This window comes from Saccostrea echinata, unplaced genomic scaffold, assembly GCF_033153115.1.
Source record: "Saccostrea echinata isolate AGI-Se365-2 ecotype Australia unplaced genomic scaffold, CSIRO_AGI_Sech_v1 ptg000020l, whole genome shotgun sequence".
Classification (NCBI taxonomy): Eukaryota; Metazoa; Mollusca; class Bivalvia; order Ostreida; family Ostreidae; genus Saccostrea; species Saccostrea echinata.
Genome location: NW_026889769.1, coordinates 5,844,645 through 5,916,733, shown reverse-complemented (window position 1 = coordinate 5,916,733; position 72,089 = coordinate 5,844,645). Strand labels below are relative to the sequence as shown.

The 72,089-nt window shown below is 34.8% G+C and overlaps 3 protein-coding genes across 4 annotated transcripts; 2 read left to right on the top strand and 1 right to left on the bottom strand.

Annotated features, from left to right (window-relative positions):
* The first annotated feature begins 19,853 nt into the window (after positions 1-19,853).
* LOC133190116 (two pore potassium channel protein sup-9-like) lies at positions 19,854-42,816 on the top strand. Of its 2 annotated transcripts, XM_061325592.1 has the most exons (4): positions 19,854-20,113; positions 25,782-25,897; positions 40,646-40,930; positions 41,967-42,816. In XM_061325592.1, the coding sequence occupies exons 3-4, from the start codon at positions 40,648-40,650 to the stop codon at positions 42,743-42,745; spliced, it is 1,062 nt and encodes a 353-aa protein (XP_061181576.1). In that variant the 5' UTR covers positions 19,854-20,113; positions 25,782-25,897; positions 40,646-40,647; the 3' UTR covers positions 42,746-42,816. The 2 variants fall into 2 exon arrangements, with proteins under 2 accessions (XP_061181576.1, XP_061181575.1); XM_061325591.1 differs by lacking the exon at positions 25,782-25,897 and having other exon boundaries at positions 19,855-20,113.
* Positions 42,817-64,426: 21,610 nt separating this feature from the next.
* Positions 64,427-66,962, top strand: LOC133190115 (two pore potassium channel protein sup-9-like). Its single transcript, XM_061325590.1, has 3 exons — positions 64,427-64,592; positions 65,257-65,586; positions 65,856-66,962. Exons 2-3 carry the CDS (start codon positions 65,301-65,303, stop codon positions 66,635-66,637), a joined length of 1,068 nt encoding a protein of 355 aa, XP_061181574.1. The 5' UTR covers positions 64,427-64,592; positions 65,257-65,300; the 3' UTR covers positions 66,638-66,962.
* Positions 66,963-67,443: 481 nt separating this feature from the next.
* LOC133189853 (mucin-2-like) lies at positions 67,444-68,590 on the bottom strand. The gene is made up of 2 exons (XM_061325246.1): positions 68,329-68,590; positions 67,444-68,174 (listed from the first exon to the last, which is right to left on the bottom strand). Exons 1-2 carry the CDS (start codon positions 68,588-68,590, stop codon positions 67,444-67,446), a joined length of 993 nt encoding a protein of 330 aa, XP_061181230.1.
* Between the last annotated feature and the right edge of the window lie 3,499 nt (positions 68,591-72,089).

The window sequence follows — 72,089 nt, the reverse complement described above, 5'->3', positions numbered from 1 at the left end:
ATATTGGATAGAAAATTGTTATACATTAATATCAAACTATACGTATTTGGGAACTGAAATTATTTTGTCGTTTCGATCATACATTATTACTTTGCGAAAAATAGCTCAGGTGCATGGATTGAAAATGAATTTCGAATTGCAATTTCAATCCAATGTTTTCGCAGACGTTCGTGTCAAATTGTACCCGCCCATTTCATTGTATATCATCAAGTGTTTGACTGCGACAGATGTAAATGACGTAAGCTGCATATTTCCAATTTTGCCAGTTAATGTTCCGCGGTCTTATAGTAAAATTATTATATATATTCCTTAAATCATGCTTTGCAGTGGTAACATCTTTATATGAGGTGGTTAATTAATTATATGATGTTGTTAATTTGTTATATGACGTGGTCAAATCTTTATATGCATTAGTCGCTTCATGTTATGCAGTGGTAACTTCTTTATCATCATCTAAACTGGTCCTTTTATTCAAAAAAATGCGCGGAGTTCCAGTTTAAAGAGTGTTTGAAAATAGGAAACCCGGGCCGTGGCAAATTAAAAGCCGGGGCTATTCGAGATTTTTCTAATTTCTGATTCTATTACATGTATACAGCTTCCTGATTTTATCAACTGTGCTGAAATTTTAAGACTCATTTTTATAGGTTAATGTGTATTCGCTGTAAAAATTGCATTTAATTTTAAAATACTTAGTAATTTAGATTTTCTTGGCGATTTTTGATTTCCAAGTTCAGTGGTGGATCCAGGAATCTTGAAAAGGGGTCCCGACAAGTTTTTGGTCGGGGTAGGTAGCCCACAGCCAAACCAAAAAACAATTGATTTATGAAATCTTATGTATATTTTGGACACAAGGGGGGGGGGGGGTCCCATGGGCCCTCTCTGAATCCGCCCGTGAGGTTGGTAAATCGGGTAGGCAATCAAGTAGACATTTTACGTGTTTTGTTTGTTTGTTGTTTTTTTTTTTTTGTTTTTTTTTGTTTTTGTTTTTTTTTTTGCCATATTTGACAGAAAGCTAATAAACTTTTAAATTATTCTGATGTTAAAAATTATTCATTCTTTGAAAGGCATTTTTTGAGTGAAATGACACGTTTAAGAAAAACCGGTTCACATAGGCGTCGGAACCGGCGGGGGGGGGGGGCTATTCCCCCCCCCCCTCTTTTTTTTTTTTACAAAGGTAGACATAATATAGGCATTGAAAATTTGGGCGTAGGTCTAGCCCCCCCCTCCCTACTTTCAACAGGCACGATTCATTGTAGTGAAAGAAGGGTAATTGGTAGTGTTTAAAAGAATTTGCTACTGAAAGATGTTCGACCCCCCCCCCCCCCCACCCACACCCCCGAAATAGGATTTTCGGGTTTGGAGAAAGAACAATTTTCCTTTTTTTTTTTTTTTGCTTGTCAAGTTTTTTTCAGGTTTGATTTTTTTTTTCTATTTCAATTAGCCACCCCACTATCAATTTCCTTCCGACGCCAATGGTTCATTAAAATCGGATTTGATCTCCCGGAAGTCAAACATAAAAAATCCGAAATACTTGCTCATTATCTTCATGTCATTTGATAAAATATAAATTAATTAAAGTATTATCACACATACATGTAATTATAGGACTATTAATGCAAAGCCTTGTGTCAAACTTTAATCACGCGTAAGTTGCTTGGTTTAAGGATATCCGATCCTCAGCCTTGAAAGATAACTCTTAATTTTATCATTTTATTCAAAAAGGCTAAAATGATTTTAATTTGGTTGTTTGTTTGCTGTTTAACGTCCCTCTCGAGAATTTTTCACTCATATGGAGACGCCACAATTTGCCAGTGGAGAGCTGCAAATTTTGTCCTATACTCGTCACTTACGGCCATTGAGCAGTGAGGGATTTTTTTCGTTCCAACACCTACTGTAGCACGGGACCTCGGTTTATGGCTTTATGCGGTCTCTTACGAAGGACCGGTCTCAACGTCCCACTGTCGGATTCGAACCCGTGACGTAAGGATTGACTCCTTATTCCGCGTCTCTTAAAGCAGACACTCTGATCACCGTGCCACGTTGGCGACGGCAAAGATGAAACTTGAAAATGAAATGTTTTCATGCAGCAATTTTTATTTTAAGCATTTCAATGTGATTTAAGGTTTTCTGAAGTCTTAGAAACAGTCTTATAAATAGTTGATATTAGTAATTTAACATCCCCCCCCCCCCGAAAAAGTATTAAACAAATTACATATTTAACGTAATCCAGTTTCCTTCCATCTACTAGCATATAGATACATGTACCAGTGCACATTTACATATTATGAAATTAGAAATGATTTATGGTGTTTTGCACCAGGTTCTTCCCGGATGATCGGATCTGGTTTAATAATCCTTTTTTAATGAAAATGTGTATTTTGCATAAAAATAGCATTTTCAAATAAAGAAATAACTATCAAAAAGAAATAGTTTTTTTAGTTAAAATACAGTGTTTAACATCGGAATAATTTTTAAGTTTATTAGATTTTTATCAATATATGTCAAAAAAAAAACACACACATAAAATATCGCCAACCCAGTCTACCCATTTTACCAACATGGAAATCAACAATCGCCAAAAAAAAAAAAAAATCTAAAATACTAAGTACTTATAGCACAATAGATAAAATATTAAATCAGAAAATTGAAACTGCCTACCAATTTTACTTGAAACCAAAAATCGTCAAGAAAATCTAAAATACCAAGTATTTAAATACAATTTTTACAGCGAAAACACATTTATTTAGCCTAAAAAAAAGAGTCTGGAAATTTTAAAGCAGAAATTTGAAAAATCTCAAATAGTCCTGGCTTTTAATTTGCCACGGCCCGGGTTTCCTATTTTCAAACACTCTTTAAACTGGAACTCCGCGCATTTTTTATTAAATAAAAGGACCAGTTCAGATGATGATAAAGAAGTTACCACTGCATAACATGAAACGACTAATGCATATAAAGATTTGACCACATCATATAACAAATTAACAACATCAAATAATTAATTAACCACCTCATATAAAGATGTTACCACTGCAAAGTATGATTTTAGGAATATATATAATAATTTTACTATATGATATAATGATGTTAGTACTGCACATAATAGATTTTACACTTCATGTAAAGGTGTCGCACTGAATGAAATTAACTTGGCACTCCACATGCAGCGGGTTTCTTACAATGTAATGATTGCTTTATCACACAAATTATGTTTGTACTGTATATATTGAATTTATCACATCACAGAAAGATTTCAGTAATGTATATAATGGAAAAACCACTGCATATAATGATTTTACAACATAATATATCGATATTATCACTTCATTACATTATTTAACCACTACATATAATGACATTGCCACTGAATATAATGATAAAACCACTGCATATAATAAAGTTATCAATGAATATAATGATTTTATCACTGTATATAAAGATAAAACCACTGCATATAATAAAGTTTTCATTGAATATAATGATTTTACCACTATATATAATGACTTAACCACTTCACATAAAGGTTATACCACCTCATATAAAATGAAAATGACCTTCAGGCAGCTATGGCGTTCCATATTGTTACATATCATGAGATGTGTGTGTATATATATATATATATATATATATATATATATATATATATATATATATATATATATATATATATATATATATATACACATGCATGCTGATGATTTACATAATGTACTACTTTACATTTTAAACAATTTTGTTCGGTGTATGTTTCCTGTCATTTAGTTCATAAATGGCCATTCTTTATCTTTTATCCGAGTTTCGTATTTTATTTGGACGTACAGGTTGTCATAAAATAAGTTATCAATATCAGATTTGGAAAAGAAGAAAACATTTTCCCACTTCATAAAGACTGGTTGGACCGAGTCATAATAAATATTAACTATTGTACAACATTTCTGAAAGGCTTGTGTTGCAATAGTTATGATCATGAATTTTGCTCATCTAACTCAAAGGATCACGTGACGGATTACGGGAAGATAACCAAGAAACAGGATGAAATCAATATACATGCAGACATGGGTCTGATTATTTTGAATTGTAAGTGATTAAAATACAATTATATGGCCTTTTAAATTCTATTAAGTTGATGAAACATCATTTTCAAATATAATTGATTATATGAATGATTACATTTATAATGAGTCGCCCGCGTGGCGCAGTGGTTAGAGCCTCTGCTCTAGAGTCGCGGCGTAAGGAGTTGATCCTTACGTCGCGGGTTCGAATCCCACTGTGGGACGTGGAGACCGGTCCTTCGGATGAGACTGTATAAATCGAGGTCCCGTGTCGCATTAGGTGCTGGCACGAAAAAAATCCCTCACTGCTCAACGGCCGTAAGTGCCGAGTATAGGACAAAATTTGCAGCTCTCCACCGGCAAGAGGTGGCGTCTCCATATGAGTGAAAAATTCTCGAGAGGGACGTTAAACAACATACATACATACATACATTTATAATGTAATCATCATGACATCTGCTTACAATATTGATTACTGTATTAAAATTACTGTCCGTAAATAAACTTAGAAGAGTCATAATATGAATATCAAACTATTGGAATAAACTGAAAACATTATAAATAACACTGAATAAATTCAAACTGAGTGCAACCAAAGCATGAGACAAATTGGAAACTATTGTTCAAAGCTACTTCACATTACATTGATCCATCATTTTCAAATATTGAATAGTTTCTATCGGGCGAAACATTTTCCCTCCAATGCTGAAGAGCCTTTCAAGTGCAGAGGTAGGGAGCTGCCTGCATGTGAAAAAGTGTCTCAGCTAGTTTTATAAGATGAGATAATCAATTATATGTTTCTATGCCAAAACTTCAAAGGTAGAAAAAAAAAAAACAACTAAAAATGCAATATATGTATATGCACGTCATGTTGCATGTAATTTTAAACTAAAAATGTTATGTTCAAAACAGTTATGAAAGTGGATTATTCATAGAAATCAGAGAAATGTAAAAAATATTGACAGTGAAGCATACATGGAAAAAATGTATTCAGAAAGTAATCGAAAGGTAATCAGGATTACGGGCATTAAATTGAATTAAAGTACATAGAAAATTGCTCTCAATGATTACATCGGCTTACAGGAAAAAATGTAATTGATTACAGTTGATTACAGCTACGATTAACTCATGTCTGTCAATACCTGTATCATGTTATAAATTTTGAATTTACTAGGGGGAGGTAAATGCAAAATTTACAACACGATACATGTATACAAGAGGCACGGAATCGTACAAAGGCTTTTAAAGCATGACCCAAAGGATAGATGGAATCCGAAGTTGTAAGACATGTATGAGAAAGGTAATTAAAAATGGACATCTCAGGAAAAGAAAGGGTATTCAGTTTTTCAAACAAACATCTCTTAGTTTATATACAAATTAGTTCAAATCATGTACAATTTTCATCTAGAAAGGCGAGACTGAAAAGTACGTCAAATTAATAAACAAGTACATGTAGCTTGATACAGTAGCTTCTGCAATTTGCTACAAACTTTACACCGATTACCTTTTTTTTCAGGGACGTAAAGACAATATCTGTACCGATTTATCATTAAAATGGCTTTCATAAAAACTGTATTCTTTTCATCTCAGCAGCTTAGAGGCAATGGGAAAAATTTACTTTGATAATTTCATATCAGTATCTCAACGCATAAAAGTTGAATTTGATAAAGAACCCAAGTTTTTATAGAATTAATAGAATAATAGAGTTCTTATATTTTCAAGGTGTTACAGTACAGGTGCTGGGGTAATGTACACTTCTCTTATCGGACAGGTCTATCGAGTGACACAGATGTTCAAGTAATATTGTAATTTTGTCTGAAATCGATTTTTGTGATTGTCAGCAAACGCCCTCGAAGCCATTATAATTTTTTTTTTTCTGTACATTGTCCCGAGGTAAAAAAGTCGCGGATCTCTGCACTTTGATCATTTTACCAAAATTTTCATAACAAAGAGGTGTTCGATGAAATATAGATGTTTAACGCTGACTATTCACTACATCGTGAGAATATTATTCCAGGCAAATTCTGTATTGATTTCCTGTTCATAAACTTTTCTTATGTAAAATACCGTGACGATGCATTGTAACGCGACTGTAATTAGCCTTTTACAGTTTGACATAGTTGCTTGATGAAAACAAGCATGGTCGTCAACTTTCGATTGCTAATAATGACCATTAATAATCGGCAGTTTCTTTTCTTTTTATTGAATATGACGCACACTAGTGTCATGCAACATTTTTTAAAATTTACCCGTGTGTTTGTTTGTTTAACGTCCCTTCGACAATATTTCACTCATATAGAGACGCTACCACTTGCCGATGGAGGGCTGCAAATTTAGTCCTGTACTCGTCACTTAGGGCCTTTGAGCAGTGAGGGATCATTTTCGTGTCAGCACCTACTGCGACACGGGACCTCGGTTTATACGGTATCATCCGAAGGACTGGTCTCCACGTCACGCAGAAGGATTCGAACCAGCGACGTAAGGATCAGACACCGTGTGGGTGTAAATACAAGAAATAGTTATATTTAGTACTATTTACACCCTCTGAGGTAAATTTAAAAAATAGAACATTACGCTTGTAAAACATTGATTAGATGGTGATCACCTCGATCGGTTTTTGGTTAACACATCAAAGTTACGGTACATAAAAATAATTTAACCTCCCCAATAAATAAAACATATTAAGTAAATATATAACAAGTATAAGGATTTTCAGTACTAGGACTGTATTTAGTAGAGATGCTGCAAACAAACTATTTTGTAAAAATCATGAAAAAACAAATCTTTGTTTATGTATGTGAAAAGAAATAAGAAAATTGGATGAGGGGGAACCATTATTTGGGATTCATTTTTCTAAGAAAATAACTATAGGAAAGGGGCATAACTCTTGTCAATTTAGTAAAAGTTGATTAAAGTTTTTGTGCATTAAAGAGGAAGTGAATTAAACTGTGTATTATGACATTAATAGATGCAGTTAAATCTTTTTATACCCAAGAAATTTTTTACAGATGCTAAGATTCACATCAAAGTGTGCATTGCAATTCCTTGCCTCACAATAATAAAATTTTGGGAACAGCGGTTATAAAAAATATAGGTCACAATTTGTTCCTTAAGGTATTCAATGTATATTTTGTACCTAATAAATGAATGGTCTTATATTTTTAATCATTTTGAAGCATTTTGAAGGTGTTATCAAATAAAGGTACCCCACCAAAGGAATTTACAAAATTTTGATTATTGTCCAATTAATTGCACCTTGAATTTTACATTGAGAAGTCTATGGGCAGTGCATGTTTTATTATGATATTGTAAAAATTAATTTGAACTTCATACAAATCTCTTGGTGAAAATATGCATAAACTCTCTCTTTATTGAAATGACCCATAACATGATATGTTTTGTTTTTTTTTTAAATTTTATTAAGTATTTATTACTAAATGAAATGACCCATGCATACTAAATTCTAACTTTTGAAGGAGAGAAGATAGGGCATTCATATTTGACATGTGCATTACCTTTGAGGAGATCTTTCCAAATGCTCTATGATTTTTAACACCGTGACTTTGAAGTTTGAACTATTTTTCAACAATTTAACATTGCTGATAAATTTTGAATGATAGAAGATAGAAACATTTATGTTTGATATATGCATTACCTGTTTCAAGACCTTTCCGAATGTACTTTGGTTTTTGACCTCGTAACCTCGACCTGTAAGTTTAATTTACTTTTTCATTTTTTTTTTTACATTGGTAAGATCTTTTGAATGAGAGAGGATAGGACTTTCATATTTCACAAGTACATTACCTATGACAACACCATTCAGAAAGGCATATCATTCTTGACTTCGTGACCTTGATCCAGAAGTTTGAAGGACACACAAATAAAACAGTTACAATATGTCATAAATATTTGCATACCAACCACTAAGACACCGAAAGCGGGGAACCACAATTCTCTGAATTTGCATGTTATGTCTGTCTGTTAGGCGTTTATGTAAACTATGTTGATTTCAATATATGTGTTTTTGGTGAGAGACCGTTTATCTTGATTTTACCTTCATCTATTTGGCAAAATTAATCAAAGTTTACGTTAAATATACTCAATACCTAACATATTCATTTATACATCTTATTCACACATGGACATTTTATTATAACATAGAAAAGGTGTCATCTACGGAAGCATATAAGTGCCACGTAATATATTTTTTTAAGTTGGTAATTCCAACTTTAAAGTTGGCTTTTCCAACTTTAAAGTTCATAATTCCAACTTCAAAATTGGAAATTCCAACTTAAAAGTTGGTAATTCCAACTTTAAAGTTGGTAATTCTAACTTTAATGTTGGTATTTCCAACTTTTAAGTTGGTAATTCCAACTTTAATGTTGGCTTTTCCAACTTTAAAGTTGGGAATTCCAACTTTATTCTTGGCTTTTCTAACTTTAAAGTTGGTAATTCCAACTTTAATGTTGGCTATTCCAATTTAAAGTTGGCTTTTCCAACTTTAATCTTGGCCTTTCTATCTTTGTATAGCTTTATGCGTTATATTCAGATACATGTTCTTTGTAGGTCAGTGGCGGATCTAGAGGGGGGGGGTTACGGGGGTTGCACCCCCCCCCCCCCGCCTTTGGATTTGCTTAAAGAAGTGAGAGAGAGAGAGAGAGAGAGAGAGAGAAAGAGAGAGAGAGAAAGAGAGGGAGAGAAAGTGAGAGAGGAGAGTCACGAATATTTGCTGTTTTATTTTTCCAAAAACGGTTTTGCTTTCGTCTAGTTTTACCACATATATTTTCGTGAAGTGATGCTTTACCGGTTTTAAGTCGATATCATAAACGTGATATTTTGAATGATCAATTCATGGAGTACTTACATGAAACGAGATGGAGATCGACATCTGATTATAATTATAATACATGTACATGTATTAATATGTAAGTGTCTCACTCTCCAAGTTTATCGAGTGTGAATATCCAAAATACCTGCAGTTGCCGTGGAACTTTAGAAGAGTGTTTACTGTCTTCAAATCCAATGTAACACTGCTGGGGTCGAGGGGACATACTTATGTTTCGGCTTGCAAAAGCAGTGTTTCTTGTATTGTTTGTTTTTATTTTTGACTTTTTTTTCTCCCTTTGAAGAACTACTCAATTCAAATAATCACAAAATAGGATGTGGTAGCGAGGTAGATATTTACTTACAATAACATAAAATTTTATCAGATGAATCAAATCAAATGATTTACATTTAAATTTGAAATTTAGTATTCTACCTTTATTTTAATTTTACACATGTCTAATCACTTTCTTTATTATAACAAGTGTTAATTAATTGATAGTATCAGGCCCGTAGAACCCGGGGGGGGGGGGAGGGGGGTTCTCAGTATAGTTTTTTGCTATAGTAAATTTTCCTTTAGATGCTGGTTGCCCCCCCCCCCCCTCCCCACTTTTTGTCGTTGTTAGGTCGAGAACTGGCATATTCCAGGATTTGGGCAGTTAATTAGTTTTTCTTTTCTTTTCTTTCTTTTTTTTTTGCTTGTCAATTTCTTTGGCAAGTTTGCTCCCCCCACTTTTGAAACCGTTGCTACGGGCCTGAGTATTCCTATTAAGTTGTCGTTTAACGTTAAACTATGTAAACGTATAGTATAACAACTCTTATTTCCTCTTCACCCCCCCCCCTTTTGAAAAAATTCTAGATCCGCGCCTGTAGTTGGACTCGTGTTGTTGTTTTACACTGTAATTGCAGTGGAAAGAAACGATTTAATTATGAAATTATGATGAAAGAAGGAATTATTTCATTGTGTTTTCATGCACAATTGATACATTTAGTTCAGGTGTATTTGTAGCATGTAATATAGTGTTGATTCCTCCCTTATATAAAACACCAAATATTTGTTTAAGCTTATTCTCTCATACAAAACAAAATATATATCCGATCTCTTAAATAGGTTTGGTTGAAATACTTGTATGAAATTATTCTCTGTATGATTATATAATATGGACCCAAAAATTATGAAGATTTTTAAAGTTGAAAGTTATTAATGTAAGGTCATAGGGAAGGTCAAGTTAAAAAATAATTGACACAGATTAATTGCTCACCAATCTATTTCAGTGTATTAATTTTGCATTAATAAAGTTGGTAATAATTTAAAATAAAGGGAAAAAAGCTAAAGAAAAGGGCTAGAAAAGCTCAAATTCAAAGTTGGAAAAGCCAAGATTAAAGTTGGAAAAGCCAAGATAAAAGTTGGAATTACTAATTTTAAAGTTGGAATTTCCAACTTTAAAGTTGGAATTTCCAACTTTAAAGTTGGAATTTCCAACTTTAAAGTTGGAATTACCAACTTCAGAGTTGGAATTTCCAACTTTAAAGTTGGAATTACCACCTTTAAAGTTGGAAAAGCGAACTTTAAAGTGGAAGTTACCACCTTTAAAAAAATATTACCTGGCACTAATACGCTTCCGTAAACATCAGTGACCCTTTTCACAAAAAATCTTACGACTAAGATAATACTTTGACACCTTTTTTGCAATAATTTTTTGTAATCTTGTAAGATTTTTGTGACCTACTACAGCTTAGATACACGTTAGAGAATGGGGAAATTTTTATCTTAGTCGTAAGATTTTTTGTGAAAAGGGCCACAGAACTTAAACTAAAATCAATGTACTCAGAAGTGAGAGTTGGGCTTATGTACAGGGTAGTGAACAAAGACCTTTTTACATACACAGACCATGCTGATATAACAGACAAGTTTCTGTCCTTCAAAAAGAACTTTAATACGTGGACCACGGGCCTGTGTTTCGAACAGAAATCAAAAAGAAATTTTGGGTTGTAATGAAAATATGTGTTATAAAAAAAGATTTATCTTGAAACATGTTTACTAAATTTTTCATAATAATTAAAGTTTTAGTCTAATTACTAAACCTGTAATAATGAATGATAGAAGCACGTCCTGGATATCAATACTTGATCAAGGAATTTATTGTTTACTGTACGTAGCCCTGACCTTTAGATGGGGTCATCTATTTATCACATATACCCCAATTGTTTTGCTTGAGCTCAGATCTTAAAATATTGTCCATTTTATACCAGTGCTGTTCTCCTTGAAAGAGAAAACATATGATGCTAGGCCTGTAGGACCCAGGGAGAGGTACCCCCACCTATGGAACGCCGCAGCTGCCTTATGTGGAGAACATTCATTATATGCTGATAGTTTGTCATTATATGCTGTTACTTCAACATTATATGCTGATACTTCAACATTATATGCTGATAGTTTGTCATTATATGCTGTTACTTCAACATCATATGCTGATACTTTAACATTATATGCTGATAGTTTGTCATCATATGCTGTTACTTCAACATCATATGCTGATACTTTAACATTATATGCTGATAGTTTGTCATTATATGCTGTTACTTCAACATTATATGCTGATACTTCAACATTATATGCTGATAGTTTGTCATTATATGCTGTTACTTCAACATTATATGCTGATACTTTTACATTATATGCTGATAGTTTGTCATTATATGCTGATACTTCAACATTATATGCTGATACTTTAACATTATATGCTGATACTTCAACATTATATGCTGATAGTTTGTCATTATATGCTGATACTTCAACATTATATGCTGATACTTTAACATTATATGCTGATACTTTAACATTATATGATGATACTTCACTATATGGTGCTTTAAAAATAGGTTAAACATCGGGATCGTGTTACAAAAATCGTCCAAAACGCGTTTTTTAACAGAATGTGTGAGAATATTAAGTTTTTATTAAGATGGAATATTGCAGGTTGTTCGACGTATGCACGCCTTTTCTCAGCTATTAAGGTCCCTTTGGTCGGATTTTAAAGGTTCAAGTAGATATAGACATTTCGATCGTTGTTCACATTCATCATTTCAAGGAAAACTAACGTTGTATCTTAAAATATGTATGTGTAATCATAGGGGCTTATCTTTTGGGTTGTTAATAAATAATTTATGAATACTTTAAAAATACTTAAAAGTTGTTAAAATAAAGATTCTGACACTTTCAGTCAAGAAAACCCACGTTTAAAAAAGATATACCACACTTATATATATATATATACATAAAGTATATAGGTGTGGTATATGTACGTCTTCAAAAAAAAAAAAAAATGAAGAAAAAAGTAAGAGGTTGAAAGAAAGAAAAGTTTTAGAAAACTTTTATGGTCTTGATATTCAACAGAGAAAACCTGAATCTTGAGAAAATCTTTGCTCTTATATACTCATTTTTACTACAAGTATTTTGAGTTTATGTTGTCATTAATATTAACCCCCCCCCCCTCCACCCGGTCGCCCGCGTCCGGGCGCAGTGGTTAGAGCGTCTGCTCTAGAATCGCGAAGTAAGAAGTTGGTCCTTACGTCGCGGGTTCGAATTCCACTGTGGGACGTGGAGACCGATCCTTCGGATGAGACCGTATAAACCGAGGCCCCGTGTCGCAGTAGGTGTTGGCACGAAAAAGATCCCTCGCTGCTCAGTGGCCCTAATTGTCGAGTATTGGTAAAAAAAAATTGCAGCTCTCCACTGGCAAGTGGTGGCGTCTCCATCTGAGTGAAAAATTCTCGAGAGGAACGTTAAACAATAATCAAACAAACAAACCACCCCCCCCCCCTTTCATCTTGAAATCATGTATACCCCTCTGGAATGTGTTTACTGGCTTACAAGTTACATGATTATATGCATTATTGTAAAAAATAAATAAATACAAGTAAATACATGTATTTTAATATGATTTCTTATAGATGAATTTATACTGCATGAGTATAATTTAATCGAAATTGAAGAATGTTTAGTGAAATATTATATTGATTGTTTGGATGTTAAAAATATTATTTTTGAGTTTATGATTTTTATTATTTTTTTTTTTTGGAAAGGGGAAGGGGGGGGGCTGTTGGCAAGATTACAACTCCATAAATATTCACAAAGTTCAAACTAACTTCATTATCTCAGTTTCGGTGATTTTACAGTTTTCCAGAATGATCGCATGCATGGCATTGGATGTATAGACCAGCTTAAATAGTCCAGTTAAAATGCAATGGCAGCTAGATTCTGGAAAAGCTTTTGAGTCATTAGTAGCCTAAATTACTATGTCGATATCATAACAATGAAATCCCTGAACAACAACCCCCGTCCTACCGATTTGAAAATTACATATAAAAGACATATCAAAAACTTAAGTGCTGACGCGTGGTTCTGAGGCCGGAACGACCATGCTATACGCGTGGGAGGGGGGAGGGGGGTTATCATATTATGTGAATTAATCATCTGTACGAGGATGAATTTGGCGTGGCGGTAGGCCCACCCCTCTCCCCAAAGAAATGGAGTTTTCGAGTTTGGTTAGACTTTTTTGTTTTGTGTGAAAATAAATAATCTGTACCTGGTCATCTAGAAAATGAATAATCTATCATTCACGAAGTGACATGAAAATAAATAATATGACTCGAAGAAAAATAAATTGCACCCCCCCTCAACGAATCAAATGTTTGTCCCCTATAAATTGTATTATTCTGCTTTGATGTCCTGTAACATCATTGATGTTTAAAAAAACAGCGAAGTTTTAATACCATGAAGAGTTCCTGAACTTCCAAAATATATTTAAATTTTCGTGCAGTACACGCGCTTTTTGCAAAGCTATCTTCGTTTAGTTCACTCTTAATATTATATATGTACTCTCTACCCCTTCCCAAATACGCCAGTATATTCAAGACTGCTTACACGTGCCTCCTATCCCTTTTCGTCCCATCAATTTGCCAATACATGTACAATACATGTACATGTATATATATACTAAACTTTGCAATTGAAAACAATTTTTTTTTTGGATTTTTTCTCTTGAAGTATCAGCGTATAATGACAAACTATCAGCATATAATGTTAAAGTATCAGCATATAATGTTGAAGTAACAGCATATAATGACAAACTATCAGCATATAATGTTAAAGTATCAGCATATAATGTTGAAATAACAGCATATAATGACAAACTATCAGCATATAATGTTGAAGTAACAGCATATAATGTTGAAGTAACAGCATATAATGTTGAAGTAACAGCATATAATGACAAACTATCAGCATATAATGACAAACTATCAGCATATAATGACAAACTATCAGCATATAATGTTGAAGTATCAGCATATAATGTAAAAGTAACAGCATATAATGACAAACTATCAGCATATAATGACAAACTATCAGCATATAATGTTGAAGTATCAGCATATAATGTAAAAGTAACAGCATATAATGACAAACTATCAGCATATAATGACAAACTATCAGCATATAATGTTAAAGTATCAGCATATAATGAATGTTCTCCACATAAGGCAGCTGCGGCGTTCCATACCCACCTTTACAATAATTTTTCCAGTATATACTTTACTATAGAAAACGAGGGTAATTTACAGATGTGCCCCTCAATATTTTTTGCTAGTGTAACTTATACATTAGAAATCTAAGTTCATTTACCGTCGTATCCCCTCAAAAAACGTAAAATGACCTTTTTTCTTTGTTAGAATTTGTAAGGTCCTCACCCACCCCTTCCCAACTGAAATTCCACCTACGAAACTGGATGCACAAAATTGATGTCGGTGAAGACTGTTCTATTTTTTAAAGCATAGTCGTTGAATGAAGTTTTTAATTCATGTTGTAAAAACATCTAAATTCTTCATCCTTTTTCAAATGCTTGTACCTAGAAACCCCTATTTTATTAATATTCCATATACATAATTTTAAGTAAAACATTGTTGACATATAAGTATATATACTAGAGTATATAAAAGAATAGATTCGGATCTTGGTTGCGCTAATGAATTGATAAACATAATGTACAGATTTCAAGCGCGGTTTGCCAATGAATGGCAAGTTCTAATTCCAAGAGGGCGAATTGCCCTAAGGGAAAGTTGTACTAGGGGCGAACTTGTCTAGCATTTTCGCGCATGCGTAACCTGAAGTAAGCCCATGACATCCGGTTTAACCCAGATCGTTCAGAAACTGAAAGAATATATAACGAACAGGAGGATATTTCTATGGTATATAACAAATAAAAGAATGTCAGAAATTGAAATACAAATGAATTAGATTTTAACAACGTTTACAACCAATATATCGTCACCCGCGTGGCGCAGTGTTAGAGCGTTGGTCTAGAGTCGCGGAGTAAGGAGTTAATCCTTACGTCGCTGGTTCGAATCCCACTGTGGAACGTGGAGACCGGTCCTTCGGATGAGACCGTATAAACCGAGGTCCCGTGTCGCAGTAGATGCTGGCACGAAAAAGATCCCTCACTGCTCAATGGCCCTGAGTGCCGAGTATAGGTCAAAATTTGCAGCTCTCCGCAAGTGGTGGCGTCTCCATATGAGTGAAAAATTCTCGAGATGGACGTTAAACACCAAACAAACAATATTTAAAATGTATTGTTTTTGGGTTTTATACCACTTCCAGGTGTAAACAAACATTGATGCAGCAAGATCAAACGTTTATGCAGATGACCAAGGCCTCAGCATGGAGTTTTGCAGCAAGGTGCACATCAGGTCACGTGTTCCCCGCAACAGCAGAAGTCCGAGTTCAGATCAAAAAATAAAAAAAATGTTGGTATCCAAAGAAAGGTCTGTCACAAGGAATAAACCTGTGAAATATGAAAACCCTATTAACAACGGTTCAAAGGCCATGGCCAAGGTTAAAGTTTTTCAAAAGTAGATCAAACTCCAAGGTCAAGGTCAAAGGGTATAAATAGTTGGTACCCAAAGGAAGGTCTTATTTCAAGAAAAACACATGCGAAATAGGAAAGCTCTAGCATCAACCGTTAAAAGGTTATGACCAAGGTTAAAGTTTTTAAAAGTTGGTCAAACTCCAGAGTCAAAGGTTCAAAATTCTTAATACGGAAGAGAGGGTTTTGTCACAAGGAATTCACCTGTGAAATATAAAAACCCTAGCACCAACCTTTCAAACGTTATGTTCAAAGTTAAAGTTTTCAAAAGTAGGTCAAACTCCAAAGTCAAGTTCAAAGGGTCAGAATTGCTGATACCCAATTGCAAGGGAAGGTCTTGTCACAAGGAAAACAGGTGTGAAATACGAAAGTCCTAGAACCAACTGTTCAAAAGTTATGGCCAAGGTTAAAGTCTTTCATAAGAAAGTCAAATTCCAAGGTCAAAGGGTCAAAATTGTTAGTAACCAAAGAGAAGATCTTGTCACAAGGAATACACCTGTAAAATATTAAAGCCCTAGAACCAACCTTTCAAGTTATGGTCAATGTCAAAGTTTTTCAAAAGTAGTTCATACTCCAAGGTCAAGGTCAAAATTGTTGGTACCCAAGGGAAGATCTTATCACAAGGAATAAACCTGCGAAATATGAAAGCCGTTGCACCAATCGTTCAAAAATTATGGCCCGGGTTAATGATTTTTAAAAGTAGGTCAAACTTTTGCAAAAATGGGTCAAACCCCGAGGCCAAAAGGTCAAATATGTTGGTACTCAAAGAAAGTTCTTGTCACAAAGAATACACATGTTCAAGTTCAGTTTATTCACCAGAACAAAAATATTGGTACCAGGGGTACATCAGTTTATAACATATATACATTTCAAACCAACTGGTCAGAGGTACATAAATTATATATACAATACAAAACATGGTGTTACATGAAGAAAAATAAAAAATAAAGAAAGTGGGAAATATATCAAGGAGGACAGATAGCATCATAAACTTTTAAGATAAACATACATATTTTTTTCAGGATTTTATTCGTTTTGGTTGACATAAGTTCCGCGCGTAAATTTCATGACATTCGGTCTGTGAGAATAATAATTACCCTGCTACTTTTTTTTCGTACATAAGCTAAAGCTTTACACTCTGGACTAAAGAAAGAGCTAGGTTCACTTTATGCATAAAATGGCCCTGTAGATATACCAATTTATTGACTAACACATTGTGTACCACTTTCAACATAAATATAAAGTAGAGACTTAGTGCTTTCAGTTTATATAACAGAATTTCCTTTGAAGAGTCCAGGCATTGGAAAACAGGTTGTGTGAAATCGCATTGTTATTGAATTTTGCAGAAAACAGGTGTTTTTGAGAACCTTCAGCAAAAAATTAAAATATGAGCACACCCCTCGATCCAAAAATTAAAATATGTTTTATAATCTTCATTAACAGTTCTTTTATAATATATTTACACATTTTGGATCGGAGGTTGTGCTGTATACGAAATTTTAAAAAATGGCATCATATTTTGGCCATTTTTGAAGAAATATTCAGGATATGTGAATAATGACGCAATTCATGACGTCATAATGCATCAACTAGAAAGAAAATTACGTCATTTTCAGTAGATTTTCATTCAGCAAGTGTTCAAGACGAGTATTATTTATTGCCTTGTCGACTAAAACTATACAGTTATAAATTTTCAGAAATTCACAGGGCCAAAAAAGGCCCTATGTGGCTCTTGCTCTTTATCAGCAATTTGACCATTATTACAAAGTGCACAAATCCTTTTTTTCATATTATCTTCCAGTTTCTATTGGTAAATGATGATTTGTAGTAAGATATATTAGAAGCCATTTTGGTTTTTATGAGAAGAAACACCCTTAGCTTAACCTCTCTTGAGCTTTAATCATATCCGCAAAACTGGTTGAAACACCTGACGAATTAATGCCAGCAAATTCTGTAACACCATCTATTATTCTGTGATTGTCAACTTTGTCATTTTCTCACAGCAACGTCTCTTTTAACCTACGCAGTATATCATAATAACATGCTATGCTTGATATACTCTTAAACCACCTCAGAACCAAAGGACCTGCTGAATATATCTCTATATGATAGAATGTAGTCTATGTTAACATTCTCCTAACTGACAATTTTGTGTCCGTTAACGTGCATCCAAGTATGGAACAAAAGTTTACTTAAAATTTTAATTCACTTAAAATCGTGTCTCTTGTTACGTCATTTTTATGGTCAGTTTGCTGAACACACGGGATTCTGACGTCATTCTCGGAGTTATTTTTTTTTTAAAAATAACAAAGTGACGTCACAACATGTATATATTTTCGTGATCTGTCCAGTGATATCAAACTTAGTTATTTCTGTTCGTTTTGTTTTTATTGTTTAACGTCCCTCTGGAGAATTTTTCACTCACATGGAGACGCCACCACTTGCCGGTGGAGGGCTGCAAATTTTTTTTTAGTTATTTCCGTTAAAAGGTGGATATTTTATCAAACAATTCTCGGAATTTTTCAAACGCCCCTCGTAACTTAAAAAAAGAAGAATTTGCAACAACACCAGTAAATTATGTCTGAAATAATAATAATATGTACTGAACGTCAAAAAGTTACTAAACGTCAATATTTCAATGATTCGTAAGCCAAGGGTTTTGAGTCTATTTCCACGTTTGTGGAATCGTTGTCTTTTCACAGTATTTTTAATGAAAGAATGTCTAATTTAAGGAAGCTCTAAACACTAACAAAAGGTGCTTTTTGGACTTGTTGAAAAATATATCGTATAAAGGTGTGCATATTGGGTTTATTTCGTTCATTTTCAACATAGGGTACCTGTCTTATTTCCGCAGGAAAAATGTTTAAAGACAATGGACTATTCGTGAAGAGAAATCACTGTTGTTGTAACTTACATTGGGAAAATTAATGGAAATATTGAATTAAATGACTTATTCTTGGTCTAATATAATGCTTAGAATATTTTAATCTACTAAAAATGTGTAATTAACTGTAAATAACCATTTTTTCCCTATCTTCTAAGGGCAGATCACTCTAACTGCATAAAACTACACTACAAGAATTCTTTAGTGTGCAGTGTTTAGAGCTTCCTTAATCATTCTAAATTTCGGAGTCAGTTATGTAATTAAGGTTGACATTAAACAACATTTTAAAAAATTCTACAGTAGGAAAAATAAAAATAACTTCTTATGTAATATGCAAACTTTATTGACTATTTTTCTGAAGAAATAATAAAAAAAAAATTGTTGAAAAAAAAGAAATAAAAATCGTGAGGTTATCACGAAATTTAGCAACATTGCACTACTTCGAGAACATGTACTTTTTAAGGTCGCTGCCTCTATTTCAATATCAGATACTGAGCCAATCACATTTGCGTGAATTGTCTTTAGGGCATTCGCTTTTTCTTATCCAAGAAAACACAGTAGTGACGTCATAATCTAATGACAGCAATCATATTAACAGAGAATAAGATATAGTTTCAAATATTGATTCAGCCATGAAAATGTTCATCGGCTACTGAAGCTCAAAGTCTTGGGAAATCGTCTACAACCTTAAAAAACTGGATGTGAGCAGTCCTTTTTTCGACATTTTAAACTTCGTTTGTCAAGAATTGTGAAGAACGATTATATTTCGGTAAACCAGTTAATGACTATCGTTTCATTGGATAGAAAAGGGTCAATTTTCAGAATGCATTATTTTTCCTCAAATTAGAATTGTATTGGATTTTTTTCTCTAATCCACTTGCATTCCATTTGTAACGCGATTCACATTAAATATTTTTAGATAACATGGCGTTTGGCTCTACGCGTCGGAAATCATTTCTGTCGTTTCAAAGGATACAGTAATAACTAGCCATAGGACATGAGAATCAAACAGATACAGCCTGTAGATAAGCTACAAAACTAATCCTAATTACGCACCCCATGCATTAAAAACCTCGCCCGCTTTAGCCGAATATTTTTTATTTCCACGGACACCTTGCAGTGATTTTTTTTCCTCTTTGAAAGATCATGTTTGTTCAGGTTAAAAAACATGAAGCATTTCTGGAATTTCTCATCTTTTATTACGCGATCGAGTCTTTCAAGGAATAATATAACTGGACAATCAATAGAGATTTTATTGTTCCAACCGCGCATGTGCACAACTGTCTGAGCACAACACCGATAGTTTACTTTCCTGTTAACTCCCCGCCTAATTGATTGTGAATCCACTTCAAATTAGTTTTCTTTCCCCATGGAACCGTAACAGATGATGAGAAGAGAGGGCATGGAGATCAACTAAAAAAAGACCAGCCCAGGTAAAAACTTTTTCTCATAACTTTTGACCTTTTGGATTTAGAAACTTCTGATTTTTTTCTCCGAATGCTTATCCGTATAGTGTGTAATATTACGTAAATATTCAGCTCTTTTATCCACTCGCATATAAGATAGGATCAGAGAGCACATGTTTCTCTCAATATTGATGCAAAACAAATTGAGTTTTTGGTTTAGTTCACACACAGATAGCTGTTTATGAACGCACGATGGTCTATGATGAATAAGCACTTTTTTATGAAGTCAAAGTAGCAAATAAGATTTTTCCCTCAAAGTGCAAATATGTACGAAAGTAAATATACAGTAAATTTAAAACAAAAGAAATCTCTTTCATAATAAAATACGGAAGTATTTTAAGGAAAAAATATCTCGGAAAGGAATCAAGAATATTATTTGTCAGGATTTGTCTTATTTACGAAGTAGTTTCTATTTTCTACTAAAGTTCTCAAAATATGTTCATGCTTTGTTTTGCTTTGTTTGTTTGTTTTTTTTAACCCACTGTTTACATTCGGTTTACCTTATAACAAAACCATCATTTTTTTAATATTTAATTTTTCTTTTGTATTTTATTTTTGCATACAAGGAAACAGACACATGTACATACAGAAATATAATAAGACAACTGGTTTTGCCAGCTAGTAGATGCTTTTAAATTATTAATATATACGTTTTATATCAATAAATTATACATAGAAAGAAATTGTTTCCAATGTTGCTTTGTTTAAAGGACAGGTTCTAAAGTTATCATTTATAGTTTCAGGGAAAAAAAACAAAACAAACCAGAAGTCTCTGATGAGACTGTAGCTCTACTGGTCTGTTTGTATAACAAAAGAAAAGTAGCACTTGGATTTGAAACATTGCAACATGCAACAATAAATAGAATTATGTATCTTAATGTAGTCTACTTTTGTGACAAGTTATATTGAAATCAAATGAAAACTAGGAGTAGTAGCGTTTTGAAAGTATTTCACGGAAATTTCTATTTTTAGTACCGGTAACAATGACAACACCATTCACCCAAATAAAAAAAAACAGAAATACATATTATGTATCGTAGTGTATTCTAACTGTGTGCCAAATTAGATTGAAATCAGACCAAAATTGTAGGAGGAGTAATGTTTTAAAGGAATTTCACAGAAATTTCTATTTTAAGTAACCATGGCAACACTGTTCATCGAATTCAAAAACCAATGCAATAAATTATGTATCTTAGTATAGTCTTCTTGTATGCCTAATTATATTAGAAGCAGACTAAAACTGTAGCAGGAGTAGTGTTTTAAAGGAATTTCACAGAAATTTCTATTTTTAGTAACCATGGCAACACCGTCCATCGAAATCAAAAACCGATGCACTAAATTATGTATCTTAGCGTAGTCTACTTGTGTGCCAAGTTATATTGAAATCGGACCAAAACTGTAGGAGGAGTAGCGTTTTAAAGGAATTTCACAGAAATTTCTATTTTTAGTAACCATGGCAACACCGTCCATTGAAATCAAAAACCGATGCACTAAATTATGTATCTTAGTGTAGTCTACTTGTGTGCCAAGTTATATTGAAATCGGACCAAAACTGTAGGAGGAGTAGCGTTTTAAAGGAATTTCACAGAATTTTCTATTTTTAGTAACCATGGCAACACCGTCCATCGAAATCAAAAACCGATGCACTAAATTATGTATCTTAGTGTAGTCTACTTGTGTGCCAAGTTATATTGAAATCGGACCAAAACTGTAGGAGGAGTAGCGTTTTAAAGGAATTTCACAGAAAATTCTATTTTTAGTAACCATGGCAACACCGTCCATCGAAATCAAAAACCAATGCACTAAATTATGTATCTTAGTGTAGTCTACTTGTGTGCCAAGTTATATTGAAATTGGACCAAAACTGTAGGAGGAGTAGCGTTTTAAAGGAATTTCACAGAAATTTCTATTTTTAGTAACCATGGCAGCACCGTCCATCGAAATCAAAAACCGATGCACTAAATTATGTATCTTAGTGTAGTCTACTTGTGTGCCAAGTTATATTGAAATCGGACCAAAACTGTAGGAGGAGTAGCGTTTTAAAGGAATTTCACAGAAATTTCTATTTTTAGTAACCATGGCAACACCGTCCACCGAAATCAAAAACCGATGCTCTAAATTATGTATCTTAGTGTAGTCTACTTGTGTGCCAAGTTATATTGAAATCGGACCAAAACTGTAGGAGGAGTAGCGTTTTAAAGGAATTTCACAGAAATTTCTATTTTTAGTAACCATGGCAACACCGTCCATCGAAATCAAAAACCGATGCACTAAATTATGTATCTTAGTGTAGTCTACTTGTGAGCCAAGTTATATTGAAATCGGACCAAAACTGTAGGAGGAGTAGCATTTTAAAGGAATTTCACAGAAATTTCTATTTTTAGTAACCATGGCAACACCGTCCATCGAAATCAAAAACCGATGCACTAAATTATGCATCTTAGTGTAGTCTACTTGTGTGCCAAGTTATATTGAAATCGGACCAAAACTGTAGGAGGAGTAGCGTTTTAAAGGAATTTCACAGAAATTTCTATTTTTAGTAACCATGGCAACACCGTCCATCGAAATCAAAAACCGATGCTCTAAATTATGTATCTTAGTGTAGTCTACTTGTGTGCCAAGTTATATTGAAATCGGACCAAAACTGTAGGAGGAGTAGCGTTTTAAAGGAATTTCACAGAAATTTCTATTTTTAGTAACCATGGCAACACCGTCCATCGAAATCAAAAACCGATGCACTAAATTATGTATCTTAGTGTAGTCTACTTGTGTGCCAAGTTATATTGAAATCGGACCAAAACTGTAGGAGGAGTAGCATTTTAAAGGAATTTCACAGAAATTTCTATTTTTAGTAACCATGGCAACACCGTCCATCGAAATCAAAAACCGATGCACTAAATTATGCATCTTAGTGTAGTCTACTTGTGTGCCAAGTTATATTGAAATCGGACCAAAACTGTAGGAGGAGTAGCGTTTTGAAAAATTGTTTACAGACAGACGGACAGACAGACAGACAGACAGACAGACGGACGGACGACGGACACCTTACTATCGCATAAGCTCTTCTGGTCTCTGACCAGTAGAGCTAAAAAAAAACGTTGACCAATTATTTTATTATTAGCAAAACGAACAATTCTAAATTATCATTTCTATAGGTTTTTCCCCATGAAACAACCAATCAATAGATAACTTATCTTCATTGAAGTATTTATTATCCATTTATTTTATGATTGGTCACGTGACTTTTATGACTAGGCAAACAAATATCTGGTATTTTTCTGAAATAACAAAAGTTACTTTATATTGTAACAGTGTAAAGCTTTATACAATGAAGGAAATGCTACATCAATATTAATATTACTTCAATTTAATGAATCTAGATGGGGGGTTTTTTCGGCCGAGGGTGGGGTGGATCAAACGCTACTTACATGTATTTGTGGAACAGAAATTGAGTTCAATATTGATTTGACGCAACTTTTGCTTCTTTCTTTTCCCTTTTTGATATTATCGAATAAAAAGAAATGAATAAAGAAAAGAAAAATTAACCGATTCTTGGTTTACAGGAAATTACCGCTATTCTCATTAAAGGTAGTGTTTAATTAAAACTAAAATAAAGAAAATTTTCCTGTTTAACTAATTTATACCATAAATCCTCTTTTGAGTTGAAGTAATGTATTTCTAACGCATACTCGTATATTATACATTTATGGAAGAGCAAATTGAAAATGAAAGACGAGACGAGAATGGTGTTAATTTCAGCCACGTGGTCTTACCCATTGGGTCGCAATTGGTCGCCTAATTGGCGGCCTGAGAGTACTAAACTTACAGAAAATTCATGGATAATTGATAATACGTTTTGTGATTTCTATAGAGATTTATTTGAAGTAGCAAAGATAATTTCAGCTGTCAAACTAAATTAAGTTAAGAAAGACTGCATTTCATTGTCAAGCTGCAATATCGTCTCTCTTCCTGGAGTGTTGGAAGGAACGGACACAACACTGTACATACAGTGAATCCTGTCTAATCCAGATGTAGTGATAAGTGTATTCCGAAATCTTGCCTAATACAATGTTAACTTTTAGTAAATTCAATTGTTTGAAATGTTGTCTATTCCGGAATGTTGTCTAATCCGGCCAGTTTTTATATGGATCCAGTGATGTACTAATTAGACAAGTTTTACTGTATTAATTTTATTTAAACTAAACTTTCACTTCGGGGCTACTTTTTTTTTACCAGAACAGATGGGAAGGTTATAATTTGATAAAATAAAATTGGGGAAAATAAAACAACTTTAACAATACATTGTATATATACACGATACAACTAGTATTTAAAAAAAATAATTAAACCGAGTGGAACATCAACACAAGTATGCCAGGAAAGAACAAGGTACGGTTTCAATACAAATCTTGCACTGTATTTTTCTTAAAAATGAAAGTGATGAAAAAATTAAAATTCATGCTTTCTGAATAATTGAAAGTCCATGCGGAAAGATCATACAAATCATTTTTCTCACATGACCTACTAAATGCTAACTTGTGCATTTTCCCGTATTTTCTTAAAAAGTGCAGAAGACATCAATTTTCAATGAAATTTTCTTTAAGATAATATAGACCACATGCATCGCCCACAAAAATTTTTAGATATGTGATTTTTCAAAAAAATTTACACAACATATCCAAAAATTAAAGTGGGCGACGGCTGTGGACACTATTTTCTTAAGGAAAATAACCCCTGAAATGGGTCATTTTGAGGCCATTTCTGCTTATAACAGAGGAATGCATCAAATTAATGACGTCATACTTCCAGAATGGTCTTCCTTCATGTCATATTCTTTCCTGATTTACAACAGTCATATATTCAACTCATAGTTAAGCCAGTTTCAAAACTTTTTGGAAACATTAAACTTTTGGCACAATAAAACCAAAACCGTACCTTCTTCTTTCGATAGTTCTCTTAAATTTTTACGCGTACACGTACATGTAATTTGTTTTTCAGTTTTTATCACAGGATTTCAGATGTTTTAACCTGACTGATATACTGAGGGAATAAAAAAAGTAACGTTGTGGAACTCTTCGGGTAGGGTACCGAATTCCGTCGATGAAACAGTAATGTGCCATTGATCTAAAATTCTACGCTCTTTTCATATCTATTTACAAATAAACAATCTATAAATATGCTCAAGTTCATTCCAAAATTCCGTTTAACTTATCATGATACATGTATGCTGCAATGCAGTCCAAATCTTACCTATTTTTGTTTATCGAAACCAGATACCTAGAGAGATGTAATTAATTTTAACCTCCATTTACTGTCATTATCGCTAATTTCTGAAGCTTGAAAACTATGTACAGTCAAACCAAAGTATTTCGAACTCAATTGACTGGCAAAAAAAAATCATACTTTGAGACTTAAATTCCTATTGTAATGGAGACCATAGATTTACTTCGACATATCCCTAATTCTCGATACGTACATGTACATGTATCGCTGTTCGAGATTCCAAAGATAAACTTTAATTATACATGTAATAATTTCAAAATTAATTTTCATGTGCTCATAAAATTCATTTATTCTCACCGAATTGTATACAATTGATTAAAAAAATACTCTGTAAGAGTTGTTTCCATTGTAGGCCAAAGTCTACCACACTACTGTGATTTAGTTCCTGGATAGGTTCAGGAAAAGGACGTAAACGAAATACTGATCCTAATGTTTGATGTTAAAGATCGAAAGCCTGGAAAATTCAAAGTAAGCACGTAAAACTAGCGTTTATTCAGATAAAGACCTTAGAAAAGATTAATATAAAATGCTATTCTATTTGAAGGGTCATTAACCAACAGTTCTGAAAAATGAACTGAATCAGTTAAGTACGTTAAAGGAATTTCTTTTTCGATTTACATAACATTTATTATTAAGTAGGATAATTTTGATGTAAATCTTTCTGTCAAATTGTTTTCAGAAAAAGTCGCCATGTTATTGTCTTTATTGCTGAGGTCAGCCACTTATAAAATCTGTAGTAAAACTAATAAAAATGGCGGGAGTTAATAAGCATGACAACCACAAGGTTCCCATGGCAAGGAATATTAATGCTTAGGCATAAAATAATTTTAAAATATTGTATGTCAGGCCCTGTATCCCACATCTGGAGCATGTCAAAGCTGCCCCCTGCTCAACAACTCCGTTAAACACCTCGGATTGTCGGTGAAAAAAAAGAAAAATGAATTCCATACAGACTCCGGAATACTGAAAAAGAGGTTATACATGAGAATTATAGGCTCGTGAATCGATTAACAAATTATAACGGTGTTTGATAATTATGATATTTTTATCAAAGTGTAAATAAGTACAATAATGTTTTTTGTATTATTGATTCCAAAAAAGACTTCTTTATTCAGGCAGTATCTTTAGACAGAGTGCTGCTTTTCCGGAGAAATCTTTCAGTGGGACGAGTAACATGATTAATTTTTCAGTTAATCAGAATAAAACAATTTTGCTAACTTAAAGTAAAACATTTTTGAAATAACTGTTATTACTCAATATAACTTAATGAATTACTTCATAATCTAACAACACATATATGATAAACTGTACCTTATCATTTTATAAATTTTGTTTCATTTTTACGAGGGGCATTTGAAAAGTTATGAGAACTACTTGCTAAAATATGAACCGTTTAACGGAAATTACTGAGTTTGATATCATTGGACAGATCACAAAAATATACACATATTGTGACGTCATTTTGTAAATTTTATGACGTACTAACTCAGAGAATGACGTCAGAATCTCTAATGTCTAGCATACTGACCATAAAAATGACGTAACAATAGACACAATTTAGGTAAAGTAAAATTTTAAAGTCAACTTTTGTTCGTTACTCGGATGCACGCTAACGGACACAACTGCCAGTTGGAAGAATGATTACATAGACTACAGTCTATCAAATGGAGTTATATTCAGGAGCTGCTATAGTTCTGAGGTGGTTTAAGAGTGTGTCAAACATACCATGTATTAATCGAATCTAGCGCAAAACATTGGGTAAAAAAGACGCTGCGGAATCACGGAAGAATAGTGGACGTTGTTACAGAATTTGCTGGCATTAATTCGTCAGGTGTTTTAACCAATTTTGCGGGAACGATTAAAGCTCAAGAGAAGTTAAGCTAAGGGTGTCCCATATTTTCTCGTAAAAACCAAAATGGCGTCGGTGTAGTTCTAACCCAACCGTAACTCGGTGTGTTTGAAAATTTTGAATCATGGAAAATAAATAAGATTGTACAAGGCAATGAAAGTCATATTTAATTTTTTGAGTCCAAAGTCAAAAGCAATAGTGAGTTTTGGATCGCCGAAGTTGAAATAATATGAAAAAAACAATACGCACAGAAACCACTGTAGGAAAGCCGATGACCGTAATATAGTTTACGGTCATCAAAACATGTCGGCTGAGATGATCGGTTGAAAATTTTCGACGGCGATTATAAACATTATTCAGTAAAACTGAATAATTTAAGGTAATGGTTAAACGAACATCGATGTTATCTCTACACCAGTAGTTATTGTTTACCCAAACAAAAGAAAATGAAATGATGAAAGGCCTTCGAAATTTTGCAGTATGATGACCGTAACAAACACATTCCAGCGAGAAGATGATGACCGTAAAACAGTTATTTAGATGACCGTAATCTTTGTACAAAATCATGTTAGATGTTTTATATCTTATTTAACATCAATTCTACATGTTCTATTACACCCCTGTAAACAATTCTGATGCGATCGGCAACACGGATAAAATCATTGAAGTAGAAAGTATCGTAGAGAATAAGTTAAAGCAGTTTTGTATGCGCTGGAGTATAACCAGATGTAAGTAATACTAGAAAAGATTTAATTCGGGCAAATATCACCTAGATTAAATTTGTAAAATAATTTCTGTGCAAATGATCAAATCGACAATGCTCCAAACATCGAATTTTCATGCTTTGAGATAGTTTAGATTGTTATCATCTATCAGCATTGAAAGTCATTCTTAGAGGTATGAACTAAACATTTTAAAATTAAAACTGTATACATTAGCATCAAAACAAATTTTAATTGGAAATTTTGACAACTGCGAGGCGATCGTCAACGACATGTATCGTTTATTAAGCGATCGTATAACTGGGAAATAGCGATCGTAAATTAAACGCATGAAAAAAAAAGCACAAATCAGAGTAAATTCTGTTTAGGAAGTGTTATTTCGATGTATAATATATATTATTAAATTCAAATAAGGCAGTTGGTCATTGTGAGATATCGTTTTTAACCATCAAAATTGACCTACATAAATATTAGAAATTAAACTTAACTATGTTAATCAAGGAGATACTACGGAAAACGAACTGGAGGGCTCGCAAAATTTTACCTCAAAGGTATAGCACTTATAATATCTCATATAATATATTTCAACAGAATAGAATTTATTTGCAGGCACGCAGTATCGTTTTTTTTTAAAGGGGGGGGGGGGGGGTTATAATGTAAAATTACCTTAGAAAGTTTGACAAGCAAAATAAAAAAGGAAAATTGTCCAAATTCGAAAAATCCTATATTGAATGTGTGTGTGTTCGGGGGGGGGGGGGGGGGGGTCATCTTCTTTCACAATCAAATTTTATTCACAAAGTACCAGAGTATCACTATTTAACTATACTGCAATAAAAGGGGGGAGGGCAACCAACTTTTCAATAAACATTTCAACTGTTACAGTAAATAGTTATGTTTAAAAAAAGTGGAAGAAAGCAGCCTCACTTACCCCCCCCCCCCCCCCCGTCCCTTTTTGTGATATCCCGATGAGTTGTACAACTCAGAGGCAATAAAGATTTGAATTGATTTGAGTTTAATAGAGTAAGCTATCATTAATTAAACCACAGGAGTTGGAATATGGCCTTTCTGACATATTTTATTTCTTACATAAAATTTGTAACATGACGACTTTTGTAAGAAAGCAATAAAATATGTCAAAAAGGACACATACCAATCATTTCCCCGAAATTTTCCATATCCCGTAAATAAAAAATACAAATACGACAATAATAACAATTTTCAGTAAAATGATAACACTTGTAATTATTTTAGTTTAATTGATAGGTATCCCAACTCCTGTAATTGTTATTTTCATAGTATAGTCATTAGTGTATTAATTTTTTTTTTTATTTACTGAAAATTTCGGTAAAATTTATAGGTATGCTAACTCCTGTGATTGAACAGCCATTCCCTTGACAATAAAACCTGTTTTTCTATAATCCTAATATTCGGTCCTTCCAATACTTTTTGTTAGTATCTGATTCATTTTAATCGAGTGCCAATAGACAATGAAAAGAAAGAGTTCTGAATTTTTGATTTTGCTGTCTTAAAATGTGGACATAATTACCCAAGCAGAAGATTAGAAAATCTGTCAATCCCCCCCCCCCTCTTCAAAATCAAATGTTCGGTGTCCTGTTCTGTTTCGACAGACTATCAGCCCATGTAAATCGGTAAACTCTTACTATATTTCATCAAACTGTTAAGGGTATTTAATGAATTTCAAATTGCACGATCGCATGTTTATCATATTTTCTTAGTTGCATGATCGCACACAGAATCGTTACCGATCGTAAAAACGTTTGGCACATGTACACTTCAAATCTTTATTTTGACGCTTTCTGTTTAATATTACGGTCATCATAAATTTACGGTCATCCCACTTCACGGAATAAACCGAGATTACGGTCATCTTAATATTTTGTTACGGTCATCATTCTCAAAAACTTTGAGGTCGTACTACAGCTTTATTTCCTTAAGTTCAAGTAAGCTATAAAAACCAATAGCAAGTTTTACTTAGCGTACATTCAATTTTCAGCGGAATTTACACAGATATGCTATCAAATGTTTGATACCTTGAATGAAAAATTCTTACCGGTCAGCTCGGCCGACATGTTTTGATGACCGTAAACTATATTACGGTCATCGGCTTTCCTACAGTGAGAAACATGTCCGGAGGAAAACTCTTGTACGTTCTATTCGTAAACGGTAAGAGTCCTGATACTCAAGATGCATTTGTGGAAAACTGCATCGTTACTCTTCAGTTTTATGTTGAATATGTTTTATTTAATATAGTGGAGAGCTATATAATAGACCAAAAATCCAGCTATATCATATAAATAAAAATTTTTGATGACTGCTTAGGATAACATAACCGGACATAAACCCTGCTTATTAACCAAGCAAAAAAAGTATGGAATTGCTGATTTACCATACCATTCTTACAGTCTTACTCTACGTTCATGCAAATTTTGTTTGAAATATCTTTTCAAAAAAGCCTTTGACAGCACTATTTCGATGTTCTCAAGTGGACTAAGAACGCGTCTTTTTAGTATGCTAAACATTCGAGACTCTGACGTCATTTTTAGAGTTATTACGTCATAAATACAAGAAAGTGACGTTAATATATAAGTGCAAATTTTCCAGCTCTTTTCAATGGAATCAAACGTATCAACTTCCGTGAAATGGTTAACATTTTAGCAAGCAGTTCTCAGAAATTTTCAAATGCCCCTCGTATAATAGTGATTGAAATATAGAATTATATATTTGATTACTTTCTTCAACTTTAAACTATAAATAACAGAAATTATGTTTTCTTAAATAATACAAAGCAGTCTTAAATGTCATGGTTGCAATATTAAATAAAAAAAAATGCTTTAGTCTTTTTTTCTGGTAGTTGTGTGTTAATCTGCGGCATTATATACATTTTATATACATTCAGTTAAAAGAAAAACCTTCAAAATTGATAGCAAAAGACACATCACATGCATTACTGAATCATGTAATATCAATAACAATATCAACTAGTATTAATTGTAACGGGGACCGTTACAGATGTTCCCCAAACGCTCCCCAACTTCCTTTTGGTGTTTTATTCCCTGTAAGCTTCATTAAATAAGGCAATCAAGTATATTGGTTTTTTTACGCATTACACGCGCGCGCACGGGCATGCATGTACAAAATGACCATGTCAACTTGTCTACACTTTTAATACATCTTTATATTCAAATTTCATCAAAAGATGAAAAAAATTCGGCTATATTAAGTATATCTGTCATTTTACGCATTGCAAGCACGCGCACGTGCATGCATGTCCATGATGACCGTGTCGTCTTGTCAACACTATTAATATATCTAAATATTTTGAGTATCAAAGCATTTCAACAAAAAGTATAAAAGTTACAGCTATATCAAGTATATTGGTCATTTTAGCATTGCATGCGCGCGCATGTGCATGTTGACAATGTCGTTTTGTCTACATTTATAATATGTCTATATATTCTGAGTATCAAAACATTACATCAAAAAATTGTAAAAGGTATGGTTATATCAAGTATATTGGTAATTTTACTCATTGCACGCGTACGCATGTGCATGCATGTGTGCGCTGACCATGTCATCTTGTCTACACTATTAATATATCCTTATATTCTGAGTATTAAAGTATTTCATCAAAAGATATGAAAGTTTTGGCTATATCAAGTATATTGGTCATTCTACTCATTGCACGCGCACGCACGTGCTTGCAAGTGCATGCATGTGTGCGCTGATCATGTCATCTTGTGTACACTTCTAATATATATTTATATTCTGAGTTTCAAAGCAATTCATCAAAAAATGTACAAGTTAGGTCTATATAATTTGTATTGGTTATTTCAATCATTGCGCATGCGCACACGTGCATGTATGTGCATTCTGACCATGTCATCTTGTCTACACTTTTAATATATCCTGATATCCTGAGTATCAAAGCATTTCATCAAAAGATATGAAAGTTATAGCTATATCAAGTATATCTGTCATTTTACTCATTGCACGCGCGCGCACGTGCACGCACATGCATGCATGTGTGCGCTGATCAAGTCTTCTTGTGTACACATCTAATATATATTTATATTCTGAGTTTCAATGCAATTCATCAAAAAATGTACAAGTTAAGTCTATATCAATTGTATTGGTTATTTCAATCAATGCGCATGCGCGCACGTGCATGCATGCGCATTCTGACCATGTCATCTTGTCTACACTATTAATATATCCTTATATTCTGAGTATCAAAGCATTTCGTCAAAAAATATAAAAGTTACAGCTATATCAAGTATATTGGTCATTTTACGCTTTGCACGCGCACGCACGTGCATGCGCGTGCGCGCAAAATGACCTTCGTTCCGCAAATCTACATAACATTCCTATTAACCCTAGAAAGGTTTCACCTCAATCGGATGTGTAGTTTCGGAGATCACTCACGGACAAAAAAGTACCCAGGAAGAAAAATAATAATAACTAGAAACTCATTGCGAGCAATGAGAGGTCTTCCGTCCGATTCTGAAAATAAAAACGAAAATTCAAGCTGAAAAAGAGATAAAAGAAATTCAGACACTCTGTAAATTTAACCCTTGTCGTCAGCGTGAAAATCCAACTTGCTAACGTTAACCATTCATTTTTACATCACTTCCGGTCACGACCGGAAGTACCAGAAGTAACGGCTATACAAGATTTTCTCACGATTCATATAACTGATGACTGACCATCAGTCTTGAAAGTTTTAGACTTCAGTCGTTTACTGTTGCCGAGCAATATTGTGAGATCAAATTCTAATTTTGAGGACAGGTAAACAAGAGACCGGAAGTGAATTTTATAAAAATCTTTGACTTTTCTCTAGACATTTGCAATATATACAACATACATAAAGTCATTTCAAGTACTTTATCGATGAGCAATATTTATGAGAAAGTTAAATATCAAAGTAAAGTAGTTTATCTCCTAAAACCGGAAGTTGACGTTTTTGTTTCCGGTGGAATCTAACATATTTCTAAACAGCGAAAGAGATGCAATAAAGTGATGCAAGCATTAATTTAAAAAAGAAAAGTTAATTTTTTTTAGATTTCTTTGATCACTTACTGTGACAAGCGGAAGTGACGACTGACGCGTTTAACCCAAATGGTTTTGCCTACTCCTCAAGGTCTATTACTTATAAAAGTTTGGTGTTTTAATCTTTTACCTAGTTTTGAGATCTCGCTCAGACAACTTCACATTTTGAGGACAGGAAAACATGCGACCGGAAGTGAATTTTTGAAAGATATTTACGATTACTCTAGACATTTGCAGTCTGAATAACATATTTAAAATTCATTTCAGATACTTTTTCTAGAAAAAAATATTGATGGAAAAGTAAAATACTCAAAATATGTAGTTTTTCTCTTATAACCGGAAGTTGTCGCTTTTGTTTCCGGTGAGACCAAGATCTTTCGAATCTGCGAAAAAGATGCAATAAAGTGATGCAATTTTTAATTAAAAAAAGAAAAGTTGAAATTTTCGATTTCTTTGATCACTTCCTGTGACGACCGGAAGTGACGGCTGACGCTCTGAACCCAAATGGTTTTGCCTACATCTTAAGGTCTGTTGCTCATATAAGTTTGATGTCTTAATCTCTCACCGTTTCCGAGATCTTGCTCAGACAACTTCTCATTTTGAGGACAGGAAAACACGCGACCGGAAGTGAATTTTACAAAGATATTTGATGTTACTCTAGATATCTGCAGTTTGAATAACATATTTAAAATTCATTTCAAAAACTTTATCTACAAAGGATGTTAATGGGAAAGAAAAATACTAAAATTATGTAGTTTTTCTCTTATAACCGGAAGTTGTCGTTTTTGTTTCCGGTGGGACCAACATATTTCGAAACTACAAAAGAGATGCAATAATGTGATGTAAGTATTGATTTAAAAAAAGAAAGTTGAAATTTTATGATTTCTTTGATCACTTCCGTAAACGCCCGGAAGTGCCGACGACGAACGAAAATGTGATTCCACAAATTTAGAAGTCACGTTCTATGCTCTCCAATAAGTCTCCAGTTCATATCTTTAGTCATTCTTGAGAACATTCGAGGACAAAATTTCATTTTAAAATCAGGAAATTGCCCGTAACTTGGAACCAAAATGGAATTTTCCAAATTTTCCTTGTGATGAAACAAGTTCAAACAATGACTAATTTTTCCTGAAAGTTTCACGAAAAACCACTGAATAGTTTTCGAGAAAACGCCTGCACAAAATTTGGTCAAAAAAATAATAATAATAATAATAAGAAACAGTAGAATCACTATAAGGTCTTCCGTGAAAACGGAAGACCTTAATAATAATAATAATAAGAAACAGAGTAAAAACAATATGTTCCCAAACTTCGTTTGGGGAACATAATAACAACAGTATCTCCTATACATCGTCTACGACAAAAGCATGGTTAACCAAAATATCCTTGTTGGTCTAATGGTATTTTATGAGATCTACAATGTATAGATATGCAGACGAGCCTACTGTTTGTGTCACAAGCATTTAGGTACATTGAGTACTAAATCTTTCGGAAGTAATTTAAGCTAGTCAATAGTTTAAGCTAGCCATGTACATTGTACATTGTATAGAAATTAAATTATATTTCAAAGTTGTCCATCCCTCAGATTCCCCCAAAATAATCAACAATCAAATCGCCAAGAATTCGTGAAAATGTGCTTAAATATGTATAGCCATGCTGGTTTGTTCACAGTGGATAAAATAAATAATCATTTTATATGGGAAATTTTACAAACTTTCCATTAGTATTCTCAGTACCGTAAATAGCCACATCCACGTTGTAGAATGAAGTCTTATTGAAAATTTATCGACATAATGTTCCATAGGGTAAACCTTTTCATGGAATATTTATAATATATGAGTTGGAAAATTTGGTGCGTTGTTTTTTTTTATTTAACCAGTTCTAAAATTACACGTATGATTTAGTTTTCCTATTTAGATTGCCTGTAGATTACCATAGATCATGTATCACATCAAAGCGTGCATGTACATACATACAAGTTATGTACATTTGTAAGCGCCCTTCGTCCACGCGAAACCGAATAATCTCTTGCTCATTAGATTTTTTTTGTCGAAGTTTATCAATCATCCGTCTTTCTGTCGTTTGTTGCACTAATCTTCTCCAAAAGCATTGAGCCAATGTTAACCAGCGGTTCCAGAGAAGAAGTTGAAAATGTTCAAACGTTGACGCACGACAGACAATTAACGCATCTGTAAAGTGTATGATCAGGTTTCTTTCAAGGAATAAATATCGTTTCCTCTTACTCTATGTGATTTTATTTATTGACTTAAATTATTATCATAAGGCGCTCTATCTGTACTGATTTGTCTTTTAAAGAAAAGGACTTGGTAGAGCACTTCTTGCACCGCGTTTCTTCCATAGATTCCTATTGATAGAGAAGAACTGGGTGTCTATTTGAAATCTTCTTCAGATGTAAGACACCCAGCACTTAACATCAATTCCCTATGACAACTTGCCACTGGTGCCTATGACTGACCTTATTCAGCTCTCACCCTTCTCATCTTTACGTCAAACCGGTCAGAGTAGCCAAGTGTATGGTAGGACATTCGCTTCGTGATCGAGAGACTCGGTTCGTTTTTTGATTGTCGCACTGCGTCAAACCTAAGACACAAACAAAGGTAGTGACTGTTTCTCCACCAAGCGCCCGGCATTATAAAAGTCACAGGTCTTTCGGATTGGATCTGAAAAACCGTGGTCCCGTGTCACGGTAGGCGACGACACGAAAAAGAACCTTCAATGGTACTGAGTGCAGGGGATAGGTCTAAATTTGAAGCCCTTCACCGTCGTACGTACATGTACGTCTCTGAGTGAAAAAAAATTCTCGAATGGAACGTTAAACAACATATAAATGTACAATCAATCAATCTATAGGTCATCTTCTTCAGCTAACTTTTGACTGCCTGATATTTCCAAAGCTTCGCTTTTATACATCCCATGACCATTCAATACAAAAGATTTGTCATGTCAATCCATTAGTTGAGGTCTCCGTTGGACCGTTACACATCATTAAACAAGAAGGATCGTGTTCCGTTGCAAGGCAATAAAGCTTTCTAAGGAGAATTAATTGTAATTTGTAAACACATTTAAATTGAATTGAAAATATTTCTTCATAATAACTTAGCCAGAAAAGGCTAAGTGAAAACTTCCTTATTTATAGATTGAAAATTATTTTTTTAAAAAAAATGGGCCTTGGAGCTAGCAAAAATATATTAAGATTGCGTTTTATAAACTTTTTTTTAGAACAATAGGGCGACAATTTGCCAGATCGATCTGAAATTATCTCCTCATGTAGTATGGATTTTAAAAATGTTTTAGTCAGGATGTTTTAAGAGGGTTGGAATAATTATAGAGAAATGTTACATAAGAATGTACAGAAAAATGTAGCTTTAATTTTTTCTGAGGAACAACAAAGCTTCAATTTGTATCCAATACAATTACTTTAGTACGGAAATATTGACTTTTACATGAAAAACACAAGGTTACAGTTTGAAAAACTAATACAAATTTTCAACATACTGGCTGATCGAAGATCAAAATTATCAGGAAGAGAAAAATGGCTCAAGTGAGCGTTGTGGCCTATAGGCATTATCACTCGAAAACAGAATACTTAGATAAACGGAACCATTGATTCGATTTCAATTTCCCGAGTTACTGATTAAAAAATGACAAATTTTAGTGTAGAGTACAAAAAAGGAACACAATATATTCAATCAATATCCCACTAAAAGAGTTCAATATCCCACTAAATGAGTGGTGAAAACCATTGTTGTACTCTTCATAATCAATCTGAAACCTGTTTCCTTTCGAGCTCTTTTACATAAGTGTATTGCTATTCCAATTTCGCACTTAATTTGCTTGTTAATATTTTTACCGGAATTAGGACAAGGTTAAGGAAAATAATCCCCTCTTGAGGATTTCCAAATTATGAAATTTAATAATTGTAACTTAATATTTTAGAATATGATGTCGTAATTGAAATAAATTTCTGAGTAATCAATTTGCGTCTTCCATCTTTTTAAAACGAAAACTACATTATACTCAATCAGAATAAAAAATTACAAGTACATGTACATGTATGTAGAGATTAATCATCATTTTATAATAATTTAATCGGCAAATTTCGATGCTATGGTGGCATCTTTCTATTACTTGTCAAATAATTATATCGACTTGTCAGATGCTTATGTCGACTTGTTAGATCTTTATGTCCACTTGTCAGATATAAGCATCTGACTAGAAACTCAAAATCTTGATATCAAACTGTGTTGATGCCATTAACTGACACCTACTTGCCCTCATAACTTCTGGCAAGCCTACATTTATATGTGTAAAATATGTAAACATAATTATCTGATAAGTCGACATAATTTTTTGACAAGTCGCCATAATTATCTGACAAGTCAACTTGTCAGATGTTATGGCGACTTGTCAGTTAATGTTGTAGACTTGTAAGATGTTATGTCTACTTGTCAGATAATTATGCTGACTTGTAATCAATTTATGTCGACTTGTCAGGTAATGACGTCTTGTTAAATCCTAATATCGACTTGTCAGAAAAATATGTCATCATAAGAGACACTTACATATCAATATTTCTAGTATGTAAATGTAGTTTGAAATACAAAAATCCATTTAAAGTAAAATTCCTCTTTGTTTCCATGGATACAGTTAAAAAAATTGTCCAACTGATTACATTGCACCAATTATTTTTCTTCAGAAACCAGTTTGACCAGATGAAAAGAATAAGTTTTTAATGCTTCAAAAAAATTGGTTGGACAGTTACTGAGAAAAACAAGATTTAAAAGATTTTAAATAATACTTCGTATGTTTCAATGGAACTGGTCGCCATTTGAAGAAGGGAAACTTGTAAATATGTGTCGCCCCTCCCCCCTCACACATAAGAACAGCCATGATATATAATTGGGGGAAAAATTGGCTCTGGGGGAAAACGCACTCTAATATCTATAACGCACAGAAGCATTCCCCCCCCCCCCGGAAAATTGATTCTATGTGGGATTTCCGTGGGGGAGATCCTACTCTAGAGGCTCTTTTCCAGGGGGAAATCTTACTCTACTAGAACCGGGGGGGGGGGGATTTTAAAGGGGTAAACCTACTCTATAAGACCGGAATGTTACATTGAAGAATGATGCACAGTATTGTCACAGATCATTGAATCTACATGTATAAAAATTTGTTATAAACTTTAAAGTCGGGTGTGGTAAAGATTTACTGTTTCATCACTCCCGCGCAGTTGTTCTTTTTTCGTGCTCGTAACATGTTATGAAACACCTATGACAATTCTGATTAACTGCTTACACGTACGATTATTCTAATAGGCTGCTTTTCTAGGGTCTATTCTCAAAGTTCATGCCATGATGTTTGCAAACATCAATGATTGATACTTTCATTCTTTGTATTTTTCCCTTGTATATTTCATTTCGACAGATTATCGAGGTATATTACCAGGGTGAGGGAGGATAGGATACTTCTTCAGCGCCACAAGTGGGAGTTTGTAACCGGTTTTTCTCAAAATCGAGTTCCTTAATTTTTCGAGTTTGAGAAAAACCGGTTACTACCTCTCTCTTGTTCTGGAACATATATATAAAATACTTATATATTTAGAAAACCATTTTTTAAAAGTTGGAAATGATGAATGAATAATTTATTATATGAGTTGAACATGAATGATAACATATTTTGTTCCTAATAAATGAATGGTCCAATATTTTTAATCATGGTAGCATTTTGAAAATGCTTTCAAATTAAAGTACTCCAGCAAAAGAATTTACAAAATTTTGATTATTGTCCAATTACTTGCATCTTGAATTTTACATTAAAGTCTATGTGCAGTGCATGTTTTATTAAGATATTGTAAAAAGTAATTTGAAATTCATACAAATCTCTTGGTGAAAATATGCATAAAATCTCCCTTTATTAAAATATGAAATAAAATTAATCATCTACCGCAGATATTTTGACAAAATTTAAATTTGCTTCATCAAGGGCAGATAACTCTTGGAAAACGTTTAAGGTTCAAAACGACTGGCTTCTAATATGTTATCAGTCATGTGTTTTTGGTTCATCTTATTCGTCATTATCTAGCAATACATATTTACCTAGCTTAAAGTGATTCGAAATAGTTCAATATTCCTTCATTTTACATTGAATACCCCAAGTTTCATTTAAGTTTTTCTACATTATATAATCTGTAAGTAATGTTTCGTAAAGATATATATAATAAGATAAAGGCTATGTAAACAGTAAATTATGCAAAGGAAAACTGAATTCGTTTCAAGCAATAGTGCAAAAATATTTCCTAATAATAAATACTCATTAATTTAAACCATTAGCTTCATTCTTTTTAATCGTGCAAAATCTTAAGTTTATTTAGACAGCTTCGAAGCTCAGGTACGACTTTCTCACACAGAAAAAAAAAGTGTTGCATAGGAAATAAAATAATTTGAAATGTATTTTATCATTTTGTTGAAAAATTGATTTACAGGAGTTTATCGTTTATTGTCAGTATGCAGAGTGCATAAAAGTTCAATAACTTACTAGGACCACTTCCTGCTTTTATTGCTTAGTAGTGAAATTGCACTTTACTAGTAATGAAATGTACGATATGTTGACAATCTTCCCGCCATTAAATGATGTTGGCGCAATAATAACAATGTCGGAATGTTTCTTCACACTTTACATCGATTGTCTATGCCCACAGAGTAATAAGGTTGACCTAAAAGTACTACTATGTCCATTCTATCAGCCCTCAAAACATCAATAGCTTGTCTAATCTATCGTTAAGGAAATACAGAAAACAAGAACTTTAACTGTTGGAAGTGCTTTCTGTGAAATGATATGCGTTTACATGTTTTACTTATTAGCAGTAAAACTAAATTATGATGTTTACAAAACTTTTCTTATGATAAAGTAGTTCCGCGGAATCTTTAAAGCTTCCCTTTGAGATCGTTTGTACTTTTGCTATGTCTTTATCATGACATGTTTCCAAGACCTATCAATGTCTTCCTCAACAACACAGCGGTAGAATCCAAGGAATTGGACGTAAACAACTTATTATTTACAGATCGATCATGGACATCCCGAGATCAAAGCGTGCGCCCGACATTTGTACATGTTCTTTATAGTGGATTACGCGAACAGACATAAACCGAATTTCTTCTGGGACGAAAAAATGTAATAGGCAATCCGAAAAAAGTATTCGCAACCTTGTGAAGAACTATTGTCCAAAGTGCAGAAGAAAGATAGGTCTCTGAAGTACACCACTTGTGCATCAAAATTGATTCAGTATTTTGCACTTTTATCAAAAAGTACTCATGGTCTCGAGCTCAAAAGTTTCTATTACATATGTAGTTATAATTTTCCGTCTGTACTAATTCATTTAAAACTAGTTGTGGGATACTAAGGGCATAAAAAATAAAACTTTGATTTTTAAAAAAAATAAAAATAGACATTTTCTCGAAAATCTAAACTAAATTTGGATGGACTTTTGAATGGAATATATTTGATATCACACCAAATTAATATTATAATTTTTGAATTTTTGCCTCCTATCTTTTGCAGCCATGAAGCGACAGAATGTGAGGACGCTTTCACTAATCGTCTGCACCTTTACATACCTTCTGATTGGAGCCGCTGTCTTTGATGCTCTCGAGTCAGAAAACGAAATCAAGCTTAAGAATAAACTACTGCAGGAAGAACGAGATTTCATAGAGAAATTTAACATCAGTGATACAGACTTTGAAGAAATCAGAATAAATGTTTTGCGGTCCAAACCTTACAAAGCCGGGGTCCAGTGGAAATTCTCAGGAGCTCTGTATTTTTCTCTGTTGGTTGTATCCCTCATAGGTAAAAGTTGCATGTTATACTGACAAACACACGCAGTATTATTTCAAAGTATTGCATTAGATTGCATTTGCCGTTTCAGAATTTCAGTACTTTATAATATATCGCAAAGAAAAGAACAAACAACTAAATCAATCAAACAAATAAACCAAAAAGGGAATATATCATGGTAAAATTAAAATTAACGTCGTACAAATATTTCAAACTAATTAGTAAACAATATATGGTTAACCAATAAATGTATTCTGTTTGTATGGTTGTCTGCAGATAAAGGATTTGTAATTCTGACACTAATGTCTGCCTTCACAGACAGCTTGGTACTATTATCCCAGAAAGTTGTCAGCTCTGGCCATCGGATGAACTTAGCCAAGATCCTCATCCCACTGTTAAATGAGCAGTAATAGCTTAATATCTTAATTAATATCAAGATTTGACGTCAGCAGTTACGCGTTAATAGGCCTTTCAGGAAATTTATCCAACATCTGTGGTAATTGTTCGGACATTCTATATCTCTTGGACCATGACACCAGTTGTTCTTTTTCTAGATAAATATATAATCAACAGAAGCTGTAGCATAGATGAAGTACCCTATATTGGCTATTTATATGTTTTGACATACTCATTAGATGTTTCAGATACACAGTGCTACGCGTACAAACATCGTACAATATTTCTGAGTGTGCAGTCCTTTTAAAGTTTTTACATTAAAAAATCAAAATTGAAACCATTAGTACTTTATGACTGAACAAAGAATCAACAGATTTAAGAATCATATCAAGATTATACATTTTTCTTGGAGATTAAGTAAATCGTATTGGGCATTAAATGATTAATTTCAAATTTAATTTCAGTCAGTTTGTAGATACATACCACCTTGAAAACAAACTCAGCGCAAGCTGTTAGCCAGTTTTTATTCCATGTTCTTACAGTATAACATTTTGAGTGAGAAAATTTAAGGTCAAAGTTATTTTAAATCCATAATTCCTGTGATATACTAAGTATGTTTCGAACGTTTTCATTAATACACTGTCTTTTGCAGGTTATGGCCATAGCACGCCTAAGACTGTGTTCGGAAAAATATTCTGTATGCTATACGCACTTGCTGGAATCCCGCTTTGCATGATTATGTTTCAAAGTGTTGGTGAAAGACTAAACACATTTGTGACCTACCTTTTGAAAAATATCAAAAAATGTTTCAGGTTCAAGAAGGCTGAAGTTTCTCAAACCGACGTTTTGTTCATTACCTTAAGTTTGTCTACACTAATCTTGACAACAGGGTCGCTGTTGTTCTCTGAACTGGAGAACTGGCCAATCATTAACTCCGTCTACTACTGCTTCATTACGCTGACTACGATTGGGTTTGGTGATTACGTAGCTATGCAGAAGGAAAATATTCTCCAAACTCGACCAGGTTATGTATTGTTCGTTCTCCTTTTTATTCTCATTGGATTGACAGTGATATCCGCAGCCATGAATCTCTTGGTGCTTCGTTGTTTGACTTTAAATAGCGAAGACGAAAAAAGAGATGAGATGGAGGCTGCGGAAGCTGCGCGGAATGCCGTGCGATTGAATGGTGACGTCATCACTGGAAATGGTGGAGTAGTTTCGAATGCAAACGAAACTCCTGAGTATCAAGACGCTATATCAGTTTGCTCTTGTTCCTGTTACAAATGGAGGTCTCCAAACAGTGGAAAAATACACAACTCCAATCCTAACATTAATCATGTGACGTCATTCAGTATCGCCAAAGAGGACGAAATGTCGGAAGAAACAGATTCATTTCTTCACTGGCAAAAGACAAAGCGAGCCTCGTTCTGATAATGTCGATAAACAATTGCCATTTTGTGCCATATGTAATTTACTTTTAAAGTGTTAAATACTGAGAATATTATATGTTTTGAAAAAAATCTTAATATAAAGTGTATATTAAAGCACTGCATATTAAATGCCTTTTGAAAACGAGTTATTTGTGTTTAATAATATACACATACATGTATTCAAGCCCATTTTGAAAATTTTTAAACTTAAACAAAGAAGAAATGCTACAGAACAGGAAATAAAAATATCATGTGACGTCATAAATGAACTCCACTTGATATTTGTATGAAAAGAAAAGGCTCGAACATGATACTTTATTGGAGATGCAATACCCTCCTAATACTGCGTAAAAATTGCTATCAATAGTGGTGATTTTCTGAGATTGGCTAAACTTTTTTAAAAATTCTGAAGAAAAAATTTTAGTGACTCTATGATTGTAAAATAATGTAATAACCAAAAGACAACAAATTACAGGATGGTATTTTGCATGCGAGTTTTTTTTTTCAGGCCACCAGTAACGTACCACCGACACTGAACCTTCCAGAGCTGCCGTTCTTTCGTTCTATTATCACTATAACAATCCATACTCGGATCTTCCTAATTTTTTTTTCCTGCAGTGTAAGCTTTCAGGAATACGAGGCTTAGTATTAGATTATATAATAACATTTTTCGGGCAGAATTAAATCTGATATCAAGTCCTCCTCAGTCAATAAGAAATTTATAGAGAACAATTTTCCATTACCATCGATATAAATTCAAGATTCTCATATTTTTGTATTGAGCAAGCAATTTAATGAATCAATATTTCTAGTTCAAACGATAGGTTATCCACGTCTAAAATGCATTTGGTCTGAGAAAACATGCAATCTTTAATAAAATTTGGAATTGGTCTGAATATTTTAAACAGATAGAATAAAGTGTAGGAGGAAGCCTTTTTTATGAAGATAAAAGGTATGATGGCAATAACGATACTGGATGTACACATCTTTAAAAAAAAAAAAAAACTGCAATGCAACACGTACATGTAGTTGATATTTAATTCAAAGCTAGTAATTCTCGAGAGCAAAAGAGGATCAAGCGATTGTTGCGTGTACAAAGCTTTGATTGATTGATGTATGTTGTTTTACGTCCTGTTCGAGAATTTTTCACTCATAATAAAAACTTCACCATATACCAACGAAAGGCTTCAAATTCAGACCTTTACGCGGCACTCAGGGCCATTGAGCATTGAGGGTTCTTTATCGTGCCAACGCCTACTGTGACACGGGGCCTCGGTTTTTAAGATCTCATCCGAAGGACCCTACAAAGCTTTTATGAATTTGAGAGCCCGCCGTTTTCCCTGTACTGCCTTTACATTGTGCTACAGAATATGTTTCTAAGATGCCCCACATTTGCCTTTGGCATTCATTTTGTTAATCCTGTCATTGACATTTCTTTAAAATGGTCCAAGTTTGTATAAAAAGACGTAATTGATTTTAGAGCCAAGTTACTAAGAGTGTGTAAATATAAATCAAAACCTGTGCATATAATCAAAGTAATAAGTATTTGTGTTCACTGTATGGAGAGGCCAAAATGTTTTTCATGTTTTTGACAGGAACATATATTTCTCTTTGCCAAATATGGATGACCATGCATAGCTCATAATATGATACCGAATTTCGTATATAATCAATCCATTCTCATAAGCAAAAAGGTTTATCCCCTTTCTTGAGCATTTTGTAGACTTAATGTGTTCAAATTTCCGTCGAAGGTAAAAATGATTCAGAGGCAATTTTGAAATCCACAAATCTATATTTTTATGCCCCCGTATCGAAGATTCGGGGGTATATAGTTTTTGCCCTGTCCGTCTGTCTGTCTGTCTGTTTGTCCGCAAAAACTTTAACATTGCCCATAACTTTTGACTGGTTGGAACTATGGTTTTCATACTTCACATATGTAATTCTTGTGACAAGTCCTTCCTTTGGATACGATCATATTTGACCTTGGAGTTTGGCCCAGTTTTGCAAAATTTTACCGGACTTAAACCTTGGCCATAACTTTTCAACAATTGGTTCTAGGGATTCCATACCTCACGTGTAATTCTAGTGACAAGATCTTTCTTTGGATGCCAACAACTTTGACCCTTTGACCTTGGAGTTTGACCTACTTTTGAAAAACTTTAACCTTGGCCATAACTTTTAAATGGTTGGTGCTAGCGCTAGGACTTTCATACTTCACATATGTAATTCTTGTGACAAGACCTTCCTTTGGATACCATCATATTTGACCTTTTGACCTTAGAGTTTGACCTTCTTTTGAAAAAAAAACTTTAACCTTGGCCATAACTTTTGAACTGTTGGTGCTAGTGCTTTCATACTTCACATATGTAATCCTTGTGACAAGACCTTCCTTTGATACCAGCAACTTTGACCCTTTGACCTTGGAGTTTGACCTACTTTTGAAAAACTTTAACCTTGGCCATAACTTTTGAACAGTTGGTGCTAGGGCTTTCATATTTAACATGTCTATTCCTTTTGATAAGACCTTTCTTTGGATACCATCAATTGCAATTCATTGACCTTGACCTTGGAGTTTGATCTACTTTTGAAAAACTTTAACCTTGGCCATAACTTTTGAACGATTGATGATACGGCTTTCATATTTAATATGTGTATTTCTTGTGAGAAGGCCTTTCCTTGAGCACCGTTATTTTTTACCATTTGACCTAGACCTTGATGTTTTACTTACTTTTGAAAAACTTTAACCTTTTCCATATCTATTCAATGGTACTGCTAGGGCTTTCATATTTCACAGGTATATTCCTTGCGTCAAGACCTTACTTTGGGTACCAACATATTTGATTTGCATTTGAGAAAGTTTAACCTTTGCGATAAGTTACCATACGGGGGCATCAGTGTTTCACAAACACATCTTGTTACAGTTTGTTTCAGTAAAAATTTCTAAAGAAATGAAAACTTGATATTTTCATTTTGACAAAATTGTCTCTCTCTTCCCCATTCACTGGTCATCACTATATAAAATTAAAGACATGTCCCTGAATCAGTTTAATTAAAACATAACTAATTCAAACGTTTACTCAACAATATTATAAGGTATTGGATATATTTCAATCAATGAAATTATCGTTTCATCTCATTGCCCGATGAACATAACCTTGACCAAAGGTCATGACATACCTTCGGTAATACTAATGGTTCTTATTTTTTCATATGCTTAAGGGGCTTTAAACATGCTTAAAAATGCCTAAGAATCAAAAATGCATGCGCCTAAACGGCTTTTGCGGCAAAAAACATGTATTAAGCAAAATAAAACAATATGGAAATACAAACTTTATAAGTAACAATAAATAATTGTATTAAAACAATTTCGGCTACATGTAGTGACTTGGAAATATGCGTGTTTGTACATGATGTAACTGCTCTAGACATTGATTTATTTTTTCATTAACATTCATTATTTGATCCATCTTCAATACTAATACCTTTCTAATACATTTTATTCTTTCTTGTTTGTTTGACTGATTTTGTTTTGTTTTGTTTGTTTGGTGTGTGTGTGTGTGTGTGTGTGTGTGAGAGAGAGAGAGATTGTAGTTGGATCTATTATGTTGCAGGTGATTTTTCTGCGTTAAAAAGATTTCCATGAGACATTTACAAACTAAAGAAAAGTTGGTGAAGCCTTTAGGATAGGATATGGAGCATTTTCAGGTAGTATTTGTTATGTTCTTCGGATATATTCATCCGATATAATCTTTAATTTTCGAACTGTAAACAAATCAGACAAACATCCAAATATAGGAGGCGAGAGTTTTAAAGAAGTATTAAGTCCATGGCTAACGCGTTCGTTGACGCGCTTCATTGCTTGCTCAACCAGACTTACACTGTAGATTGAAGGCCAGATAATCGGTCCATGGGAAATCAGATTGACTCCTCGGCAATTATAGGAGAGGTGTTACTCTGCTTTCAAACCCAAGCAAGTAACATTTATGCAGCATTATCTTACTTCAGAGATGAAGGGTAAAAGTAGATTATTTAACACATTATTAATCAGGATTCAGAAAAGAACATACGATTAAGTGAAAAACGTCACATTAACCGATTTTTTCTTTATATTGTAAGCCTTTGACAGGATTGACCACCACGCGCGGCGGAAAATCTCCAGATATTATGAAATTCCACAAAAGATCCATCAAAGAGCAGCTTTAAAAGGAATACACCTAGCAAAGCATACCCTGTGGCTAAAACCGAGTCTTTAATGACAAGTTAACTAAAGCAATTGCGTCTGCTCCCTATCCTTTGGTTCAGCATAAGAAGATAAAACACCGGGGGTGTCAACAAGCAATGCAGACACAGTTAAGGATCTTACATGTAACTTTCCTGTTAGTATTTTAAAGAATGCTAAGACTCGCAATATCTGGGCAGGTCGTTTGGGTAATTTTCAAGAAAGAGAGGCCTCTCCCAAGGGATGGCCGTTACTACGACACAATTGCTGGATTACTTCATTCAAATCTTTGAAATCTTTCATGAGAGAATGTCCAGCAGTGACTGTGTTGAGAACACGGCATCATATTGTAAAAGGAAAAGGTACATCTAATCATTTTAATAAATCATTTGTATTACACCCGTACTCAAGAATAATCATATATTTCCCCCTACATTTTGTTTGATTCAAACCAGGTGTTGAAGGGGATCATTAAATTATATTTAATTCCTTGGGAAATAATATGCATGTCATATTCCTGTGGTTGATATTTTTTTCAACCTTTTAAAATCTAAATTGAAATATCAGATAATATTTATAGAAGTTGAAGACTCAAATTCAAGAATCATTTGCAATGATGTCCTTCCACCATGTCCACACAGCCATTCTTTACACCTAGTGCCGAGTTCCAGACTCCCAGTGTATTCGCTAGAGATGTAGAGCTAAAAAAAATAATGCACAACGTGTCTGGGTTGCATTGAGAAAAGATTTCACGATGCATTGGATTTTATTCAATTAGCTCTAAAGTTAGTCTGTGAAAATTAAGGCACCACAGTTTTTCCAATGCTACTTTTGGGAAAATAATTTTAAAACTATGTTAAACATGCAGTTGTTAAGGGAGGGATGCAATGCTAAATTAGGTTCTTCAAGAGACGACACGATTTTATACAAGAAAACAAAACCCAGAATCAATTAATCAATATCTTTAGAATTACTATATTTTCTGAGCAATTTAACAATGTTTATGACCCAGACTTACAGCAAACAAGTACTGAAAAGCAATTAGAAATGGAATATTCAATTAAAATGATTTATTAAAATCCCTTCATTTTGAAAGTCATCGCCGTCACTTTCCGAGGCTCTCGCGGTCAACTGTTCAACTGTAAACAAAAGTTAACTGACGGACCTCACCTTTTGATTAATAACCAATTATCGGGTTACACGAGTGCGAAACACATGAAAAACTGACGAAACGGTTTTGCTCAATCACATCTTACCGGAATAGGCTAACGGACGTCAAACGAATAAAAAAAAATGCGACAGAACGCAAGGCGTTGGTAATACATGTGCGTTGATAAAAGTCGCCCCCGCCACTTTTGGAGGCTCTTGTGATCAACGTATGAAGCGTGTAAACGGATAAAAATCTTATGAATACCAGACATGTACCGCACGCATGGGAAACAGTACTGACGAAGGTTAGAGGAACGGTCGTGTGGTCGGTGTACAGAGTACATCTGATTTATCCGTTTCCGGTAATTGCGCAGTTGTGTCTTAGGTCTATTAGATAAAACGTCAACGGGAGCAGATCAGTCAAGTACAGGAAAAGAAGCGCATGAGTTCCGTACACAGTACATGCAAACCTATACCTACCCCGTTCTTTAAAGGGACCTACCGTATTTTTAGAGGACGCAAAGTCTTCTGGTGTCCGTTTCAAGTTTTAAACATGCGGATAAAATAAATTTCCCCGGACCTCTCCGGAGATTGGACGTATTCGCCGAATGAGAAATGTAAAAGGTAAAGATAACGAACAGTCATCGATCACAAAAAATCCATATACAATATAAATACAGTGTATGTGAAGAGGGCATACAATACGGACTCCTGGAAATTCCGGAGGTGGGATCAGGTGCCTAGGCATCTTCGCTAGCCAAGGGTTTCTTATCCGCTAGCCAAAGGTTTCTGATCCGCTACTCTCACAAACCCTTGGACTATGGTGCTGTCAAAAGACGGAATGTTTCACGTGATCTCGAATCTTAAAACATAGGCACAGATAGCGTCATCGACAGAAATAAAAAGAAATTTAAACAATAAAGTTTATAGAGAATAATTAACAAAAGGGTATCGAGCGATGTTTACTTGTTATTTAGGGGCTATTTAGGGTGCAAATCTACATCTTGTAGTATCTGTGCGACTGTCCCGTGGTACGACTTACTGTCTGTATTACTTCAGACGGTGGGACAGTTGCATGGACCTCTTGTACAAGTGGATGCCGAGCTGACAGGACGTGTCAGGGACAGCAGCGGAGCAGGAACCTACGGATCTGTATATATTGTTAATAAATATTAGTAAAGAACCTCAAAGACTTTACTGGCGCCCAACTCGCGGGGCCCGGGAGATTCCCGTACTGCTGTCAAAGTTAAGTTTTTTTTCAGGCATCGTTTTAGCCGCCATTTTTGGTGCTGCTAGGTATGTGAGAGCACGTGTTGGTTTTTTATGTATTTCTTGAATCAACTTTCAGAATTAATTTGTCTGTGATTTTATCTGATTTATTGTGATATTTTATTATGGATATGTCGGTAGAGGAAGCCGTGTCGGCTTTAGGCCTGGGCACTCGCCCGGCTGACAGGCGGTCAGACAATTTCAATTTTCGTTCTCCGTGTAGGATGGGGGTATACCCCGGGGAGGGGGGTTATTCACCATACGCTTATAGCGGGAGTGAGCATTTTGCCTCCCGTCACACACCTTTTGCTCAGTCAATGTCAGGCCACATGGGAGGGGGGTTGCCCCTGGGGGGTCCCTCTACACCTATGCCCGGCCTGCACTCGGGCATCCCCTGTGGGGAGGGTAGTGTATTACATGGAAAGTCACGAAAAGAGGTAAGGTTTGCCCAGTCTCAATTTGGATCACCAGGGATGATGACCAGTGATTCCCTGGAGGCCTCTCTAGGTAGCCCGTGTAGGTGTTGCTCACCTGGTAGCACTGTGGGTTGTAGCCCACCTAAATATGAATATAGGAAGGTTCCCTTGAATTCAGGATTAAACCATCCGTATTCCTTAGGCCATGTGCGACCAGCTAGTAGTAGCCACCCTGTCCTTGTGGGAGACATAGCTAACCTGGGGGGCCCTGCTACTATGGGTTATAGACCAAGCCGCTTGGGTGAGGTTGTACCACACCCACTTGACCCTTCCGTCCCATACACCGTGTGTTAGTCAGCAACCTGAGAGGCCTGTGAGGCCCGCACAGCTCACCTCCGAGTATGATCGTCACCATGTGGGGCCCGTAGATCCTGTAGGGCTCACCTGGGACCCTGCACCCATACAGAGCCAACCTAGACTAGCAGATTTTGGTACGCCCTCTCTCCCTGGGGATGATTTGCAACCCCGGAGCTCAATGCCGTGCACTATATCTGCCCCAGCCCCTGTAAATTTTGGAGTGTCACCAGCAATACTTCATTCACAAGTAAATCCTTTAGACACTGGTGTGACTGCTGCCAGACCCCAACCTACATCATTGTATGCTAGTTCCCCAAGCACACCTTACCATGCCCCCCAATCAGTGTACATCAATCCTGGGGGTAGGCATGCCCAACCCCCAGTACCCGACCACGCCCAGTCTGTGTTGTATCGAGGTGAGAGTACTCCAGCCACACTCCATGGTATGGCTATGCCCAGTGCACTGCAGCACCATAGTGTTCCTGTGTCAGTGACTTGTAGTCCTGCCCATCCCGATACCCCAGCCTGCCATTTTGGAAGGGAGGGGGAGAGGATAGCACATGTGCAGCCAAACATGTATGGGGCAGCCCATCCAGGATACTATGCTAGTCAGTCAGTCCCGGCTAACCAGGCTTGCAACTTAAGTACACCAATACATTATGGCTCACCTGGTTACCAGGGCACCACACCATACCCAGGTAGGGCAGCCACTGGGGGTAAGCTCCGGTATAAGGACCTTAGGTATGATGGTAAGACCAGCTGGAAGGCATTTTTGCACAAGTTCGTTAGGTTATCTCGCAGCCAGCTATGGACAGAGGAGGAGCAGCACGACCAGTTTTGTTTCTGCCTTGAGGGGGCAGCAAGCGAATACTATACCTTGCTGTTGGAAACCAGTAGCCAGCTCCGCCTAGGTGAGATCTTGCAGAGATTTGAGAAGCGTTTTGGCTCCTCTGCCCCCGATCTCACTCATCAGCTCAACTTCCAGGCTGCCAATCAGAATCCAGGAGAGTCACTTCGTCAGTGGGCAGACAGGGTGCTGACCTTGGCAACGCGAGCCTTCCCTTGTGTGCCGGACGTGCACACACACGCCATACCTAGGCTGTGTTATGGAGCCGAGGACCGAGATGCTGGCCTTTACGCCCTCGACGGACATCCCCGAACTGTGGAGGAAGCCGTGGAGCGAATGCAATACTACCAGCACTCCCGGCTAGATGGGCCTAAAGCCAAGAGAGAGGTGCGTAAGTTGATCCTCGGTGAGGACACTGGACGGGATGATCCTGGGATGGGAAATGTGGATGCTAGGGAGGAGCTTGAAGCTCTCCGGAGCAGGATAGAGAAACTTGAGGAGGCCTTGAGGCAGAAAGGATATGCCCCCTTTCCGAAACCTCAGAGGGCTGGTTCCCCGCCATCCAGATGGACGGCTCATAAGCGGAAGCCTTCTGTGTGTTTTAAGTGTGGGGAGGGTGGGGCATTTCAGTAGAAATTGCCCCACTCGAGCTACAGGGAAGACAGTAGCCACTGATGGGCCGCGGGGCGGAGCCCGGATGAAGGGACCCCTTGGTGAGAGGTATCGTAGGCCAGAGTCCCAGGAGAGGGGACCAAGGAGTGGAAGGCCTGGATCCCAGGGAGGGCCCTCCCAGGCAGTTCGATTTATGAACCCAGAGCAGTCCCCAGAGAGGACGGACTCAGAGAGTAAGGAGCAGGGGGCTAGTCAACCCCCCTCCTGTATGCGGCGTAGGCGCAAGCAGCGCAGGCTAAGGGTCCGCTTTGAGACGCCCCAATCGCCGGAGCTATTCTCAGCTGAGGGGGAAGAGGCATCCTTGGACGAGGAAGTGGGGAAGCTTGTGGCCCCCCACTCCACTCCGGAGCCACTTGGACCAGCTCGGGATAGGACTAGGATGTTCCAGGGCTTTGGGAGGGCCAGCCCTGGTAGTTCTGATCAGGTGTCACCCGAGAATGAGGGGAAGGAGACCTGTATACAAACTGGGCAGTCATGCCAATCTCAAGGCTTTGCTGTTAGCCTGTGCGTGCCATGCCTGGAAGTAGAGATGGTGGAGGAGTCTATTGGATTCTGCAGTTGAGGATATCGGTGTTACACCTCTCTCCCCAAGACCAGCCCAACCTTCGAATGAGGCAGCCTATGGTCAAGTTTCTGTGGGATCACCGAGTTCTGTGGACAAAGGCCCCACCCTGGAGGTAGATATAGATGGGGTCACGAAGGACCATGTTGCGGAAGTGGGGACAACCCCATATGATTCTGGCAGTCCCTTGTCGTCTGACAGTGCGACAGCAGAGGAGAACAGTGCATGTCGTTTATACAGATCAAGGCGGAGGCGTGGGCGACGCCGGAGGGTGAGTTTACCCTCCAGGGCCTGATGGTGTGACTGGTGTCAGTTTCTCAGTAGTGAGTGGGTCTGATGACCTTGGCCCACTCGGTTATCGTTAAACAGATGTAGGATGATTGTCTGGGAATTATCCCGGACATACCACCTGGTTGGGAGTAATCCCGGACTTGTTACCTAGGATTAATCCTGGGTGTGGTTTTGCCTGGAGCTTGCTCTGGCACTTGTATTTCTTGGGCAGTTAGCCCGGGAGGGTGTTTACAACGCCCCAACGTTGGAGATGGTTCCGGACCCTCTTTCCTGTGGTAGACTCCAGCCTTTCAAAGAAAACAGGGGGGAGTGTAGTATCTGTGCGACTGTCCCGTGGTACGACTTACTGTCTGTATTACTTCAGACGGTGGGACAGTCGCACGGACCTCTTCTACACGTGGATGCCGAGCTGACAGGACGTGTCAGGGACAGCAGCGGAGCAGGGAGTCGGCCCGGGCCAGAACCTACGGATCTGTATATATTGTTAATAAATATTAGTAAAGAACCACAAAGACTTTAATCTGTAATATAGATTCCAGGTCACATTATTTGCACATCAACTTAAGATTGGATGAAACATAACTATTTCTAGAATTACATGTTATCTTACGGATCGTTGTTTACTTGCGTTTTTCATTCCCAAGACTAAAGAGTCAAGATGTATCCCGAACGCAGATATGGTCTTTCACAAAAAGCATTTGCTGATTAGTCGAACTATATCAATCAACTCCAATCACAACTAGAGAAAAAAATCGCATCTTTTGACAGCACCGTAGCCCAAGGGATTATGAGAAGAGTAGCGAATAATAAACCCTTGGCTAGCGAAGATGGTGCCTAGGAGGAGTAAGCGTCCCCTGTTGACCGGTGATACCCGCCATGAGCCCTGTGTATTGATCAGGTAGACGTAGCTATCCGTAGTCAATTTAGTACAAAACAAAGGTCTAACAATTGGTATGAAACAAGTCAGCCAAAATACGACCCAATGAAAGGTTATATATTTGCTAACAAGATCATTATCACTACCATAAAATTTACGAAATACTGACTTTAAAACTAGGCTGTTGATATCCCTGTCACATCAACTTATCAGTGAAAAGCTTGTCTCGCTTTAAAAATTGGTCATACTCAGAGCAAGCTCTTGAGTAGCTAAAAAGTTGGGAGACATAAACACCATAAGTAGGTGATAGTGGAATATTACTATATAAATAAGGAAAGTTGACGATAGAAAAGCTAAAGTCATCTCGATTGTCATACAATTTAGTTGTTAATTGGCCTTCATCGTCGATAGTCAGTAAAATATCTAAACATGAAACGTGTGGCAGACTCAGTGGTGACTTTTATTTCAAGTTCACTGGGATATATCGAGTCGACATAAAAATAACTATTGTTAATTGATAAAACGTCGTCGATATATCTGAATGTCGAATTGAAGGCCACAGCTAGTGTTTTCCTCTTCTCGTGTAGAAATTTTTGAATAAATTCTGCTTCATAGGAATATAAAAACAAGTCAGCTAATAAATTAAAGGAGCACAATTAGTGCTCATCGAAATTCCAACAGTCTGTTGGAAAACTTGGTCCCCGAAGACTACAACTTCAGAGTACTTGTGTGTATAATCAGAGTGGTTTTTAACGAAGTAATTTTGCTGATGACCAATCACAAGATGTGAAAATTTCCGAGTTCCGTTTTTATTTAAGAAGCAGTAGTCTATCATATCAAAAAGTCCTGTCAGATTTTAATTTATCGTGAGAAAGTGTGGAAAAGTCGTAAGTTTTGATGTTTAATCTGAAAATGTTGATGATTTTAAACTTTTCTAAAAGTTCTTTCAATTTTTTGAGGATCCACATCTGATTTACACCACTTCTGCAATAAGCTGTAGCATAGTACGTCTGAAGTTTCTCCTTTACAGCAGTTAATATTTTTGAAAGGAGTAAAGAGTTACAATCATTTTCTGGACCCAGCAATGTATCTCTGTTTTATTAAGGACTTTTGTGAAGTTTAGGAATCCAGTACAGGTAGGGTGGATCGCACACACCTTGGTTGACTGGTATATTAAAAGTATTAAACACTGAAATATGATTTTGAAGAATTCCTTCTTTGGAAAGTGAACCGTGAGTATATGTAGGATTTCCAGACGTAGAATTAAAACCAAGTTCTTCCAAAATACAATTATAATAATAAGCCTTACAAATAAAGACGATATTGTTACCAACCAGAAACTGATAAGAAACGCATGCGAATGGAGACGTTTTGAGATCTGTTTGAAGTCCGTTAGAGTTGTCTGGTAAGGTGTGAGTGAGGCTTTACTGTCTGTCCCACATGTACATGAGCTTTTCCATCTCTTTTTTAAAATAGCAAATAAAGTCTTGAAATTGATTGATTTTTTGTTTGTAAGTTTCCTTTATTTTACTCATATGGGAAATGTAGACCTTTACTCAGCGGTCAGGGGCACTGAGTAGTGATTGTTCTTTAGCGTGCCATCATCTGTCTTGACGCGGGGCGTCGGTTTTTGAAGGCTTCATCCAAAAGATCCGCAACTTGAAAAAAAAAAGTCATTAAACAGTAAGTTTTAACATTTTAACCAGAGGTTATCGAACGAGGCATCTAACTTGCCTTACTGACGGCAAGTTACGGATGCTATTATGAATACCTTTCCGAATTGGAGGCTATTCTCGCAATGTTATTTTCCCGTAGACTTTGAATCCCCCGCTGTGTACGGAAGCGCATAAGTGCCACGTAACAGTTTTTTTTAAAGTTGGTAATTCCACTTTAAAGTTGGCATTTCCAACTTTAAAGTTGGTAATTCCAACTTCAATCTTGGCTTTTCCAATTTTAAAGTTGGTAATTCCAACTTCAAAGTTGGTAAATGGGTGAATTAAAAAAAATGACCAAACACATATTTATCAACTTGCACTAAAAATACAGGCAATGGGAATAAATTTCTTTGTCTCAGCATATGTTTATAGATAGTGTCTAAATACCTGCCAAATATCTCAGTGATATCTCAATTCACAAAAAAGTTATGCTGAAAAATGATGCTAAAATGTCAGGAGTGCAATACCTTATTGTGACATTTTGAAAATTCAATATTTCATGAAGATCCGTGGAAAAAATAATAATGGTTTATACTGGAAATAAAGACTTTCCTGATAATATTCAAAGTATTGAGCTTTAAATGTAGACTGTAGCAACTTTTGTTTGACCAAGTTGTGGCCATGGCTGATGTTGAAAAAAATGTAATACCAGTCAGGAGTGCAACAGAAAAAAATGTAGTGTTGCCCAAAAACCATCGATTTTAAAAAACTGAAAGACAATTAAGTCAAAAAAGAATTTTCAAAGTGCAAAGCAATAACTGATATAGTGATTTACAATTTAAAACTTAAAAAATGTTACATAAATCACAGGCAGCATTAATGAGAGTCAAGTATATGTGCATGCCCAATAATGTCAGGAAAGCAACATTTGATGTTTTGCTCCCCAGCATGAAAATACTTTTATCAGTATATGATTCTCTGGTTTTTATTTTGGAAAATAAGATACAAAGAATATTTTGACCAAATAGATTCATTAATTACAGGGTCTGTCTGTGTTTCAGATCTTTATTTCTATGGTCAGAAGTGCAACACATTTTTTTTAAAGATTCAAGTAATAATTATGATGAACTGACTCCTATTCATCCTAATAAATAGTCTATAATTAATAATGATCTATTTGAATAAATTAATACTAAATTATTGGCAGTTTTATTATTAAAATCCTTCTCTTTTTCAATTTTATCAATTCAGATGTGTTTTTATCTTTTCTTTGATTTTTTTATGAATGTAAAAAAAAATAAACACACTTAAAATTTGTTATATAATGCAAGTGATTCCACCTCAACTTCAATGAAACAACAGAACAAGTTCTGATGTAATTTTCGCTTCACAAATCTACTTTATAGACTCCTATACTCTTGGTCAGGAGTGCAACAAATATGTTAGAGTTATTGCTGATCAAATATAAATAAAAATAAAGAATACAAGATGTGTTTGTGAAACACTGATGCCCCCGTATGGCAGCTTATGGCGAAGGTTAAAGTTTCTCAAATGCAAGTCAAAATCCAGGCCAAAAGATATAAAAATGTTGATACCCAAAGAATGGTCTTTTTTTAATGCTTTATTTTTGAAAAAGTTTTCATATACATAATATGAAAAAAACACAGACATATATGTACAAACACACCCACATACATACACACTCACTGTGCACCTTTCCAAAGAAAGGTCTTGTCTCAAGGAATATACCTGTGAAATTTGAAAACCCTTGTTACAATTGTTCAAAAGTTATGGCGAAGGTTAAAGCTTTTTAAAAGTAAGTAAAACATCAAGGTCAAGGTCAAAGTTGTTGGTATCCAAAGGAAGGTAGGTCTTGTCACAAGGATTACGTATGTGAAGTATGAAAAAGGCCTAGTAACAACCATTTAAAAGTTATGGCGAAGGTTAAAGTTTTTCGAAAGAAGGTCAAACTCCTATGTCAAGGTCAAAGTGGTTGGTATCCAAAGGAAGGTCTTGTCACAAGGATTATATATGTCAGGTATGAAAGCCCTAGCACCAACCAATTTAAAAGTTATGACCAAGGTTAAAGTTTTCGAAAGTAGGTAAAACTCCCAGGTCAAGGTCAAAAAGTCAAAATGGTTGGTATCCAAAGCAAGGTTTTGTCACAAGGATTACATATGTGAAGTATGAAAGCCCTAGCTCCAACCGTTCAAAAGATATGGCCAAGGTTAAAGTTGATCAAAAGTAGGTCAAACTCCTAGGTCAAGGTCAAAGGGTCAAAGAGGTTGATATCCAGAGGAAGGTCATGTCACAAGGAATACACATGTGAAGTTTGAAACCCCAAGCACCGACTGTTCAAAAGATATGGCCAAGGTTAAAGTTTTCCAAAAGTAGGTCAAACTCCAAGGTAAAGGTAAAAAGGTCAAAGTTGTTGGTATCCAAAGGAAGGCCTTGTCACAAAGAATACACATGTGAAGTTTGAAATCCAAAGCACCAACTGTTCAGAAGTTATGGCCAAGGTTAAAGTCTCATAAAATGTTGCAAAAGTGGGTCAAACTCCAAGATCAAGGTCAAAAGGTCAAATATGATGGTACCCAAAGAAAGGTCTTGTCACAAGGAATACACATGTGAAATATGAAACTCATAGCTTCAACCAATCAAAAGTTATGGGCAAGGTTAAAGTTGACAACAGACAGACAAACAGCTAACAAACGGACAAACAGACAGACAGGACAAAAACAATATACTCCCGGGATCTTTCGATCCGGGGGCATAAATATATTTTATCGTCTAAATATACATTTTAGCTAGTTTTTTTGACATAAATAGGGAATAAATCAAAATATAAAGCCAAGTTTAACTACTTTCATCTGTTTTAATTATGAAGTATTGGACTATAAATGTTGCACAATTTCATTACCACTTAATGTTGCCAACACTTTATGAATTTTTGTGTTCTATGGTTTTAATTTTACTGCAGTCAGGAGTGCAACAAAACTGTTTTATAATTATCAATGATCTTCATCAAAATAAATCGAAAATAAGTGTTTGATACTATTGATGTTCAAAACATATGTCTATCAACTAATTACAGACATTTTATGGTCAATTCAGAGAATAGTTTTCATTACTTAACACATATTTTTAAATATAATGTACATGTACATGTATATATATATATATATATATATATATATATATATATATATATATATATATATATATATATATATATATATATATATTAATTACACAATGCAAATAATCATGTTTGAAGTCTTGTAAATATGAAAAACTTGCCATAAATGATAAAAAATATCAAATCGACGAATTGATTTCCAAACTAAGAATGGGTTATTGAGCGTTATAATTTTTAAAACAATGTTAAATAAAATACATATCAGATGTCAGGAGTGCAACACAATAATGTGAAATAGGGTCACTTCAAAATCTAGTATTTTTTGTAAGAAAACTTGTACATGTATATCAAAATTCTTTTTTGGCTTAGATTTAAAGAATTAAGATTTAAATGGACAAAAAAGTGATATTGGGGGAATTTTATTGTTTCATATTTCTTCCATATTAAAACTTTTCAAACCAGAATTGAAAAATAATGTAAAATAACAATCAAAAAGCCAATTTTTTCCACATATACAAGAGAAGAAACTCAATCAAGGTTTAGATCTAATCATTTATAACCCTGATAACATTTTGAAGCATAAAAATAGCCACAGTTTCTTTTGATTATGTATTTTATAGTCTTTAAGGATGTAGTGATATTTTCTTTTTTCAAATAAAGTTTTACTAATAAAAATCCAATTGTCTATTCTATTGCAACTTCAGGAATCTTAACTAGAATGCATGTACAATATGATGATATGTGAAAAATATGTTATGGGTAGTTGAATTTTATCAAAAAATTCCAATTTGGTGGTCATTATTTTTTAATTCACCCGATTCCAACTTTAATCTTTGGCTTTTCCTTTGGCATTTTTTAAAGTTGGAATTATCAACGGAAAAGCAAAAATTAAAATTGGAATTACCATTTTTAAAGTTGGAAAAACAAAGATTAAAGTTGGATTACCAACTTTAAAGTTGGAATTTCCAACTTTTGAGTTGAAATTCCCAACTTAAAGGCAGAGATTTTAAGCACCGCCTTCAAAAATACCTGGTATGTGTACCCCTGTCAATCAAGTGTCATCATTGGGTGCTAGAACTTGATTGACATTTACTCACTATTATCCCTGTGTATACCCTGTACACATTGTTTGACACTCGTGGTGTCCATCAAATTAACTTTTGATTCTTTGATATTTACCACACATGGTATAAACAATAGAGAAGCTGTATTACTATGGAATTTTTAGCTTGATAATATATATATATATACACACCTTTAATATTTGAAATAATTATGATTTTGTTTACGATAATATATATCAAAATTTGGTATAACTTTTTTTTCATAGCTCAAAAAATACTTTGAATAATAATATTTTTTAATGGACGGGGATACTTTGACACATATTCAATTACAAATTAATAAAAATTATTGAGATTAAACTTTATTTACAACTTTTTATTTCTATTTTAAAATCATCTCAAAATCCCAACACAGGTAAAGTTTGACTTCTTGGGTACTCTGCTGTGTATTAAATCACTTCCTGTGTATAGGGATTAGGAGACAAACAACCACAGGTAGACAGCTAGCCCTCAAGGCATTTACACCTGTACAAAATAAGCCCCTCCCTCACCTGGAATTTACCACCCTGTAAAAAATCTCTGCCTTTAAAAAAATTACGTGGCACTAATACGCTTCCGTAGCTGTATCAATACACTTGTTGAAGTCATTTCAAAGGAGACAGTTTGGGGGGGATTATCTACTGCAAGATCGAAACTTGTTTGGAGGCCAAGGAATTTATGTATTTGGAAAGAAAATGCAGAAAGTACTGAGGCTTGTATTGTAAGACAGACTTTACAAATAGCTGACTAGATAAGCTTCTTAAAATTATATGATCCTGAGAGTGGAATCGAATGAATTTTAAATGAACTTAAACATTTAAAAAATATTGTTAAATATTCACGATGGAAACATTACCGAGAGTTCATTACTTTGCATTTGCAGTCTACCATTGCTTTGAAAGCTTTCTCTCTCTCTCTCTATATATATATATATAGAGAGAGAGAGAGAGAGAGATACATGGTGATAAATAGATATAGTTGACTATTAAATTTATTTTCATCTACAGGGACAACCCGTTAAATAAACCCCACACAAAACCGATATGTTCACTTCTTAATTTTTTATTATTAAGGCACATGCAAATTTCATAATGCTATATATATCTGTAGTAAAAGTATTGAACAGGCCCTTAGAATGCGGGAGGGTGGCACTTTTTTCTGAGTATAGTATTTTGCTATACTGCCCCCCCCCCCCCCCAATTTTTGTTGCTGTAACGGACTTTGAAAACTTTCAATCTAACTACACATGTAGTTGTAGTACTAACTATACGCTAGGATTTTAACATCTCATTTCTCAGATATGCAATAATAGCTGTTTCTTTGATGTTACCTCTGAAACAAATAAGTAAATAGCCTTTAGACTGCCGATATTATAGAGCATCATATAGAATGCAATTCTAATAAAGCTGGTTGTTTGAGGAAGGCACGGAAAGAAGGATAACTCTGATTCTGCAGTGGAAATTCTCTTCGATTCAAGAGAGTGGGGAGGTGTTACCAAAATGTTCAGAGGAACAGCCGATTTTACATGAAAACATAGTTTTCTACGTCAGTGATAAAATTTATAATATTATTATGCATCACAACTTAACATGTAATAAGAAGAACACCTTTCAGTACAATTAAATGATTGTACTAGTACATGCTGCTGATCATAAAATAATTGGTATATTGTATTTCGTTTGTTCAGAAACTCTAGTTGGTTTTTTTTTTTATTTTTTTTGTTTTTGTTTTTTTTTTGGAAAAATGTGGTCCATTTGTAATGAAAATTCGGCATCTTGGTACATGTATCAGCGTATGTTAACTTAACGAGAACGTACCCTACACCCATAAGGCATAAATTTTGATCAAGTGCTTACATGCAATACTATACAATTATTGATGGTTTGATGTCAATACGATGATTTGGCCACCTGAGGAGTACAATATTCACCGACCCAAAGGGTGAGGTGAAAATTGTACTTTGAAGATAGCTAAATCATCGTACTGACTGAAAAAAACAGCAATATATGTATATTATAAGGAAAAAATTGACAACTTACCTGGAAAAAATCTGTGACTAGCCCCCCCCCCTCCCCCCCAATGAGGATATGTATATTATAAGGAAAAAATTGACAACTTACCTGAAAAAAAATCTGTGACTAGCCCCCCCCCCCCCCCCCCAATGAGGAGAATTCTCCCAACTCCAAATTTAATTGCGGAGGGGGGTATGTTAAGGTCCATTCACGGGGGGGGGGGGACCTCTCAATGAAGAAGATGGGCGAACAAGGCGAGCGAAATGCCTATAGTGTGACAAACATAACGGTGAAAAATAAAATCTCCATTATAACAATATTTTCTTTGATATTTCATGTAACATCGAAGTATACTTTATGTAAAACTCCACAAGTGCAAAAGTCTCTCAAAGATTGAAGTTATTTGCCTATGAAATAGTATACACACACTAAAGAGAGTAAAAAGGACCATTTTTTCATACTATAACACAATTTTTCGATTTGAGTGGATCTTCGCTCCATTGTTTTTGAAAGTTTATCCTTAAAATTTTTTGGTTAACAAAAACGTGGAGCAAAGAACCACTATACCTTAAAAAAAAAAAAACACTTTTATGACAAAACATTCGCATCTTTCCGGGAAGTACTTGATTTTTTTAATAACAGAATAATTATTGCTGAGAAAATTTGCCTCAAACGTTTTGTTTATCATAATTTCATAAATTTCAATGAGAACTTTAATCTAAATACTAAATTCACAAATTGAATATCATTTTTATATATCTGAAGTTATAGGTATTCTGCATGCCTTTTCACCCATCTTCTTTTTTTATGCTAAATTAAAAGTAAATGAAATATGAAAATAACGAACGGTATTCAAGCGGACATATTGTATTGTGAGCGCGCTGTTCGCATGAATTCAATAAAACTCTGCAGATAACAAATTTTATAAGTATTTAACAATGAATTTACAAATATTTGACGTTTTCCAAGTTCTTTTTTTTTTAAAAATATACAGCTATATATTATTAAGATAAAATATGTCTCACGGACCAAGTCACATTTTTGCATTTTTTCGTTACATGTATATAGACAATGTTGTGAAATTAAAATTTTTTACTGTTTTAGTGCATAAATATGTGATATATTTCATCTGTCGCTACAATATTTATCAAAGGCATTTGGTGAAATTTTGACTTAAATTGGAGAAATAATATGACTGTTTAATTATAGATGATCAATGCGTAAAAACAAAGTCAAGAATGCCAATGCCATTCAACGTCTTGGAGAATCAAGCTGTTTCAAAAATCATGCGTGCGGGCAGTGAAATGTCCAAAAGAGACTAAAATGGTACATGTATTAGATGTTGCTGTAATCGCCTACACGTACATGTATCTGGTACCAAAGTGTTCAAGTTGTAGCAGGGATTTAAGGTTTAAAAGATTGCATTTTTTGTGGATCAACTCCTGCGATACCCCGCTTATTGTCCTGACATTTGCTTCTATGGATTTTGCATTCTTTCCATATCTGAACGTTAAACTGTGTAGACAATAATTTTAGGATCTAACTGATATCCGAAAAGCCACAAAAGACATATTTGAAAAGGTAACATGTCTTGCTATATTAATATATTTTTTTAAAGGGAAAAAGACAAAAAAGTATATAGAACTGGAATATATTTAAAATTATTAAAAAGATTGACAGGTTTGGAACCAGGTTGTCACGTCACTTAAGAGCCCTCTATACACTGCACACTAGAGAGTTCTGATTTTGTGGTATTTTTATGCAAATAGAGTGATCTGCCCTTTGATAAAATAAATTGAAATGTACAATTTATTACTTAATTTGTGATCAAATCAAGCATTCATAACACTTTAATAGGCCAAGATGAATAGATAGAACACTTCATTTGCAGATATTTTGCCCACTTAAGTAAACAACAGTGATTTATGTTCATCAGTACTTCATTGTCTTTGAACATTTTTCCTGAGGGTAAATGCAAGGCACCCTATGTTGAAAATGTGATAGATAAGCTCAATACTTACACCTTTACGCACTATAATTTTCTCAATGTCCAAAAAATATTTTCCTCTAGTGTATAGAGGGTCCTTAATGTCAAAAAACTTCAAGTAGATGATCCGTGAATCCTATGACTGGGAAGTAAACAAAATTGTATATTTTCAAAATATTTGTAAATTGACATGATTTTTGTATACTTATTAGTAAAAGATAATAATTTAAGCAAACATGTGTCATTCTTCAAAGTACACAATAATTTTCCTGTAAATCACTGTGTCCTTTTCTAACAACCCTCGTATTTAATAACTTTTTGATGTATAGTTCAGTTGTAATTAATGCGAAAGGCACGGGTCGACTAAATAGAATAAAAGCGTAGAACACATACCAACTTATAAGAGGGCTTATAAGTGACATACTAGAATTTTACTGATTATACATTGTATAAGAAACATTTCAAAGATAATTGTTACACACAAATGCCCCCGAACTGGCCAAATTGTGATGTGAACGATTATAATAGTTCCTTGATAAATGTATATTATAAAGGGTTTTACAAGACAGAGAGATGTTGTTTTAAATTGAAACTTAAAACAATTGAACTTTTAGTTTTGGCAAGTGTCTGAATCGAAAATCGAACCCGGGCCTCCTGGTTGAGAAGTGATCGATGCTACAGCGACCGATTCCAGATTTGCATATGTTGTGTCATCCCGATGGGTAGGTATTAATGAATATTTATCACGGACATGCAGACGAACACAGGGTCTTTGAACTTTGTACATTTGAAGAAAAAAAAACCACCATTAATAGTAGAATGTACACAGTACGAAAATTAAAGACAAATATGAAACATAAAAAAGATTAGACAGGACATAAAAATTTTGCCTGGGCCATAAAAAGTTAAATGATATAGTTGTTTTGTATCCCTTAGAGCTTTCAGTAGCTTAGTGTAATTAGTTCTGTGCATATGCACATAATTAGCTTGATAAAAATATGCCGGTGAGTAAATTCGTTGCATTTTAACAGATAAGTCTTCAAAAGATCTGTTCGGATTAGCAAAGTATTGATCTAGGCCGCCATTTTTCCAACGCAACAAACGCTCTACAACTGGCAGGAATTTCCGTATCCGCCTTATGTCTCGTTATCGTCTGCTTCTTTGAATCAATAGCAAATACTTGTCATCATCTGCACATGCTTTTTGGCTATAGAGTGTAAAAACTAGTTTTAATGACTTCCATAAAGGAGCACACGATGTATTGCGAGCATCATTTTTAGACCGTTTATCAAGGTATGTAGTACACTTAACTTCAAGTTATGTTTGCTTACAGGCTATTTAGAAACATTGCAAATTAGAATTTTTCTGATAAATACATTTCTATGTTTAACTTTTTTCATAATCGTTTACACTTGAAGGGTTAAATTAAGGAAATTCAGGGATTATAAAAAAAATCAATGAAAACGATATTTAGGAGATGTGGACAGCTTTGTTATGATGAAGCCGACCCTCATCGATTTCCTCTCATATTCACCGAAACCCATTGTTAAAATGAGATATCGATCCTAATCTGTTATGGCGGGCAGTTAATCCCAAGGGGAATTCTTCGTCGACAGGTTGACTGTGAGAATTCCGTGTTATCGGTCATTTATAAATATATTAAGCACACTTTTTACAATCTTTAGAATGATACCTTTACATTATATATATTATATCATTGTTTGAAAAACAAACATGGAAGTAATAGAAACTAGTCAAGTAATTGTCAGAATTATAAAGAAATTAGCAATAAACATAATAATATACATTGTACATTTTTGTATAATTATGTTTCAACGACGCTGTATTAGGGAGTTATAATAACACCCGATCTTTAGTCTTTTTTGAATTCCTATATGTAGGCACTGTGCGTGCGTTTCATACAATAAATATAAACATCGAAAAACATCTTTTTCAGAGTCTTCGAAACATTTTTATTGTGGGCCTTTACTGTTTCTACAAATGATGAAACGACAGAACGTCCGAACATTGTCTCTGATTGTCTGCACTTTCACGTACCTTCTGATCGGTGCCGCCGTCTTCGACGCCCTGGAATCTGAGAACGAGATTGAAATGAAAAGAAGTCTTCTCAGTCGTGAGGAGGAGATCATAAAACGACATAACATCTCGGATGAAGACTTCGAAAAGATTCGGGAAAATGCACTGAGGTCTAGGCAATATAGAGTGGAAAACCAATGGAAATTTGTAGGCGCACTTTATTTTTCTCTCGTCGTTTGCTCTGTAATAGGTAAGTTCATTGTCACTTTACTTATTCAAAAGAGAACGTTCTAGAATTACCAGAAAAAAGAGTTTCTAGAACAATCATAACGATTTTCATATCTTGAGTAAACACCTAGCTTGTGAATACATGCAATAAATAACATTTTGCTTCAAAATATGAGTACATAAATAGTTTAGTAATTCATGAATAAATTATTTTCAATTTTTGTACAGTATATTTAATTATTTAAAAAATTGGACAAACCAGTCCCTAAATTCATGTTTTCCTTTATGCAGGATATGGTCACAGTACACCAAAAACAGTACCAGGCAAGTTATTTTGTATGATATACGCATTAGTGGGGATTCCATTGTTTCTGATAATGTTCCAAAGTGTTGGTGAACGACTTAATACTTTTGTAACGTTTTTACTGAAAAATGTCAAGAAGTGTTTTCGATGTAAAAGCAAGGAAGTGTCCCAGACTGATTTAATAGTGATAACACTAATGCTATCCAGTATAATACTTACAACTGGAGCTCTCATTTTCTCCCGGAACGAGGGATGGAAGATGCTTGATGCTTTTTATTACTGTTTTATAACTCTTACAACGATAGGGTTTGGGGATTATGTAGCCATGCAACGAGAGAACAACGACCCTGGATATATAGTCGTTAGTCTGTTGTTCATTATCATAGGTTTAACGGTTATTTCTGCAGCCATGAATTTACTTGTTCTGAGATTTTTGACAATGAACACCGAGGACGAGAGAAGAGACGAAATAGAGGCTGCTGTAGCTGCCCAGAATGCAGTTCGTCTGGAAGGTGACGTCATAACTGGAAATGGTGGCGTCGTGTCAAACGCTCAAGAGCGTCCCGAATTTCAAGAGGTTTTGTCTGTCTGTTCGTGTTCATGTTACAAATGGCGCTCCCCTAAAGATAAAATTTATAATTCAAATCCCAACTCGAATCACATTTCTCCATTTATACACTCAACTGTCAATGTGTCTAAGGAGGAGGATTTGTCGGACGAGGGAGAATCTTTTCTGGAATGGCAGAGAACGAAAAGGGCGTCATTGTAGCACATGGTGAAGTTACTGAAAGATCATGGCCATTAATTTGAATTGTGTTTTTTTTTTTATTTTGATCATTCACATCTTCAAAGAGTTTTCGACAAATCCAAAACACATTTTTAATTTCCCTCATTATCAAAAGTATATATTTGAAAATGTACATGGTAATAATTAAATGATTTAGTACTTGATATATATTTAGATGCACAAAAGATATCAATCCTATTTCTATTTTTAAAAATAGTTTACTGGCAATATATGTGAAATGATGGCATTCATTATTTGTTTACAAGCTTTTGTTAGAATAAAAGAGTTTTGTTTTTATACATTATTATACCGGAAGAATCTGTGAACCATTGAATAAAAAATATTAATCTCGTATTTAGCTGAGTCGAAGAGTTATCTAGGCATCACTTGTGTTTATTTTCCTGAGCCATCTTAGACACTTAGCTGTTAACACGGCGTTTAGATTATAACCTGGAAAATCAACGCTTAAATCGAAAGCTTTGTAATTTTTTTTTTCTAAAAAGAAATCCTATCAGAATTACATACATGTATAAAGTAGTACAAAGTTAATGAAAGTGGTACCGAAGATTTCCTACAGATATACATGAACACACATTTTCGAGGAAAAAAAAGTGTGCGGTTGAAAGCTGAAGAAAAAATGCTTAATAATATCCAAATATTTATGCATTTAGCATATTGATTCATCAAATCTAAAGTGATAAAAATCAAGGCAAAAAGGTAAATGTCTAGTTCTAGAGAGACCCGTTGCCAACCGATAAAATCACTGTAAAGTAACTCTAAACGATGCTTTATTTATCTAAAAGCCTTATAATCCTTATAATATCCGGAAAGGAAATGAAAAATCCACACAAAAGAAGAACAACAACTCCTACATAGCCGATGTTAGTGGACGATGTTCTATTGTCGTGGGCACAATATAGCTTCCTAGTGTAGGCCGATAGCCTGCGACGATCCAGTTTCAGGTCCTGCTTTCTTTCAGCTATACGTTTGGAAATTGTTTCCGTAGTTTCTTCACAGACACATGTGCAATACGAAGAAATAAAGGCAGGTGTCATTTGTTTTGTAATTAAAGCTGTCGTTTTCTCAGTTGTTAGTTCACTGGTTACAAACGATGATGTTGCTGGTGATTCTGTTGTTATCTTTTTAGTTGCGACTGTAGTAATTTCGGTTAAGACTGTAGATACCATGGTAGACTGTGTGATATCCGTCTTTGTTGTCTTCTCCGCCTTGGTTGAAATAACCGTTGTTTCATGAGTTATAGTGGTTTCTATTTCCTTTGACGTGGTGACTTCTGTCGTTGGTTGATGAGTTATTTGAAATGGAACAGTGGTTTCTATTTCCGTTGTCGTGGTGACTTCTGTCGTTGGTTGATGAGTTATTTGAAATGGAACAGTGGTTTCTGTTTCTGTTGTCGTGGTGACAACTGTCGTTGTTTCACGAGTTATGAGAGATGGAACAGTGGTTTGTATTTCCTTTGTTGTGGTTACATCTTCCGTTGTAGGCAACAACAGCAGAAGTTCTACATGATACATACAATTTCAGTAAAAATTCCAAGAATCGTTTTTAAATTTCATATAAATTTCATATAATTTTAAGATGCACTCTTTAACATATTTTACATAATATTGCTTTAAACTTAGTACGAGTACATTTAATCCAAAGCTTTGACATACCAGAGAGACACATCTTTTCTGAAAACGTCCATTGTGGAGAGTCGAGAACCGGAGTTGGGTCGTCATTGGCAGCCAGGTTACATAGTGAGGTTATACTATTATAAACAAAACCCTTACAGTTAGCGGCTGCCGTACATAGCGTCGCACACTGGTCATATGTTTTACCAGAATAAGATTCAAAAAATCCTGATGTCTTGCTGGAAGGATGTCTGAAGTAGCCCTTTTCGCAACCTGGTATTAAACAAGTGACGAAACTGTTCATAGGTACAAAATTACGAAGGCAGAAAGTCTCAAATAAGAGAGATAACTCTTAAAACTGAACCAATCACTTCAATGTTTAAGAGAGAAAGCTCTAGAACATTGCATGTTTCATTAAATTTAAAAAAAAAAGAAGATAATTTTTCTCAAATTTATCCCGTATGTCATTATGTCATGCTGAGTTTGCTTCAGTTTCATGTTTATCTCCACTCCTGTTATGAATTGGCATCTTAACAGAAACTCATTCATGAACAGTTCTTCTTAAAGTCGAGGGTCATTCGTTAACTGGTTTAAATTATTCAGGGAAGAAAAATGTTCAACACTTAAAAATTTCCAGACTTCTTTCTAGTTCACCAGAGTCAGGTCACTCTATAATATTATCTGTTCATGCCTGTTATAAATATTAACACTTCTCTGAAAGTTTTCATTCAAAATGGACTTAAAGGTAAAGGGGAATAAAATTATGAATTCTAGGCCCTTTGGGCTTGAGCATGGGGACAAAACCATCGATATTTATGGACCTTCCCATTTTGTTTAAATCCTAGACTACTAGCAATTATTTGTTTTCATAATTAAACAAACAAAAATTGTGAGAACCATGTGACTCCTGAGACCGAGTTCAGGGTCCAAAGTATGGCGTTGTTGGTTATCTACTTATAAGTGCACTGTATATTATATATACATACATACATACACATACATACATACATCTACATATATGCATACATACATACATACATACATACATATATATATATATATATATATATATATATATATATATATATATATATATATATATATATATATATTATATATATATATATAAATTAATAAATTTTGCAAATAAACTCCGAAACGGGTGCACCAGAGTTCTTACTTACTCCTCTAAGAATACACACGATACAAGATGATGTCCGTAAACTATATTTAGATTTCACTTGCATTATAAGTATCGTACATTAAATTAAAAGTCTAGTTTTATTTTCTATAAACAGCCATGAAATAGCAAAAACGTGAGTACGGTGGCGTTTCCGGTTGGCGGATCTAAGTTACTGGCAATTATTAATGAAAGTGACAACAAGCAATCGTTTATTTATTTCATAAAACGTCATCACTGAATTATTCAATCAAAACTTGATTTAAATGATATAAAAGAAATAAGTTGTGATAGCCGATTAAAAAGGGAAATGTGCAAATTATTTTCGTCATTCACCGATCGTAATATTGACGGAAGCTTCTAGAACATCATATAGCATCGAGCCCGATGTTAAAAAGAAAAACAAAAAATAGCTTTTGTGTGAATGATCATTGAAATAACGGTAAATCATTGATAACACTGTAAGTTGTGAATATATTTATGTATCGAAGGACTATTACATACATGTAGTAGGTTTTCCTAATAAATTTATCGGTAAAATTTGTATATATTCCTCACTGAGAGCATCGTGGCAACGAACCCGAAGTACAATTTGTACTTCGTAATAAACTTGCTTACATGAAAAGAGAATATCAATGAATAAGGCATTCTTCAAATACAATTATGTTGAATAATTTTGTGCTTTAATAAATACATTTCAGTTTTTTTTCTGAATACAGTCTTTTGTATCAAATACTCGGCCTATTCCAGTGACGGATCCAGGAATCTTGAGGGGGGGGGGGGGCAACCAGTTTGGGTAGGGGCCCACGGACACACCAAAAAAAAATTGATTTATTAAATTTTATGTATATTTTGGACACAAAACGGGAGGGGGACTGGGCCCACCTCTAAATCCGCCAGTGTATTCATAGGGCGTAATATAAAAGCTAATTATTTCACAGGTACTTTGGTCTTGGATTATAAATATGTATACATGTACCTTATTGATATGTAAAAAAAGGAGTAAAGGTACAGTTTTTACATATCAATAAGGTGCATACATATTTATAAACCAAGACCCAAGTACCTGTGAATTTTTTACCAAAAAAAAAAATCTATTTCTCAGTAAAATGTGCATATTCACTGCTTTTATTCGTGATGGAAATGAAATAAGAGCATTTAAGTACAATATCCATAACATAGTATATACAATATCCGTAACATAGTACATTGTATATAACAGATTTCACAATAAACGTCAATTAATGATATTGTTATTTAAGTTTTACGGGGGGGGGGGGGGGGAGACGTACTTCTACTTCAAGCGGGATTTTGAACAAAGTATTTCTTCCTGCTATAAGCCTGTAGGCTGTCAGTAGAAACTACAATATATATATTATTAGATTTTTTCGGTCGGTAGTGTTATAAATTCAATTCCCCGCGCTTGCGCGGGATTTCATCTAGTATATATATATATTAAGGTTCTTAACTGATGAAACTAATGATGTAGAAAAAAAATATGAAAATCAAGCAGACAAAATAATTTTCCTTTAAGTTCCTTTATAAAAATCAATTGTGAAATCCGTAATCCTTTAAGCTTGGAACGAGGGTTGGCCTCCGGGATAGGGCTAACTTGGTCTCATACTGCGCTATATCTCTATATTCACTACTAGTATATATATATATATATATATATATATATATATATATATATATATATATATATATATATATATATATATATATATATATGCACTCGTTCTTTTTGTTTTGTTTGTCTGTTTGTTGTTTAACGTCCCTCTCGGGAATATTTCAATCATATGGAGACGCCACCACTTGCCGGTGGAGAGCTGCAAATTTTCATCTATACTCGGCACTCAGGGCCATTGAGCAGCACCGTCGCCGGCGTGGCGCAGTGATAAGAGCATCTGAGTTGATCCTTACGACGTGGGTTCGAATCCCACTGTGGGACGTGGAGACCGGTCCTTTGGATGAGACCGTATGAACCGAGGTCCCGTATCGCAGTAGGTGCTGGCACGTAAAAGATCCCTCATTGCTCAATTGCCCTGAGTGCTGAGCAAAAGTCAAAATCTGCAGCTCACCACCGGCAAGTGGTGGCGTCTCCATATGAGTGAAAAATTCCCGAGAGGGACGTAAAACAACAATCAATCAATCAATCGTACCAGTACCTACTGCGACACAGGACCTCGGTTTATGCGGTCTCATCCGAAGGACCGGTCTCCACGTCCCACAGTGGGATTCGAACCCCTGACATAAGGATCAACTCCTTACTCTAAAGCAAACGCTCTAGCCACTGTGCCACCTGGGTGACTTTCTTCTTTACCACAAGAATCAAAAAGGCAAACTGAAGATATGTATATGTCAAAAATCCTTCAAAAGTTGCAAAATTTATGAACCTAGAGCACTATTCATGCTATAAGACAAGGGAATTTGATGATCCATCAAAAAATTATTATATTTTTAATGTGTCAGGGCTAAGATTATCATATGATGTAAATACATTAATAGCCTTTAAAATATCATTACTCTTTGAACAAACAGTAAATAAAAATAAGATATTTTTACACAACAAAAGATACTAAATGAACAACATTGCCAAATAAGTGAAGGGAAAATCAAGATA

Bases quoted from the DNA above. Each gene is read 5' to 3' on its own strand.
- LOC133189853 (XM_061325246.1), bottom strand. From the start codon at position 68,590: ATGAACAGTTTCGTCACTTGTTTAATACCAGGTTGCGAAAAGGGCTAC. The intron at 68,175-68,328 runs GTATGTCAAAGC...TGTATCATGTAG, and splicing joins AGAAAAGATGTGTCTCTCTG to AACTTCTGCTGTTGTTGCCT.
- LOC133190115 (XM_061325590.1), top strand. From the start codon at position 65,301: ATGATGAAACGACAGAACGTCCGAACATTGTCTCTGATTGTCTGCACT. The intron at 65,587-65,855 runs GTAAGTTCATTG...TCCTTTATGCAG, and splicing joins CGTCGTTTGCTCTGTAATAG to GATATGGTCACAGTACACCA.
- LOC133190116 (XM_061325592.1), top strand. From the start codon at position 40,648: ATGAAGCGACAGAATGTGAGGACGCTTTCACTAATCGTCTGCACCTTT. The intron at 40,931-41,966 runs GTAAAAGTTGCA...TGTCTTTTGCAG, and splicing joins GTTGGTTGTATCCCTCATAG to GTTATGGCCATAGCACGCCT.